The 72,089-nt window shown below is 37.4% G+C and overlaps 1 protein-coding gene across 1 annotated transcript; it reads left to right on the top strand.

The window, feature by feature from the left end:
- The first annotated feature begins 8,097 nt into the window (after window positions 1–8,097).
- LOC121325267 (cystine/glutamate transporter-like) lies at window positions 8,098–58,008 on the top strand. The gene is made up of 13 exons (XM_041267695.1): window positions 8,098–8,566; window positions 15,442–15,568; window positions 17,127–17,242; window positions 30,810–30,935; window positions 33,348–33,447; window positions 41,731–41,775; window positions 50,455–50,578; window positions 53,269–53,372; window positions 53,908–53,931; window positions 54,329–54,401; window positions 55,261–55,410; window positions 56,335–56,512; window positions 56,774–58,008. Exons 1-13 carry the CDS (start codon window positions 8,308–8,310, stop codon window positions 56,824–56,826), a joined length of 1,479 nt encoding a protein of 492 aa, XP_041123629.1. The 5' UTR covers window positions 8,098–8,307; the 3' UTR covers window positions 56,827–58,008.
- The last annotated feature ends 14,081 nt before the right edge of the window (window positions 58,009–72,089 follow it).

The raw sequence follows: 72,089 nt of genomic DNA on the forward strand, positions 1-72,089 counted from the left end.
ACAGGGTGATGGGGAGTGAGTGAGAAGAGGACAGGGGGTGGGTGGAGAAGGAGGACGAGGTATTGAAGAGTTTGCAGATGTCTGTGATTTTGAAGCAGAAGGAGGTAAAGTCATCAGCAGATTTAGAAGTAGGTGGAAGGGGGGGAGAAGGTAGAGAAAAGTTTATGGGGATTGTTAGTGGATGACTGAATGACAGAGAAGAAGTATGAGAGTTTGGCAGAGGTGAGTGTAGTAGAGAAGGAAAAGAGGAGTGAATGATAGAGAGCCAAGGCAGCAGGGAGTTTGGATTTCTTCCATTTCTTTTCAACAGAGCGCAGTTCGATATTATTACTCAAATAATATTCTGCAATACAACACATTCATTGTATAGAATTTTTTGCATACACTCTGGATATACCTGACAGAGAGACACAGAAGTTGACACTGAAATGCAGAGTATGCACCCAGGAAGTATTACTTACTTCAAATAATAATACTGTGTGAATATACCAGTAATGGTATCTCACAGGCGATTATACAGCAAGTGTAACAAAACCGAAATATAGGTTGCTGTGGTGACCTTTAGCATCTATTAGCATGTGATTTGTTTTCACTCTGTTCATTGTCATTTCCCAGTTTTGTAAGGTAAGTTGCTGTTATTTTTTAATTCCTTTTTGGTTGTAATGTGCTGAATCAAGAATTTCATGTTGTCAGCTCCATAACTTATGTATTCCCGATGAGAGGCTGTGTCTCACAATGAGAATGTAAGTAATGTTTGAACAATACCCTCAGGCAAAGGCTTAAAAGAACTTACAGTACTCCTACAACCTTGCCTTTTAAGCATCCCATCCCATCCCTTTGAAAAAGGGCCCCGGCCCTCTGGTCTTCAGTATCTACTTAGCAGAGGAAAGTCTCCTCTAAAAGCATTTCTTAGTTTGTGGGGTGCCTTAAAAAGGAGATGTTGTACAGCAGCCCAGCCTGCTTTGTGAAAATTAAAAGCTATTGTGCCAAAGGTTTATTTATATTTAACTTCTAGAACAAGTGATAGAATTAAAATCCTCTATTTCAAAGTTTTAGAAATTGACAAAAAACTGTTATATATTTTTAACCCGTAACTGCTATCCAGCAAAAAAAAACAAAAAAAACAGTTAATTAAGTATTATCCACGGATCCAGTGAATCCATAGTTTATTTTATCTAAGAAACAGATACATGAAATAAATTTAACAAAAAATTAAATTTTAGCAAAAGAAAACAGCACTATTCAAATATTTCAGAGCAGTTTCATTGCTCAGATGCAATTTGGACATGGGATTTTTGCTCGTGTTGCAAGACACATTTGTTTTTTGGTTCTTTGACAGACAAATGGAGCACCTTTTGTTTTTAGATTTCGGAATGTCATCTGCAGAGATTGGGACAGCAAGCAGTGGAATTCCAGGAGATTCGCGCATGCGTAAAAAGGCTCAAAAAGGTAAATGCTAACTTATTTCATGGCTAACTTATTTCCTGTGACACCGGTACTGGGTACCAGGACTTATTTAATCTGCTCTTGGATTCCATTCATTCACATTATATCAATGTTTCACAAATGCGCTTTCATTCATCACCGTTCATGCTGCTTGCATTCTGTTTCCTACTATGCATCTCTGTCTTAGCTGCTATTGGCCACCATTAAAGTCAGTATAATCACTGCATGTTGATTGGCCGAGCTTTCATTCTGATTAGATTTCATTCTGGCATGCATCACAAGTCTCTGCCCATTTCTCTTTGTTCAGTGCTCGTTGGTTGATCAATGAGAGAAGACTTTAGCAGTGAGATGTGAAAACATTGAAATGGAGTAATTATTATTTTTATAGTGTATTATTATAACTTTTATAGTGTTTGTGCCTGAATGTGACAGAAATATGAGTTCTGGTGATAAATCTTCCTTCCGACCTGTGAGGGCGCTAAAGAACGAGAGAAGTATCTGGAAGGGCTGGCCTGACAGTTCGTTTCCGGGACCGGGAAGTGGGTCAGCCTGGAAAGAAGCGAGACTCTGTTGTAAGACTGAAGTGATTTGAAAGGTAAACGAGGGGCAGCTGCAAGTAATAAGGCGGCTGCAACCGTTTACCTAGATATCATGCGGAATTACATATAGGGGCCAGGGTAATGCTGATCTTTTCCTTCGTTTGGGTAAACATTTGGAGAGAGAAGGAGCGAGAGAGGAACTCTCATTAATTAAAAGAGAAATACATGTTGTGTGTGTGTATTGTTAACACTCTGTGTTTTTGTCACTGTAGACAGTTAAAGCACTTCTCCGTAGCTGTCGGAAAAAGGGTCAACACGATCCGGAGCACCACTACACTCCACACAAACCTATGTCTGCACCGAGCACCTGCTTGGTTATCCCCGCGCTTTACACATTGTTGTGTATAGCCGGGGATTTATTATTTAATGGTCACCAGACCCGGATTACCAATTAAAGCACCTTGTTCACTGAAATACCGTTCTGTTTATCACTCCTGCACCGCATCACCACTACACCTGTTCCCCTTACCAACCACTTTGCCACACTGAAATATACTGGTCTTTTTCTAGAATAGATCAAAGTTCTCACTTAGGTTATTGCTAGTTGCCAGTATGGAATTATACTCCTGGAACTGTAACTTATCTAAAATAATAGATCTTACTTTAATAGTATCATAATGTTCACCCTCTTGAGATGTTGGAATGAATTGGGGCTTCCATAAATCTGTTCATGTCCCCGTGGACCAGTCGACTCCCTGAAGCAACCAGGGATCCCAGAATTGGAAAGAAGAAAGCTGAACCAATCAAAACGCTGAACATGCTTGATGCTCCCCTTTCTGTAAAAGCAGAACCAATTACATGTTTTTGATTGAACAGGTTGGGTGCAAATATGTGACAATCCATTTTTTAACAGAAGACCTGATTCATAGCCAGTTGGCAAATGTAAAAAATTGGTCTAAACCTATTACTGTGAATTAAAATATAAAATGAATCCTAGTTATGTTGAAAAAGACATTACAGGAATATACACAACACAACAGACTGAAATGGTAAGTAATTCATTTTGTTGTAAACCCTACAGTCTGTTCACTAACACTTTTTTTTGCTGTAGTTGACTGTCTTCCTTTATAAATTCACTACAAATCTATTTTTTACAGTAGCATCTTGGAAATTATGTCCTTTTTTTCAGGAACCTCTGGGGAACATATGAATTTGAGTATTGTTTATAATGTATTCTGCTTAGAGATACATGTGTAAAATTTTGTTATTCTATGACCAGAGAGATCTTACAATACTTCCTGAAAGTTTTGTTGAAAAATATTAATGTTTGGGCAAATTACATAACATTGGGGGATATGTATAAAGCGTTTTCACAGGCCTAAAAACTGTCCTGTATGTATCATGACACTTTTGGCAAGTTAAGACCACGTTACTACCGCCAAAATGTGCTACGTCGTACAATGCAGTCTGATGCTCGTAAGCCATGCATTTTAAGGCATGCAAAGCCTTAATTATATGCATGGGCAAATTGTAGGTGAGGCTCATTTGTAAATAAAGTCTGTGATATTAAAATGAGATTTATGAAGTGGCAGAACAGCAGTGACTGCCTTAAAAGGGTCCACAAATAAGATTGATTTCAAATTGGTCGCAAAGAAAAAAAGTCAGAAAGCAGTCGATAAGAATTTGTGATAGTGTGAATTTTCAGGGGCATTTCTTACAATGGAGAGTACAGACTCCTAGCCTTCCTGAACAACCCAGGAACAGAGAGAGAGAGTACTGAGAAGAAGAGACAGAGAAGGGAAAATATTTATGGTCTGCATTACCCTTTCTGATCTCGTTGAGGATGAAATTATAGCTTGATACCAACTATTTCATTATGTACAATTGTTTATATTCGTCATATAAAACATCTGGTATATTATGTTGGGCAAACTATTCAATAACATTCATGCAATTCAAGCCCACTAAGTCAAGGAGCATCACTATAATTAAATATAAAGTAGCAGAGGTTCTACATTAATGGTGAGGCAATACCAACAGTGTCTGGGAAGCCTGTGAAAAGTCTTGGGAGATGGTATGATGGAGACCTAAAGGACACAGTTCGAGTAGGACAAGTGAGACAACAAGCATTGCAAGGGTTGAAGAGCACAGGCAGCAGCACTTTACCGGGCAAACTGAAACTCTGGTCCTTTCAGTTTGGTCTACCACCAAGACTTCTGTGGCCACTCACTGTGTATGAGGTTTCCTTGACATCACAGAGAAGCCGGAAGCATTAATCAGTTCATACGTCAGGAAATGGTTAGGCATTCCACGATGCCTCAGCAGAGTGGGACTGTTTGGTAAAGGGATATTGCAGCGGCAAGTCTCAGCTCTATCCGAGGAGTTTAAGTGCGTCAAAGTTTGATTGGAAATTTCATTGGTAGCGTCATAGGCAGCACCTGTGTTGAAAAGCAGGAGGAGAGGCAGTGTGTAAAGACAGTTTCCCAGGCCAATCAGAGAGAATGGATGAGATGGAAGATTGTGGAACAATGTAAAACATCAGCTGGCAAGATCTATGGACAATAGAACAGTGCAAAATCAGTTTCCTCATCAGGTCAACATATGATGTTCTTCCACCACCACAGAACTTTGATCTATGGGTAGGAGAGGATCCGTGGTGTCCTTTATGTTTATCACCAGCTACATTAAGACACATTTTGTCAGGATGTAATGTGAGTCTTAGCCAAGGACAGTTTACTTGGCATCATGACCAGGTGCTGCGATGTTTGGCCTTAGCATTAGAAGACAAGTGCAGCATGACGAACAAGTTGCCACCAATGCCAGCAATAGATGACACACAAAGAACAACATTCCTCCATCCAGGGGAGCAACCTCAAAGAAAAGGTATTAAAACCAAAACTCATCTAGGACAACTGGAAGCTGCTAGAGACTGGAAAATGCTGGCAGATGTTGGACAATGGCTTATTTTTCCACCTGATATTGTCTTGTGGTCTGAATCAGCAAGCCTTGTTCACCTGGTAGAGGTAACAGTGACATGGAAGGATGCTGTGGATGAGGCGTGTGAAAGGAAGAAAGTTTGGTATGCTCAACTAGTTGCTAAAGCGGAACAGCTAGGATGGAGAGTCCGGGTTTACCCAGTGGAGGTGGGTTGTTGAGGATTTGTGGCACACTCTACAACCCGGTTTCTCAGAGACATCGGATTCAGTGGTTAAGAGCTGCAACGCATAGTGAAGAACTTACCTGAAGCAGCAGAGAGGAGCAGCAACTGGCTCATGTTTAGACAAAAAGATTCTGATTGGGGACCTCAAGAACAATAGAAATAAAAAAAAAAAAACATTGATGTAAAGGAAGGAAAGTAAGCTAGACTTAGCTGAATGGGGGACGAAGGGAGGTGATGCTGGGACACCAGGATCACTGTCGATGAAACACCAAGGATAGAAGGTACCCACTTGAAGACCCCAGAGGAGTACCCTACTAAGCTCAGCTTAGTAGGTGATTATCTTGGCGAGAGCTGGAATTGACTGTGGTCCTGTACATCTCTGTATCGTCAACGTTGCAGCTGGGATCTGTCAATCTCAGGCACAAGATGCTGCCGCAACTGCTGCCACTCCCAGCAAAGCCATACTGTAGTTTGTTTATTCAATTTTTTTTAACACCAAAGAACATAAATACTGTTTCAACGTGAGTTATATACTTTCTTGTTATTTAAAATTCTCATTTTCCAACTGCAAATGAATTCCTAATAAATTATGACAATTAAGGATTTTCTTATAAATTCCCTCTCAAACAAAAGAAATAGTTGCAAGAAGCATGACTTGTTAAGATAGTAACATTATTTTGTAAATCAAAATCATTTCGGAAATCACATTAGCACGATTTTTTAATAACGAAATAGGTATAACGACCGTTTGAAAATGCCAAAAACAATGCTACATACCGATTTGTTCATTAACACTGGAGTTATCAATTGCAAACTTTTGAAAAAACCCCCCTTACTGTGGTAATCTTTATGTTAAATTCTCAAAGCATTCCAATACTGATCCCAGCCATACAGTGATTTTAAACAGAAGCTACGGCTGAAACAAAAACTAAATACATGTAAGTGAAGTCAAGAAAAGGTAAAGCGTCTACATTCTAACTTAATTGCACATCACAAGCTGTACATCACAATAATAAAATGGGAAAAAAGCTTTCAAGAACACCTGCTTTTAAACAAATTGTAGACTAAAGATTAGTGTCACCTGTACTGTTCATCAGATGCTTCACATGCTTTGGAAAGTTACAACACGGTGTATTTATTTAAAAAACATCTGCCTGTTATTATTGATGCTGAAGCCATATATTACTTTGATACCAGTTAACTAGGAGTGTAATGTTTATGACACCCACTATGAAAGAGTGATATTTCTCATGTAAACTGTACAGAATAATCACGGAATAAGGACAGGAGTAACTACATATCATCAAACATCAATGTGAACTGGATTAAAAGACAAAAATAAAAGTACAGTAGTACCTATGGGATGCCCAGATCGATTTTGTTTTGTATTGTGACTATTTACTATATATATATATATATATATATATATATATATATATATATATATATATATCTATATAATCTATATATATATATAAATTGTTCTTACTGAAAAAATCGGTACATGTTTAGCCAATTAAGCAGAATATATTTCGCTGATTTTTTGGTTTTTTGCCTGTCACTTATACCAATGGACAATAATACCAATTTTTATGTGAAATGTGTTTAGATTCCACATGTCCTTCCCTAGTTCTTGTCCTAATGGGCTAAGGAATGTACTATAGAATTTGTCTCAGGGGGGAAAGAAAAGAAAGCAGGCCTCAATTTTTTATTCTTACTTCTTCGCTCCATGCAGTGCAGCCGCAGGGGTCTCATCTGAGTCGGTCTGAATCCGCGGAGGCATTTTCTCAGCATATTGAAACAGTTCTACTTGTCATAGGGGGCACTGAATAACTTTTTTTTTGCTAATGCCATGGACGTGTCTGTGCTGCTTGGCAGAGCAAACGTATTCCCCAAAGCCGGCAGTTTTGGCAGGTCAGTGCAAACTCATGACTTTTGAAGTACAAACTGAATTGTAAGGAACAGTGTTAGTAATGGCTAAGCTAATCAGTGGCAGTGTGTCAAAATAATGTCCACTGACCCTAAGTTGAGGAGGTGTGTTAGTAATGACTCGCTCCTTTTGACACTGATTCTCAAAATGGAAAAAAAGGAATTGTTCTTTATAAACCTCAGTTACATGACAGATGTGCCATTAGTTGAAAAAGTTTACAAATGTTATGACCTTTTTTGCCCCTTTTGGAAACACCATTCATTTTTTAAATTTATCATAAATTATTCAGAAACACCCACCCCTAATGATATATACCAGCTTTTTTCTAAAATATCTCACAAACTACTTTAAGCATTCTGACATTCTTAAGAAAGACAGCCTTAAGGGATAGTGGAAAGCACAAATTATTATTTTTTCCCATAGTGGATATGAATGAAAAACAACACCATCACTAAACTAATTCTACCTGTAAGGTTTTTGTATTTCTGTGCAAAAGTTGTTCTTGGGGAATTTAATCTAGGTCACTTCTGTTTCCATTTAGCAAGGGGGCGAGGCCTTGTCACCCAAATGTAAATATATACTTACTGTAAATATTTGTTTTATTACATGCTATTTACTTTGGGATTTGGCACTTAAAATACAATACTTAAAACTGTCTTTAAAAAGTGATATTTTGCCAGGCATGTTATTTCTTTTGTAAAAACACATTCTGTATAGTATATTGCATGTACTGAATAACGCAATACATTACATTTGTTTGTTGTTAAATGAAAAGGGGATCGTCACTTATGAGAAATGATACATTGAAATATTCCTAGGCGGCTGCTCTTGGCTTAGTGTTCAGGTCAGGTCAGGTTACTTGTCTAGTATCGAGTGTACTGTAAATTGCTGAGTCATGTTGAAGCATTCATGTGGCTGATGTAAGCCTTGATATTTTGCATCATCATTAGCAGCAGTAGCTCAGTGTGACTCAAAGGTAGGGCTGACGCAGTAGCTGGATCATAATGACAAGGCAGCTGGCACGGAGGAAAGGCAGATATTCAAGAGGGATTAGATTCAACTTGCAATAGGCTTGGACGGCAGAGTCTCTTCACACCAGCATCTGTGACTTTCTGTGAATGAGAGTTCAGCTACTGTAACAGTGGCAAAATTGTAACACTGCCAGATAACTTTGGAGTGTGTGTGTGTGTGTGTGTGTGTGCGTGCGTGTGTGTGCGACAGTGACCAACAGCATGACCCAAAGACCTGTTGCTATCTCCAGTGGAGGCTATGGAAAAGGAGACTCAAATGGCACCCTCCCTATTGTGCCAACTACCACAGGTAAAGTGGAGCTGAGAAAAAAAGTAACTTTACTGAGAGGGATCTCAATTATAACTGGCACCATCATTGGAGCTGGGATCTTTATTTCGCCCAAGGGTATCCTTCAGAACAGTGGAAGTGTGGGGATGTCACTTGTGATCTGGACTGCCTGCGGGTTGCTGTCATTGTTTGGTAAGACTTTTTAAAATTTAAATCTCTAAATGCTTTTAAAACATATATGTATCTGAGCCTTAAACATTCACAGAGTTTGCATGGGAGTAGCACATCTGTTGTAGAAGACAGCCCTTTGGACGTTAAACAGCTGCCCTTTGTAGTAATTATAGGACAAGGTTAAAATCACACCTGTCTACATTTAATACTGTGCCTGGTGGTCTGCTGCTGTACTGAAATTTTTTTGATCTTCGTGATTAGGGTGCTTGTGATAGAATGTAATTTGTGCAGGTTGAATTACTTGCCATTACCCCAACACCCTACTGAAAGAGAGAAATCATCTTTCTTCAAACTTTTATATTCATGTTTGAATCAGGGAATATACTATATTAAAATTCTCTCACTACACTGTCTTTTTCTCCTTGTTGGAGACATTCGTGTTTGAATTGGCTTTAAACTGATGTGAAAGTTGCAGTAAATTCTCTGCCCTTAGCAGACTGTATCCCAGATGGCAAAAACACAAAGCAGTCTAGGTCAAAGTCGTAGTCTACAGACTAAATATAACATAGACAAGGGCTCATTATGACAGTTGAAGGTTTTTTGTACTGAGGGCAACCTGCACATGTTTCATAGTCTATTTGTCATTTCAGTTCCAGTTACTACCACTTTTGAAAATGTGTAGAATTACCTACTACAAACCTACTAAATACCTACTACAAACCATCAGTAACAAACGAGATAGATAGGAAAATGTTTGCTAGGACATTGCCCCTTGCAATGGAAAGCATAGCAATCTTAGCTTATTGTATATTGGTTTTACAGTTGTGCTATTATTTTTCTGCTAGGTCAGTAAACTTTGGTGAAATCCAGTCACATGTCTAACTGATACACAATGAGGTTGTTTAACCTTACCACAGGAAAAATACATGACCTCGGTGGATTCTCTGGAATTTAAAAGCATTATAATCAGCCACAGTGTGTCCTTATATATTATATATATATATATTATATATATATATATATATCATATATATATATATATATATATATATATATTTTTATACTAAATTTTTTTTTTTTTAACTGTGCTGGAGACTGCTGATTAAATAATCGTCATTTTCATCAACATTGCTTTCAACAGAAATACAGAATTGAAGGTACCTGGTGTTTTAGGCAGGTCAGAGAAAATAAAATAAATGAAATCTAATATCCAGTGTATCAAAGTTGTGGCATTCTGCCCACCTATCTTGATCTGATGATTGGGTGTTTAATGTTATGAATGAATAGATCTAAATTAACTGTGACCTGAGGTGAGCATTTCCTCAGGTATTATATAAGTAAATGAAAACCAAATAAAGTGATTGCAGTTGTGAACATCATTATAATTACAGTGAATTAGTCTGCTGTCAGAACCATTACCAAATCATATTGTTATTAGCAACAGCAATATACAGTAGCATTGTACCTTGGTCCTGATGCAGTAGGGCACATATACAACCACAGTATTAATTCATACCCTTATTAAACTACTGGTATGTAACACCCGCTTGCTCAGAGGGGCTACAGACAGACAACACAAAACACATGCAGGGGAGGGAACATCAGAGTGAGAAAAATCTGTATAACAATCTCTTTACTTTCCATACCTTAGGTTCCAATCAGCTACTGACAGGCTAGAAATTCACCCACATCATTGTTTAAACAGACATACTGTATGCCAGACGAATACTTATTGTCAGGAAAGCCCATGTACAGGTTCTGTTACTCGCCGTTCCGAACACTAGATTTGTGTTCCTACTCCTGCACAAACAAAACCACCACGAAAGATAGACCCAGGACTTGTTTGCAAGAATGTGTAACACTATCAATTATTCAATTTGTCAATACCCCAAAAAAGTATAAAAGTTGGAGAAGCTACTAAAAAGTGATAAATCAATTACAAAAGTGTTAATCAATAATATATAGAACATGCACTAACCAAATACAAGTGCAAACTTCTAAATAAAACATACAATGACAAATAAATACATAGAACAGGGGCATTACTCACCCTGCTACAGGTATGCTACAACTATTTCTTTTTTGTTACAAACCCTACCTGTTTAACTGGTTATTCTGCTTTCATTCCTCTTTGTTTTTTTAGATAACGACACTAATCATTTCACACACCATAAATGTGCTTTATATTGGGGGTTTGCAACACGTGTACTCTATAAGAAAAGGCAAATTAAACCATAAGTAAGGAACACAATGTGGCATTACTAACACAAACACATATAACATATGCAGTTCCTGTGCTTATGAACTGGCGTGCCGACTGTGGAAGAAATAAGAATCTAAACTTAAAATAACATTTACCGTGCCCACTTTCTTCAGGGGATAAACGAGAACAAGATTAAATAAACCTTTTTGGATACTTTAGTTGAATTGTTCATATGCAATTTGTAGTACCATAAATGGCCTATTTGCACTGTAAGTTTGTCAATGCTTTTCCCATGGGTATACTATGCATTTACTAAGGTTTGTAATTTTTTTCGCTAAACCATACTTCAGGGCTTTACCTGGGCTTTATCATGGTTTCACTATACTTCATTAGACTTTGCTATGTTTTTACTGTGGTAAACTTCTATAAGGTTTCACAGGCTGAAACATTCAGGAAGGAAAGGGTTAATTGTCAATGTTGACTTGTCATTCATACAATAATTAAAGGTGAGTCAGTTTAATAAAGAAGCTTACTGTAATGGTACAAGAAACACCCTTTTCTGCTTCTGTGAAAGTTCTAGAAGCTTACATGGATTGATGTAAACTTTGAAACCTGTACAACTGTTCACTTGGATTTCAGCACTACACAAAATTCCAATAGAAATGAATAGTTTATAAACATGTTATTCTGTGGTGACTAAATAACTATGGTTATATATGTATCTGAGTTAGCCAGAAATATCATAACCAAAAAAGAAAAGGTCTCTAAGGTTTTATAATGAGGCACTTTCCCTGTGAGAGGCAGGCTCATTATTCTTACACAAAATTAAAAGTGAAGCATGACTTTTCCTTTTCTAACTGGCTGTTTTATTCTTTAAGAAGATTAAATAAGGAATGTATTTGATGGATACATATATTGATTTTTAAATGAAATATCCCACACTTAATTTCACCTCTGCTTGTCTGAACAATGCAAAGAGGAAGCAACAGTTTGTGACGTTGGTAAATTGCATGTGTTGTACTGTAAGATACGCAGCCAGAGGCATTGTAACAGTTCCTTAAATATGAAAAAAGAGCTGTTTTTTGTCTGTTTTTAACCAAAGCTCAAATCCCCATAGGCTAACGTAGCTCAAAGAGCCTGTTTGCGAACAGTATCAAGATTTTCAGGCTAAGACTTGAGGCTGTTCGAACACTGAACAGCTTGGGCAGCTGTAGTCCAGAGAGATTATGTGTTTTGGGGGTTCAGAAATTGAAGGTATTTTGAAATAAATATTACAATGAAGAGAATGCAATTCTATTTATATGGTCAAGCTAGGACCTCAAACTACTGATATACATGTGTAATAATATTGCAAAGGCAAATACAAAAGTAATTTAATGTATTGTTTAATTTAACACTAATTCATGAACAAAATGTGTGGCGCTTTTCTTTCTTTTAAGTGGTAATTTATTTATGTAATTACAAAAACAAAGCACAGGGATAGAGGAAAAGGCATTTGCTTCAATGTGTTTTCCTGTCTCTTCTATAAATAATTGTTTTAGGAATTCTATCAGGCAGCCTGTCAGACGGGAATTTTGCTTACATGTATCATATGTGTAAACAAATAAATATCTTTATTTTGTGGAAAATACTGTTTGGTCTGACAGAAACATTTTTTTAGAATGTATTTGCAATGTAAATTAGTGATATTGGCCTTGGATGTCATCAAATTTATGGAAATACGAGTTTCTAACAGGTAGTTAGTAAACTATGGGGTAGATAACTATGCAGTAGTTGCAAGCCAGTTGTAAACAATTTGGAAGTGTAGGGTGAAATGTACTACACAAGCAGAATGCTGTTAGCAACTTTTTAGAATGCTTTGTGGCAGCAGGTTTTATTTTCTTCCATAAAAGGTACTTGCTTGTTAGAGAATTCATATGGGACTAAAAATCACCACATAAACAGGTGGTTTTGGAATTTTTACAGACATCGATGAAATGTAATCCAGTGAGATTGTTTTACAGGACAGCAGTGTCTTCTGGAAAATGTAAACTCAGGCGTCCTATGTCTTTTCACTCTCATGCGAATCGACTCAAATCGAATACAGTCCCAGCCTCACATTTTTTTTATGCTTTTCCATCAGATCAGATTTACAGTACATAAATAGTGTAAATATGTGTTGCTTTATGTACATGCATGCTTGCCAACATTTGGAAACTGTTCAGCGGAACATTTTCAATTGCTGGACCCGACTTTATTTAATATATGTCTCAGAATCTTCAACAGAACGCTTCCTGTGATCAATGAATGCTGTATGAAAATGAAAGGTGTGGCTAACTCCATTGACTCACACATTATACTCAAAATCATACACAACAGTACAGTGCATGAGGGTAAGTAGCAGCCGAAGGGGAAAAAAAAAACAAAAAACAGCATGGCGCAAGGGCGAAGGTCCTAGGCCAGCTCTAAAGAATCCCAAAGGATACATATTGGGATTTTTTTTCATATGCATTATGACGCTGGACTTTTGCAAGGAAATCAGGATTTACCCAACCATATCGGGACTGTTAGCATGTATGGGAGCATGCAAAAAAAAAAACACACATGCCTTCAATTCCAAAATATCACAGAATGTAGAGTGACTGTGCCAGTTCAGTGCGATAAGGCACAGAACAAAGTATAGGATAGCTTAAGGTTCTCAGGCAACTAATAGCAACACAATATTTAAAAGGTACTGGTGTAATAAGACAATCATTCTATTCACCTGTAGGTAGTGAGACTTTGAACAGGTAACAAGGTTCACAGTGAGATTATGTATTAAACAAAGTGCAAGTGTAATAAAGCTGCTACCCAGAGAGGGGGACCTACATTTTCAAAACACAGTAAAACAGTAATAATAAAAACTAAATACCGTGGTCAAAACAAACACACACACACACTCCGTACAGGGGAGGGAACAATGAGAAAGAGAAACTAGCATTACAAAATAGCCTATTCTGTTTCACTTCCTAAATTCCAGTCATGTTCACTATTCAACACTGGCATACTATCGGCCCAATACTTAGTTGGGATGCTCCATTTACAGGTCCATTTCACTTTCTATTACTCGTCGTTTCAACCTCCAAACGCTGTGTTCCCACTCCTTCACATACAGACACAAAACCCAGGATGGCCGTCCTGTGTAAAAACATGGTTTATTTATATTCAGGTGCGTAAATTGATCAATAATTCAATTAACTGGTGCCCAAAAAGGCAAATAAAGGAAAAGGAGTGGAGAAGCCAACATAACATGATACAAATCAGTGATAAAGTGTGCAATCAAATCAATACATAATTATAAAAATAACACCTGTAAAATAATTGTGAAAACTTGACGCTGTTACACACATTAAAACAATCTGGGTACCATGGTTAACCACTGTAAGGCCTGAATGACAAGTCACTCCTGCTCCCTGGTGCAGTTTTTTTTTTCCTGTAGTAGCTTTTATACCACAGTAACAATAAGCTAAGCATTTTTGGATTTTTAACTGTAATTCATGTCTATCGTACTGAGAGATAAAAAGAAAGAGCTAATTTGGAAACCATGCCATAATATGTGAAAAATAAAAACAAACATGACTGCTTGTGCCTTATAACATCAATATTTCTCTTCCTCTTCCTTTGTTTTAACTTTGAATCTATGATTGAGTGTTTTTGGCATTACAGTATGTATGATATAGGAACCTACCACATCACATTGCATGGTATTGGTATAAGTATGTGTGTTTCTTCATCACTGTTGTCAGTGAGCAGTCCATCACTCAATGATCCAACTTAACAACTTGCACCCCTCGTGATATTCAAGTTTGACAAGGTAGCTGGTACTTTAAATCAAACTAATAATAATAATACAAAAACATATTCAAACTTATTGAACTGTAAAGTCTTTTTGAACTTTATGTTACTAAATGTAATTCTCTTTATTTTAAAATCTACTTTTCACATTTGATTTATTCATCTTGTTCCACTTTATTTTTTCTCTTTAAGAGTGGACTTATCTTTTGGTTTAATTTCTTTCTGGTGATTATATAGTTATACAAGATTAATCTTATGTAACATTAAAGCCAATAATTCTAATTACAAAATGCATTTCTCCTCAAGACAGTGGAAACCTTTTTTTTTTTTATCTGCTTGAAGGGAAAGCTAGACTAGCATAGCATAGCCCAGTCAGCCTCTTCATGTCCAGTGACCCTGCCATTCCACATACAGTTAATCTGCAGTAACTGGCATCACCCTCTTATTCCATCCACTTCTTTCTATATTTTCAACACACGATAATGTATTACATAAAAACAGTGGGAAGAACCAACCTCAAAGTATATCGATTTCATTTTCTTATCTGAAATGTACACTTGGCAATTGCTACAAAATAGGGCTCTTTATAACACAAATAAGTTTTAACCAGTATTAAATTAACTAAGAATTGTTTAATAATAAAGTTGCAGTGGAAAGGCTTTACATGGAACAACTCAGCTGTTTTTTTTATCGTTTTTATTCTAATCTTTCTTACTCCTTAGAACTGATCTTAGAAATCAGCCCATAAGCTCTTGAACTAGTTGTTTAAATAAAAAACAATGCTATACTAAATCATAGATACATCACTATGTGGACTTTTAAGATTTATTGAGATCTTGATAGTTGTATTATTTGCTTTCTTTGTTGTTATTTCTCACAGGGGCCCTTTCATATGCTGAGCTTGGTACATGTATCAAGAAATCTGGTGGTCATTACACCTACATCCTTGAAGCCTTTGGTCCACAAGCTGCATTTGTGAGAGTTTGGGTGGAGTTGCTTGTAATACGGTTGGTATAACTACTTTATATACTCGTATACAACCCAGTCTCACGAAAGAAACATTAACAGATTTATGTTTATGCATTTCTGGGGAAAAAAAATGTTACATAGGCAACGTTTTCACATTCAACCACAGTGCTTCGTAGCTTTATAAATATGAAATTCTCTTTTCATATTTATTTTTTTGAACATTAGTTTATGGATAATCTTGTTTGCTTTTAAACCAATTAAATTGTTACTAAACAATTACTATTATTTAGTCCAGTCGTTTTAATTCCATACATGATCTTGTTGTACTAGTGCTAAAATATACACTGCCTTTGTTCTTTATTATATCGCTTAATATAATTTTAGGAAATTGCACGTCAGCACTGTACTTGCATCCAGAGCGCATCTGCCGATGAAAATAAAAATACGGCTAAAAACAAAACAGTATTCAGTTCAACAGAGACCCTCAGTAGTTTAAAAACAAATAAGTTAAATGCCCCATCCCGTGTTTATCTGTGTAGATTGAAATCTACATCTGCTTGATCTGCGACTCTCAGCCAATAAATAGTTAGGGACAGGACGTTGAAAAGAATTGTGCGATATGTGGGATCGAGTCAAAGAATCAAATGTATATTTCAAGGTTTTAAAACAACATTTCCCACAAAACTAATGTTCACAGAAAATAAATATAAAAGAGAATTTTGACAAAAGCTGCCGCGAATCGCTGTGGTTGAAAGTGAAAACGTTGCCCACGTAACTTTTTTTTTCCCCCCAGAAAGCAGAAATGCAGAAATGTTAATCTGTTAAAGTTTCTCTCGTGAGACTGTTGTCGTATAGCATGTCCATTTAAATAAGGGCCATCTCTCTGTCTTGTTTGTGCCTTAAAAGTGTTTGCATACGTAGTTCTGGTCACTGATTAAAAGCACAAAGAAAAAATCTACATAAAAAAAAAATTTAACATGTTGCATCCACACAAGAAATTTACTTTTACAGAAAGTTACAGAATGAGCTATGCTTCTAACATTTAAGTTAACGTCTTTATTCAAAAAACAACATTGTTGTTTAAACAAAAAAGAAAAATGAGAACAAACCTGATGTTGTTGTTTTTGATAGGACATCCAAGACAAAACTAAGCTAGTACGCTATGGTATTCCTTTAGTACAATGCTCAAATACAGTACAGATAGTTGAGTGAGGAGTTGCTTTGTCAGTCCATATTCACTACTAGGAATATTAAAAAGGCTATTGCAGTGCATTTGAATAAGGATTTTAATTTAAATATTAGGGACATCATGCATTCTTTCAATGGGAAAGTTACAATGACATGTGTTGATAACCCACAAATTATTTTAAAGGACATACTGTAGTATGTTTTAGGGGTAGGACCAAATATTTTAAGACAAGCGGTTTTGTACATTTTTGATCTCACCCAGTCCTAGGTTGTAGTTAGATAGATTATAAAATGATAATATATTATAATTTGACTGTTCTATTTTACAGCTGAATCACAAACATATTTTGAGATTTAATTCAGGATATGACTTATCATTAAGAAGTGTGTTCTTTATTTCTTGCATAGTCCTGCTGCCACAGCAGTGATCTCTTTGGCTTTTGGACGGTACATATTGGAACCCTTATTTATGCCATGTGGGATACCGGAACTACCAATCAAGATTGTCACTGCCATAGGAATAAGTAAGTATCCATCCCATAGCATGTTTTTTAACAGCAAGGTCTGTTTGTTCTCAGAGTTCTCTTAGCAGTTAATACTTCTGACCCACCCAGAACATATACATGCATAATACTATTTTAAAGACACCCACAGCCAGGATACACAACATAGAATAGACTGATAAACAAACAAGACCAGTGGATAACCCTGGCTAGGGAAAAGGATGTGTATGAGGGCATTGTTTGCCTTTATGCTTTTCGACGTCATTAAACATGTTTACCTTTGACATTTTGCCCGAGTGCTTACCTGTGATTAGTTTACAAGGATACATTGTCTGAAGGCTGGGTGTGAAACAGTGACCATTCATGGCTCAAGTGATCATCTTAACCACCGTACAAAAAAATATAGAGTGTATAATCTCACACAACACGTTAGAGATGTTTGGTGTATCAGACTCTATGCTGTAGTGCTTTGAGTAATTAAGAACACAATTTTATGCATTGGCATATTACAATTAAAGTGTTACTTTCAAACAGTCATGATTAAAGGGTACATAAGGACCTTTGCTAACACTTTATTTTAAGCACTACATATTAGTAATTTATTATGTACTTATGATACGTCATTAATAAAAAAACTTTTGCAGCCCCTATTCTGAAGTAAAGTCTTCTTTTACATTACTTAAGAACTTATTAGCAGTATATGTCATTAATACAGTGCATAATAAATGCCTAATATGTAATGCTTAAAATAAAGTGTTACCGGTCCTTTTTATTTTATTGTGTTACATGTTCCCATGTATTGCTACAACTGTTTACATAATGCTGACATATGTAATTGAGATTTACCAGTGAGCAGGAGGATGATGGGAAATGTAGTTCTGAGAGGTCCATGTGGGTACATGGGAAGCCATCTTGAGGCAGGGAATGCAATTTAAAAGTTTAAAAGTGGTCAAAATATAAAAAAATAAAATAAAAATACACACACCTTACGTAAACAGTTGTCGCAAAACACATGGGAACAGGTAACACAATAAAATAAAAAGGTCCTTATGTGCCCTTTAAAGTTGTTTGTAAAAGTTAATGCGTTGAGTGTAGGGTGTCTCTTATTATATCTCGTGTGGTTTGAAGGACCGTGATGTGAAGCAGCGTGCTTCTGACTGCTTAAACTGTGAGAAATTTCATGTCTTATACAATAAGAAACACCCTACACATGACATCTTTATTATAAATTACACAAATGAACACTGTACTCAGGAATTCCTTTAAACTAAACACATAAAACTTTTTTTTTTTTCTAAAACAGAACTTTTATCACCTCTCGATCAGTTGGCAAATAGCTCAGTCCAAAATCAACTGCCACAGTCCCTGAATAATGCATGTAGGCTTATGGGATCTGTGTCGTGGTTAGACTATTTATGTAAAATAAAAAAGTGTAGCCGGTGAAACGTGTATTTTTAAGAACACAAGACTATAGGGAGTGTGGAAGGGTGGTGGGTAATTCACTGACACAGGAGACAGACAGGTGAATTTGGCAACACCGCACAGGTGCCCAGTTTTATTTCAGGGTGCTGTTTTTTCTTTAGTCCCGCAGATGGCGCTGTAGGTCCGTGGTCTGATTTACCAACGATGGTAAACAGAAACACAGGCATACCAAGCAATGGTACACAATACCGACGCCCTTGCAGGTGCTTCGAAACAATAATTCAAAACAGAAGGCACAAAAAAACAGGGAAAATAAAACAGTACAAAAACTACAAAGTGCTGCACTTTGCAGCGATATCCCGGTCGCCGCTGCCCGTGCGACCCGGATCACCGTTCTACACTGCCGGCTTACTAGCCTGCTCTGATATACTAATCAGGGGTCTGCCCAAGGGTTCCCCGCCCTCAATGTCTCACTCTGAACCTCCATTTCTTTCTCTCCCACTGGTTCTCGGTCGTTGACCAGCGCTTCCGCACTCTCGGCGCGTTTAACAGGGCTGATCTGAGGAAACAACAGAGCGTTAATTTATAGGGCTAACAATCTCCCAAGACACGCCTCTCAGCCATTCAGAGAGGGGGAAAGTCCACACACCCACTTTCCCACCTCCCCATGTCACTGCCATGACTCACAGGCGGTTGTTGGACGACTGCCGCCCTCTTCCTGCAGCCCGTGAACACGCCAGCAGAGTCAGCACAGATCTCTCCCTGTTACAGGAAGATATCCAACCTTTTTAATATGGATTGGTTATGGGAAGATACTAATGTTAGAAGAAGCTAAGCACGAGGAAAAGATTTAGCTTTTTAATTTCAAAGCACACATTATGGATCACAATTTAATCTGTGCTGTCAAAAGATCTAACGCACTGAGAAACAAAAGTTTTTCTACAAAAGTTCATCTAAGATAAACACAGAACCACTTGCATGACAATATTATAAAAAACACACTCCCAATGTACCATATGTTTTTAAAATACAAAAACTTGTATAAATACAAATACTTGCTCAAGTCCCAATGCATATTTCTTTTTCTTAAGGATTAGCACATATTATTAGACATGAAGGCAGCAAATGTTGTCTGTATGTGCAGCAAATACAAACACGAACTATAGTGCTTCACAAGTTCATTATTATTATTATTATTATTATTATTATTATTATTATTATTATTATATTTATTAATAATACTGTAGTGTTTTCAGGTTCTTCTGGGACAGAAATGAGATGGAAGCCGTGAGTAATGAAATTAAAGGCTGAAGCCTTTTATTTTTGTACAATAACCAATTAATAAATTAAAATCACAAAGTGAGGGAAGGGAACTGAGAGTTGAAAATAAAATGAGTAGTTTTTGTTTACCTTTATCCTATACCCCTATTTCCCTCGCTATCTATCCTCGCACAACATTGTCTCTCACTACTGTCTTCACCACTATCCCGGTCTTTTCCATGCACCCCCTTATATCCCCTCGCTCCCTCCGCCCCTACGTTCTTCGCTTCCTGTCTCACCAGTGACACAGAGTTGTACCACCTGGGAGATGATTACTTATTCCTGGTTCCTTATTAGAAGTGTAGTGTTTTACCTCACTTAAACATCTTGATCAATAAATATATCGATACCATTTAAAATATAATTGCTCCCTCTTTCAAGAAAAACTAAAATATTAATTAAAAAGCTGTATCAACTGCATAGAGGCTACCAAATATTAACTATTTGTTTTCCCCCGTATATCACCCTTAGACACCTTGCTCACTAAATATCTGTGTATCCCTAGCTAGGTTATTAACCCCTCATTACAAAAATGCTAACGATTTTAATAAGCAAGCTGTACCTCAAGAGGAGGTTCCCCCCCAAAAGTAGCTTCTTATAACCAATATCGAACACTTGGGGATACATCTTTTGTGCTCCATTTACCCCCCTTGCTCATTAAATATCTTGGTGTCTGTGACCCGGATGGATTGTGGTGATGTCAGACCATGAAAAACACAGACACAGTACTACAAGTGAAGCGATGATGTGCATATTTATTAAATAAAATGAACAGTCTGAACAAAACAAAACACTTCTCAGAAAACAAAACAACTCGATGGTCAAAACAAATAAACAAGCAAGTATCGTGCTGTTGAAATCCAGCACGAACAACAACTGTAGTTATTTCGGTTTGTAAATTTACTCATGTCTCGTTCTTACTCCCTGAGCACCCAACCCTGACCAGCAAAAGCTGCAGCTTTTATACATGTGACTAACTCCGGACTAGCAATAAACTAATCAATCCGGAGATGGTCACATTCTACACAAGAGGATAAATTAATCAATCCGGAGATGATCAGATTCTACACGAGAGGATAAATTAATCAATCCGGAGATGGTCACATTCTACACAAGAGGATAAATTAATCAATCCGGAGATGATCAGATTCTACACGAGAGGATAAATTAATCAATCCGGAGATGGTCACATTCTACACAAGAGGATAAATTAATCAATCCGGAGATGATCAGATTCTACACGAGAGGATAAATTAATCAATCCGGAGATGGTCACATTCTACACAAGAGGATAAATTAATCAATCCGGAGATGATCAGATTCTACACGAGAGGATAAATTAATCAATCCGGAGATGGTCACATTCTACACAAGAGGATAAATTAATCAATCCGGAGATGATCAGATTCTACACGAGAGGATAAATTAATCAATCCAGAGATGGTCACATTCTACACAAGAGGATGAACATGAACAGGTACGACATGAACACTGGATCAGGACAGAACGAGATGAACACTGGATCAGGACAGACACGACATGAACACTGGCTCAGGACAGACATGACATGAACACTGGATCAGGATAGACATGACATGAACACTGGACAGGACAGACATGACATGAACACTGGATCAGGACAGGTACGACACGAACATGATCAGGACAGACACAATATCATAAACATGAGGCATCCCAATGTGAAAATCACAAGATGCACACACTTGGTCTTGTGCTCTTCACATGTCATTGTTGGCTTCTTTTCACAAGTTAAGCAAAATACTGCTGGCATTGGACAAGAAATCCCTGACTTGTTTTCTACTACTGCTTTGCAAGGTTACAAGAATGTAATAAATTACAGGATGCATCTGACATTTACCTGTCCATTTACTGTGTTGCACTAATCTGATTGACATCTAGCAAAGTGCAGCAAAGTTGGGAGTTCCTGCAGCAAGCCATTAAAAAGGAAATTGCGGAGAGACACATTACTGATAACCTGATCCCAGAAAATAAAATCACGAAGATGTTCTTTATGAAGAAAAGACAATGAAATTGTGTTCTCCATATCACCACTTTTTATCAATGCCAAAGAGAGAGCCAATTGCGATGAAGAATTGCTTATGGAGGCAAACCACTATTACTGCCCAAACATGGTTGAGTTATTGGAAAATGATTATATGTATCAGTTTCTCATGTGGAGCAGTGTACTGTAAAGTATTTAGGAAAGCAACACATCACCAGTGCAGCAGCTGTAAAGTGGTTTGACACTGTAAAACATGAAACACCTTCAAGCAGGAATGTGCATACGAAGTCTGTTTGCATCGTGGTATAAAATCCCATCTAAAGGCTTTCAAACTGCACATGTCCATCATGCACGTGTGCAGGAAAACCATCCATACTGCTGAAACTGATGAAGAGGTGTGAAAGAAGACAACAAGACAATAAAAATCTTATTATGATCCATTTTTCCTATTCTCTGAAGTAAAGAAAAGGAGATTTGCTTCTGAAATCTCTATAACTGATCAAAGTAAATTGACGAGCGCTGTCAAAGTCGAAGCAGGTGATACCGCTGGAGCTAGCCTTAACATTGAAACACATATTTTGTCAGCAGTATTGTCAACCTCAACACCGATGGAAAAACCTCAGGCAACATCAGTTATGCTACCAAAGAAGCCATATGGTTGTATATAGTGGAGAAAGTCAATGCTGTCGGTGTAACCAGGAGGAGAGTCAACCAGGTGATTATAAGGTGAAATTCAACTATTAGGTCTAGGCTGACCTGCGGAGTGAGACGATGCACTTATCCTTACATCAAACCCAAAATGCGAATTCCTTTCTTTTATTACTTTTATTCTTCTCGCTGCCCCCTAAATTTGCTGCCCTTTATAGCTGCCTAATTTGCCTAGGCCTTCCTCCAGGCCTGAATTTAGGGCCTTTTATATGCATATCAAATCAATGCATTTGCATGTATTGCTTAAAAGAAGAACCAAGATTATTGGTTTGTGCTGTTTCACATGCAGTTCCAATACAAGTGCATAGCAGTTTGTTTTGCTTTAAGTATAAGTCAGGAATTTTAAAGGTAGGAATTACATACCTTTTCATCGATGGTCTTCTAAACTTGTAATATATGGGTAGTATATATCGGTTTAGTTAAGCAACTAAAAAAACATCAATACTCAATGTTCCTAGGAGCTGGTTGATCTAAATACTATGTCAAATCAGGTCTCATAAGATTTGATTGCTTCAGCAATAATATGGCTACGTTACCCATGTGTCTCCTACCCTTTGTATTAAGCCTATCTCTACTTAAACCAGCTGTGTCCTCTGTGTACTGAGAAAGTAATAAAATGTAGTTGGAAAGTACATATTGCTGAGATGAGTCAGAAAGAAACTACTGCAAGGATAGTTCCAATGCTATTCAAAATGCTGTGTATACAATTAAAGCCTTTCTCTGTTTGCCATACAAATACACTTCTGCAAGCTGGGTACAAAGGATTAAAACAACAGCCATGAAAAAAAGAAAAGACTAAATGGAGATACTTTTTTAAAAACAGTTAAGAATTTGGGTAGAAGGGATGCTTGAAAAAGACTGGTACCAGGGAGTTTCGACCACTGTCTTGCCTGGCAATCCATTTGCACTTTTGTAGCAGTGATGATAATGCTGTGAGGACACAGAGGCTCCAGAGGGGGTGCCTTAGGGCCTTGGTTCACAAACCCTTCGCACTCAAACAATAGCAGCAATGCTAACTTGTTCATACAAAAACTAATGGCACATTGGATCATGCAAAACTTACTCAAAAAATATCTATGTGCCCTTCAAGGAGCAGTCACACATTGAGCCAGGCTTTAAATCTTGAAAAAGGTAAAAACATTTTAATATACATTGTAAAAATATGTTAATGCTAAATTTTAAATTCACTTCCACAGACAATCCACACTCTATCCCTCTACTCCATTTACATGGGTAGTTATGTGGCTTAACCCTTACACCCACCTCAATGATTGGGGATTAGCTGCTGCCAACCATAATCATTCTAACCAGCTATCTGTACAAAAAGTATCAGACACGTTTGTATTTATATCCAATTAATCATCTCACATTCAGGGGTTAGCATTACTCATAACTGGAGAAGCTAATATGATACAAACTCCTACTCATTTGCTGCACTTGAATTTTACAGTTTCATTGCATCTAGCTTGTTGTTGTTTTCGTAGGATGCATCATTGTGCATTTTCTTCTGTTGGGGTCTTTATACCACTCTATTCATACCCCTGTAGAGGGCCATGATATTTCCTTGTATAATATTTGATTAAGTTGTTTTATTACAGAAGTTGTTTTATTACAGAAATGTGATGTATCTCATCATGTAGTTTCCAGGCCTATTCTATGATGTGATTTTAGAAACATCATCACTCAATTCTTGATAAACTAAAGTGACTGTCATTATGATGCAGGCAAGCTTTTCATTTCATGCTAATGACTATCTTCTCAGGATTGCATGAAAGATATGAATTCTCTTTCTGATCACTTCCTGTCTTGGAAACTGAGAAAATGACCTGCATCTTTGCAGTCTTTCAGCAAAGATGCACACACTCTTAGGGCCCTTTCACACCTAGTTTGTTTGGAGAGGATTGTTTGCATTTAAGATAAGTTGACACCTAAGTTTGGTTTGGCAGGTGTGAAACGTCCAAACGCATCAGACACACAAGAAGCTGCTTGCAAAATTAATAGGGATTTACAGCTGAATCTTAAAAGCAAACTTTTTTATTAATTGTAATTACAGTATCAACAGTTTTTTCTCTAAAGACAATTGGTGGTATAGAAGGCTACATTGTTGCAGAGTAGCCTACAGTAGCTTACCGTAGGTCTATTTTTCTTATAGTTTACAATGGTTTATTCTTGTATTTTGTTTAATAAACAGAAATGTAATGTCTATCTCACTGATGTTCTCTTAAAACGCGTATTTCAGTGGTGTGCTTTCTAAAAGTACGGTGTATATATGCTCCATATAAATAAACTTAAAATAAAATCTAATTGAAAGGGTGGCTTTCTGTTTATTAACAACTTCGGTTATGACATCTTTTGGCTGGGAACCAAGGGATTGATAAGTGGTATCTACTACATTAGAAAACGATTGAGTGTGAACAGCCAATCAGCTTCCATTTTGGATAGATGCCTGCTGGAACGTTAACATAAGAACATAAGAACATAAGAAAGTTTACAAACGAGAGGAGGCCATTCGGCCCATCTTGCCCGTTTGGTTGTTAGTAGCTTATTGATCCCAAAATCTCATCAAGCAGCTTCTTGAAGGATCCCAGGGTGTCAGCTTCAACAACATTACTGGGGAGTTGATTCCAGACCCTCACAATTCTCTGTGTAAAAAAGTGTCTCCTATTTTCTGTTCTGAATGCCTCTTTTTCTAAACTCCATTTGTGACCCCTGGTCCTTGTTTCTTTTTTCAGGCTGAAAAAGTCCCTTGGGTCGACACTGTCAATACCTTTTAGAATTTTGAATGCTTGAATTAGGTCGCCACGTAGTCTTCTTTGTTCAAGACTGGACAGATTCAATTCTTTTAGCCTGTCTGCATATGACATGCCTTTTAAGCCCGGAATAATTCTGGTCGCTCTTCTTTGCACTCTTTCTAGAGCAGCAATATCTTTTTTATAGCGAGGTGACCAGAACTGCACACAATATTCAAGATGAGGTCTTACAAGTGCATTGTACAGTTTTAACATTACTTCCCTTGATTTAAATTCAACACTTTTCACAATGTATCCGAGCATCTTGTTAGCCTTTTTTATAGCTTCCCCACATTGTCTAGATGAAGACATTTCTGAGTCAACAAAAACTCCTAGGTCTTTTTCATAGATTCCTTCTCCAATTTCAGTATCTCCCATATGATATTTATAATGTACATTTTTATTTCCTGCGTGCAGTACCTTACACTTTTCTCTATTAAATGTCATTTGCCATGTGTCTGCCCAGTTCTGAATCTTGTCTAGATCATTTTGAATGACCTTTGCTGCTGCAACAGTGTTTGCCACTCCTACTTTTGTGTCGTCTGCAAATTTAACAAGTTTGCTTACTATACCAGAATCTAAATCATTAATGTAGATTAGGAATAGCAGAGGACCTAATACTGATCCCTGTGGTACACCGCTGGTTACCACACTCCATTCTGAGGTTTTTCCTCTAATCAGTACTTTCTGTTTTCTACATGTTAACCACTCCCTAATCCATGTACATGTGTTTCCTTGAATCCCAACTGCGTTCAGTTTGAGAATTAATCTTTTGTGCGGGACTTTGTCAAAAGCTTTCTGGAAATCTAAATAAACCATGTCATATGCTTTGCAATTATCCATTATCGATGTTGCATCCTCAAAAAAATCAAGCAAGTTAGTTAGGCACGATCTCCCTTTCCTAAAACCATGTTGACTGTCTCCCAGTACCCTGTTACCATATAGGTAATTTTCCATTTTGGATCTTATTATAGTTTCCATAAGTTTGCATATAATAGAAGTCAGGCTTACTGGTCTGTAGTTACCTGGTTCAGTTTTGTTTCCCTTTTTGTGGATCGGTATTACGTTTGCAATTTTCCAGTCTGTCGGTACCACCCCTGTGTCAAGAGACTGCTGCATGATCTTGGTTAGCGGTTTGTAAATTACTTCTTTCATTTCTTTGAGTACTACTGGGAGGATCTCATCCGGCCCAGGGGATTTGTTTATTTTAAGAGCTCCTAGTCCCTTTAACACTTCTGCCTCAGTTATGCTAAAGTTATTTAAAACTGGATAGGAACTGGATGACATGTGGGGCATGTTGTCAGTATCTTCCTTTGTAAAAACTTGTGAAAAGTAATCATTTAACATATTTGCTATTTTTTTTTCTTCCTCTACGATTTTGCCATTTGTATCTCTTAAACATTTAATCTCCTCTTTGAATGTTCTCTTGCTGTTGTAATATTGGAAAAACATTTTGGAATTGGTTTTAGCTCCCTTAGCAATGTTCATTTCTATTTCTCTCTTGGCCTTTCTAACTTCCTTTTTGACTTGCGTTTGCAGTTCCGTGTACTCTTTCTGTGTACTTTCTTTTTGGTCCTTTTTTAATGCTCTGTAAAGTGCCTTTTTTCGCTGAATATTTTTTTTAATTGATCTATTAAACCATTTTGGCAATTTAGTTTTACATTTAGATTTGTCTACTTTAGGGATGTAATTGTTTTGCGCCTCTAGTACTACATTTTTGAAGAACAACCATCCTTCTTCTGTGGGTGTTTTCTCTATTTTACTCCAATCTACTTCTGTTAGTCTCTGTTTCATGCCTTCATAGTTTGCTTTTCTAAAATTGTAAACCTTAACTTTAGTCTTTACTTTTGGGGATTTAAAAAACACTTCAAATGAGACCATGTTGTGGTCTGAGTTTGCCAATGGTTCTCTGACCTCTGTTTTAGTTATTCTATCTTCGTTATTTGAAAAGACTAAATCAAGGCATGCCTCCCCTCTAGTGGGTGCCTTCACAAATTGTGTTAGGAAGCAGTCATTTGTCATTTCCACCATTTCTATTTCATCCTTCGCGCTACCCACCGGGTTTTCCCATTTTATTTGGGGGAAGTTGAAATCCCCCATTAGTATGGCTTCTCCTTTGCTACACACATTTCTAATGTCATTGTATAACAGATTATTGTGCTCACCGTCTGAATCTGGCGGTCTATAGCATGCTCCTATTATTATGCCTTTTGAATTTTTGTCTGTTATTCTGACCCATATTGATTCGGTTTTATTTTCTTTGTCCAGGTTTAACACCTGGGCTTCAAGACTGTTTCTTATGTATAGCGCTACCCCTCCTCCTCTTCTGTCCTGCCTGTCTTTCCTATACAGTGTATACCCACAAATATTATATTCGTCCCCATCACTCTCAGATAACCACGTTTCTGTAACACCTATCACATCATAGTTACCTGTTAGTGCAGTAGCTTCAAGTTCTAGAATTTTGTTTCTGATACTTCTAGCATTTAGATAAATACATTTAATGGTTGTCTTACCTGAGTTGTTGTTCTTGTTTTGATGCGGTCTCCCTTCTGTTTTTTTGTTGATTTCTCCCCCCTTCCTTTCTAGTTTAAATGCTTCCGAACCTGCTCGAGGATCTTTTCTCCGAGTAGACTAGTTCCCTTGTTATTTAAATGCAGTCCATCCCGTCTATACAGATAGTCCTCGTTGTAGAATGTGGTCCAATGATCAAGATAGGTGAAGCCTTCCCGTGTGCACCACGTCTTCAGCCATTCGTTTTGATTAATTATTTCCAGCTGTCCATATGGTCCTTTGCAAGGTGCGGGTAGTATACCAGAAAATACCACAGTTTTGGTTTTCTCTTTTAATTTCCTTCCTAGCTCTCTGAATTTATTTTGCAGGGATTTTGGTCTGTCTCTTCCAATGTTGTTTGTACCGATGTGGACGACTACTACCGGGTCGTCTCCTGTTCGTTCTAGGAGCCTGTCCACGTTCTCAGTGATGTGCTTGACCGAGGCTCCCGGAAGGCAGCACACTGTTGTAGTAAGGGGGTCCAAACTGCGAACTGAACTTGCTGTGTTTCTCAATATGGAGTCCCCAACAATCATGACCTCCCTTCTTTTTGCTGTCTGGTCACCACTGTCAATAGGGTCCTGGATGTTGTTCCTTTCATTCTCTTGTTGTTGGTTCTGCTCATCACAATTCTGAAGTGACTCAAATCTGTTGGTTGTTTTGATTTCTGGTGGTTGTGTTTGACGAAGTTTCTTTTTTTCCCTGCTTCTGCCTACCTGAACCCAGCTCTTCTGACCTTCTATCTCCCTGGTGGCTTTCAGTCTGTTAGGGGTGATGCAGACTTCCATGAATTGTGGGTGTGCCAGTTCCTCAAGATCCTGTTGCTGTCTCACTTCTTCCAGCTCCATTTCTAGCATACTTACTAGTTTATGCAAATCCTGGATCGCGCGGCACTTAACGCACACTTGGTTTAGCTCCGCTGGGTTTTCTCGGATTTCCCACATCAAGCAGGTGTCACAGATTACTGGCTTGAAGACCATGTTGAGGTTTTTTTTTTTTGAAGTTTAGTTTCTTCTGCAGCCGTCAACCTGCTTTCTAACTGCTTCGAAACTGCTCTGTACTTTTCCACGCCTGTACTTCTCCCACTCGCTGTCGCTTCCACTCGCTGTCGCTGGGAAGACTGCCTCGTTTAACTGCGTTGTTCTGCTGTGCTGTCGGCTCCTCCCCTCGCCCGTGTCTCAAAACGGCGCTGAATTTGAATCAGCTGCTCCGAGTTTCAGCTTGTTTGTTATCAGAAAAACACACGCGGCTGTTTGACTTTGAGCTGCTGCTGTGTTTCCCCAATGTCCTCTGTTTTCTGATTAAAGCAATTCAAGATGCAATTTCTCCTTTCTGCTTCGAAACTGCTCTGTACTTTTCCACGCCTGTACTTCTCCCACTCGCTGTCGCTTCCAACATGCTTAACTGTGAATCACATTTTAAATCAATCCACGCATAAAGACATTCTAATCTACAACTAATCTGATAACATAAAAAAGGAAAGCAAGATCAACAGGGAAGACTCAATTGGTCAACAATTCTGTCATAAACTGGATCCAAACAACGCCCTGCATCAAAACCAGCCAGTCAAACTGCTAACCCTGTTTCAGTTCTTTCCACACCAGCCAATCCACTCCCTGCCTGCTTGAATGATGCCCCGCCTTTCGAGTCTGACTATACTACACAGACAATTCAACAATCCTATTTATCTGGCAATATCATAAATAATAATAATAAACATTGTTTTCAAAGGTTACCCGGCAAAATATTAGAAGTCAAAAAGACAAAATAAAGAAATAAATCGTGTTCTAATAGCAATAGAGCTCTCTTGATGAGGGCTCTACCATGTGTTAGATAACTTTGACTTTCGTTAGTGTCCTCGCCTACGGTTCAGGACGTACTGTATAACTCCAGTCGCGGTCATCTACCACACGGTAGAGCCCGCATTGACATGCTCTATGGATTTCTTGGAGAAAGAAAAGTTTGTTTTTCAGTGTGAAGCTAAGTAAAGCAAAATTGCAACATTTTTGTTTGTTTGCAAGTGAACTCTGAGCATTTTAAATGAACTAGGTATGAAAGGGCCTACATTGTTATGCTTCTTGGAATGTTTCCAAGGAACACAGGAATAGAGTCATTTTGTCAATTATGGGACATCATGCTGCATCTAAGTGCATGCACAGCTTGAAGACTGAAAATTAAAAACAGTTCAAACATTTGATATCTCAATATCAAATTAAATATACTGTATACTTTATTAACTGCCCTGGATAGATACAGTATTATTTTTGGAACGTAATGAAAAGAGAGTACTCTGATGATCACAAGATGTGTTGCGCTGCATAAACAACAAGGGGTGGTGCAGCATCAGCCCAGTGTTGGTAATGGAAGAATTAGAGAACACTGCATGACTGGCCAGAGACTAATATACTAATGAGGTAGTGTGGTTGATTATTGTTTTTTTTTGGTGTGGGGGAATGGAAGAGATTGTGTAATAATATGCATTGTGTAAGAAGCAAAGGGTTTTGCACCATTAGCATGACTATCATTGGGGTAAATAGGTTGGACGGTGGTGGTGTGTGCATCCTGTTAATCAATCAATCCATTTATTTTTATATAGCACCTTTCATGGTGGGGGAAATGCACAAGCAGCACCTGTGTGTTGAGTGCTTATAGCAGGCTATCAATGCATTAAGCCCTCAAACAGTGGCACGTATGTAGTTAGATATTCAGTTTTTGTATTTATTTTTTTTGGTGTCTTGTAGGAACTGAAATATGTGTTCTTTTGATTCTGCAGCCTCTGTGATGTTCTTGAACAGTATGAGTGTTTCCTGGTCTGCACGGATACAGATCTTTCTGACCTTCTGCAAACTTGTGGCTATAGGGCTTATCATCATACCTGGAATGATTCAGTTATTTAAAGGTAAGAGTTTACATTTAGGGTACAACATGGGTTTCCAAAAGGAAGACTAGCATGGCAGTATGTTTTTCATGAGCTCTTGATAGGCAAATCTAAATGTCCTCACATGGAACACCTGATCATATGTTTACTAGCATGACAGATAAAACTGTCCTAACCCTAACCCTAACCATTACAGGTTAGGTATGCATTATTTGTTAGTGTTGTTATAGGAATTTATGTAAAACGTGAATTGTGTGATTTTGTGCTCAGTTCACCCTGAAAGAAAGGCTGCTGTAATCATTTTGGCCCAATTCTGGCAAAGGATTTCATTTGAAGTGGAAACGGCAAAATCTGCTGAATTATTTCACCTGTTAATGCAAATGGTCTAGCGATCCTATGTTTTACCTGACGGCAGACCTCAGTTCATGCATAATTTTCTGTGGTTCTTAGGAGCTTTAAATGAATATGTAATGAGCATTTAAGCGGTGCAAGCCACCAAAAAATAATGGTTTCGGTTCAAATGAGTTAGCAATATCACATAAGCACAATTGAAACCTGTCCCAAAACAGCAGGAAAAAAACACAAATGCAAACTTATTTACAGTGCCTATAGAAAGTCTACACCCCTTTGAACTTTTTTCACATTTTGTTGTGTCATTGCCTCAGAGTTTCTTGCATTTAAATAAGGATTTTTTCCATTTATCTACACACCATACTTCACACTGTTAAGAGGAAAATAGTTTTTATTGAGAATATATTAAAAATACAAAACTGAAAGATCATAATTGAATAAGTCTCCAACCCCCTGAGGTTAATATTTGGTGGAATCACCTTTGGCAGATATTACAGCTGTGAGTCTGTTGGGATAGGTCTCTACCAACTTTGCACACCTAGATTGGGCAAAATTTGATCATTCTTTTTTACAAAACTGTTCAACCTGTGTTAAGTTACTTGGGGAGCATTGATGGACAGCAGTCTTCAAGTCATGCCACAAATTTTCGATTGGATTTAGGTCAGGACTCTGACTGGGCCACTCAAGAACATTTACCTTTTTGTTCCATAGCCACTCCAGTGTAGCTTTGGCTGTGTGCTTTGGGTCGTTATCATGCTGAAAGGTGAACGTCCGTCCCAGGTTCAGCTTTCTTGCAGCGGGCAGCAGGTTTTCCTCAAGGACTTCTCTGTACTTTGCTCCATTCATTTTCCCTTCTATCCTGACAAGTGTCCCAGTCCCTGCCGATGAGAAACATCCCCATAACATGATGCTGCTATAGTAGGGATAGTGTTCTTTGGGTGATTTGTGGGTTTACGCCAAACATAATGCTTTGCATTTAGGCCAAAAAGTTATTTTTTAGTTTCGTCAGACCACAAAACTTTTTGCCACATGGCTGCAGAATCTCCTGAGTGTTTTTTTCATAATTCAAACGGGATTCAAGGTGGGCTTTCTTGAGTAATGGCTTCCTTCTTGCCACCCTACCATACAGGCCAGATTTGTGGAGTGCTTGGGATATTGTTGTCACATGCACACTTTGACCAGTCTTGGCCATAAAAACCTGTAGCTCTTGCAAAGTTGCCATTGGCCTCTTGGTAGCCTCTCTGATCAGTCTCCTTCTTGCTCGGTCATCCAGTTTGGAGGGACGGCCTGATCTCGGCAGGATCTTGGTAGTGCCATACACCTTCCACTTCTTAATAAGAAGCTTGTTATGGACTCTTCCATCCAAGCTTCTCTGGATTGACCTGATGGCCCAGATGTTGATTAGAGCAAATGTTTCTTCATCCCTGCTGCAATCTGGCTCATGGTGTGTCTCAATCAACAAAAATATGGCTAAACAGAACAAACAGAAATGTTCCTTGTGGAGCTGAAACCTTCACACAGGCATGGCTTTTTGTTATTTCGTCAGTTTAGGAACGGCTGTCATGCATTTTGTCTCAGTCCACCCAGGTCAAAAAGAAAGCATCTGAATAACTAATGAAACAAACTAGTGGAAAGATTCCTGCTGTGTTTTCTGCAGCTTTAGAAAATACTCAATCGGTAGGAAAAACAGAGGTGCAGAAAAACTGTTGAAATAATGGTGTATAATGCTATCCTCCAGAGGATTTCCTTTGAAAATTATTAGGACAGTTTTCTTAAGGGGCTATGGCTGCTTCTTTCATTTTTGTAATAGCACTCTTGGGAAAAATCTGAATTATAAATTGAGTGCATACAAAAGAAATACAGCACTGTTTTCAAGTGACTGTGGTCTTTTAAATAGTAAACATGTTCATAGTTACTAGCTGGTAAAAATAAAGTCAATTTCTCACTTTAAACTGATGTTTGTATAAAAAACAAGCCAAACCAAATTGAAGAATTGAGGCCACAGTGAGCTTTAATTAGGCTTGCATTGTATTTATGGTATGTGCTTAAGTGTAACACATTTTCCTTCTTTTATCATTTCAGGTGAAACTCAGAACTTTCACAATGCATTTGGGGTTAATGAGGTCCCAGTCATGGGATTACCCCTTGCCTTTTACTCAGGAATGTATGCCTATGCAGGATGGTAAGTACTGTAGATACTCCACTTGGCTTTTTCTGTCTACAGTAACATATAACACATCTGTGGCAAGATATCAAAATCAGTATATTTTTAGATGTTGCTAATCTGCACTTAATATATATGTATTAATACTAAATTGTGCTTTTTCTCCTCTAAAAGAACCCTTTTACTCTTAATGACACAACTCATTTTCCCATATAAAAGTTTACCACAGAATTTGGCATGATATTTTTTGCAGTTTGCCCAAGGGTATATAGTTTGCATTTATCGTAGCTTACCCTGGTTTGCCACGTTTATCAATATGCTTTACTGTTCCTCACTATTCTTTACATTAGCCTATACTTTAGCATGCTTTCAATAGTGCCCCAGATCTGGTCTAACTATATGTCGGATATAAGAGATAGCTGACTACTTCAATGAAGGCATTACACCTTCAGAATTTAGTTTTAAATTAACAGATCATTCAAGATACACAGGTTCGTTATATAGGGCAATTAAAACATTATACTGGGCAAAGGCAGGGAGTGACAGCCAAGAGATAAATGTATAACAATTCATTTAACACATGGCTTCTTTTAAAAGGTCACATTATATGATTAACATACAGAACTCACAATAGCAAGCAAGTAACATGAGTAGATTACAATTGAATGAAATAATCCATGATCAGATTTCAATACAGGTAAACTACAATTAACAGCAATGAGATAATTAGAAATTGAATTCAGTGCAAGTAGTTACAATTAGCATTAATTAAAAAAAGAATTACAATACAAATAAGTTGCAAATAGCATCAATGAAATAATTAAAGATTGGATTTCATACAGGTAATTGTACAATTAAAACAGGCAGCTCATAGAATCAGGACAATAGAGGTAAAAGAAGTAATTACCACTCTCCAAACAATTAAATATTATACTACAACCAAGTAGTTAGTACACGCCAAACCAAGTCAATATCACACTACAAATGTACAAAATAATAATAATCCAAACCAATTCAAACGTTTCACCAAAACTAAAGAAAAACAAAAATTTTGCTCTCCAATAACCGTGTTACCTGTATTACTCTTATTAACTGAGGATACGTCATGTGTAATATAATAAGCACTGAATTACTCCAGTTCACTCTAACCCAATATTACACAAATCAATCCCCTTTTAGTAATCTAAGATAAAGAAGTGTGCACATTTTCCTTCCTAAAGGACACTCACAACTCAAAACAGAATGTTTGTAAGTGTCACTCCCAAAGGGAGTGCCAACTACCACATTAGCTCAAACTTTTTACACAGCATCTTTGGGTTGGTTACAACCATAGACTGCATAACAGCCAAACACAATGCTTTAACTGCACAAAACAGACCAAAAGAAAGCTAAAAACAATTATACTACCTCCATCAACGGGGCTTGCATACCTATCTATCTCAATGTACACTGCCTCCCTTCTCTTTGTCTCGGTTCCTATTTTAAAACCCAGTTAATTACCACACACTCCCCTTTCTTTACATTCAGCACCTGTGTAAAATGGTGCTTACTATAGCAGGTGTCTACATCCACCCCTAGCTAGTTAACATGGTTCCACACATTAGCAATGAGGATGGGATAGGAAGGCCAATCAGGGAGGGTCGCCCTTAAACAAAATCAAAAACATAAACATATACAAAGAAATAAAAAAAAAAAACATAGTGGTGACTTGCCACATAAGGGTTATTTTAAAATATTGTGGCAGATATAGATTACAATTGCACACTCAGTGCCTGCATTGTAAAGTACTCTGGTTAGACAGACGGTGGCCGTGTCTTTGGTCATACTCACAATAAACAATGCCTTTTCCGTCCCAAGACCGTGGCTCATCAGCTTCGAGGTGTGTCAGCAGTTCCCTTTTATCATAAGACACTCTGCACAGACCCACACACCATCTGGACGATTATCCACAGCCGTGCAATCCCTGCTGCCCTTCAACACATCATCTGATGGCTCATCTCACAAAGAGTGTCTAGCATGACCGTTACTATTTATAAAATAAATAAATAAATAAATGAAACAAAAGCAAATATAAAACATACTTATGTGGAGGGGAGAAGACCTGGTCGTGGATAACAAGAGTGAGGTACTGGCTGAAATAAACTGCCTTGTGGAGTCACAGTGACAGCATCCCAACCTGGAGCAAATGCGGCAGCGTCAAATCCGGACAGGAGCGACGGGGGTCGCTGAGGCGGAAGAGCCGCTGGATGGGTGAGTTGGAGAGCTTAGTCTCCTGTCAGTGTGAAGAGGCCTGGCTGCGGCCAAGACCGCCCAAAGTAGATCTGAAAAGGAAAGTGGCAGTAAATGAAGTGCGGTATCCAATATCCATGCAAGGTGTAGTGGTGATGTCATCTCAGTGCATCAAAACAAATCGGTTTGATTGGCGGGCAGCTGGGAGGCTTTCCAGAGCATGTTTGAAGTGACTGTCTTAGCGAACCGTTGGTCGGAGGCTGAGAAGTGGGGCCAATTGATCGATGTGCTAGACGGAGAGGCGTAGCGCTGCATTTTGACTCTCTTGGCAAGGGAGAGGACCAACTACACTGCGCTGGCAGCTGCGGTGCACAGCAATTAGGACAGGTCCAGGTCCAGCTTCACACACGTGATGTGGGTGAAGGAGTGACAGAGGGTGAGGCATTGGGTAATAATGTAACCATGTTAATACAGAAGGCATACCCAGAACAGTCCAACGAAGCTAGGGACAAGATAGGGAGGGATGCATTTATTGGGGAAATAACACCAGGGGAGCAACAGTGGCACGTCCTTTTAGGAGAGCCGGAAACGCAAGGGAAGGCTGTACAGGAGGTGGCCACCTAGAACAGACCTTCATGCCAGCCCAGACTGCCCACACCCGCTCAGAGACAGGCCACAGTAGTCCAGGTGGACGTGCATTAGTGCAGGCCACCCCTGAAGTACCCACAGAAGTAGACAGTGTAGCTGTTTGTCAGGGCCAGCCAACAGGCCTAAAGCCTGGGACTCTGTTTGGCCACTGCATTTGCTAGAACTGCGGAGCACAGGGCCACCTGGAGGTCTGCTGCCCTGAGTCACCTCGGGCACCATAGGAAAGACCACGGGTTGGCCTACAGGAGTGGTGGCCAGCCCGTGATATACAGCTTACTCCTGCAACTAACCAAGACACTGTGCTGGTGGGGCTGGTCAGCCAAGGTAGTCATATGGACGTGCCCTGCACAGTCGTGGGGTTCAGTGCAGAGCGGTGGTCTACACTGCCGCCACCATTACGCTCGTTCGGCCTGGACTGTTACCATGCTGAAGGTAAGCCAGTGAAACTGGACTCTGACGAGGTCTACCTCAGGACAGTTTCCAGCCAACTTGCGCCCATGTGGGACCTCCAGGAGCTCGAAGTTGGCCCGGTTCACCAGCTTGCTTCCTGCTCATCAACCAACTGGCTCGCCTGCCTGCTTGATAGTCGTTCCTGCTCATCAGCTGACTGGCTCACCAGTTCACCGCCTGCTCATCAGCTGACTGGCTTATCAGCTCATCTGCCTGCTCAACAACCGCCCGGCTCACCAGCTTGACCACCTGCCCATCAACACAGGACTGGGACCAACAATTTCCCCTGGCTTTCTTCGCCTACTGAAGCGGAGGATGGCCCCGCTCTATGACCCTCACTGTACACGATCTGCAAGACCAGCTGGCCCAGGCCAACGAATTTGCTCGGGAGCGGCTAGCAGGTGCTAGACTGAGGCAGAAGCAGCCCATACGATATGCAGAACAGGGGTCAGTACTTTCAGCCAGGAGAGCAGGTCATGGTGCGTTGCCACTGGTGCAAGAAGGGACTGAGCCTTAAACTGCCAGTGGAAAGGGCCCTGAGAGGTTCTTTTCCGGCCCTCCAAGGTGGTGTATCAGGTCCTCCACCAGGATAGACTTGCCCCCTATCAGCCAGGGATTGACCAAGAGGGGACCACCCCTACACCACTGGACTCAGGTGCTACATTGGCATCAGCGGCAGGGGAGGGGCCAACTGCTGTGGCATGGCAATCCACCAGAACTCTGTGTTAGCGCCAACCCCCCTTCCTGTCATGGGGGGGGGGGGACGGGGACGACAGAGGTCTGGTGTAATGGGTGGGGGAGTGAAGGGATATAAGGGGGTGAGTGGAAATGACTGGGAGATTGAGGAAAACAAGAGTAGAGAGGGTGCGTGAATGGAGGGATAGAGAAATTCCTAGTTCCCGTCCCTTGATTTATGCTTATATTTTTATAATCAATGTTGTAAATAAATAAACGACTTGGGCCTTTCCATCGAATTCAACCTATTCGATAGTCTTATTTCTATCTATCTATTATTATACATAAAACTTGTAAGAAATGTAAAAATGTGATGTTTTGTCATCTATAAAAATAGATTTACAGGAAATACAAAAAGTTGAATCAGCTACACTTCAAAATTCTTCTAGCTTGTCCTCCCTCACAAATTATAGACTTTCCTCAAATTCACACACCCACCCACCCACACAACACACACACCCATCCACCCACCCGCACACACACTCACACACTCACACACACACATAACTTAAAAAAAGAGTAATTTACAACGGATTATGATAAGGAAACATTAAAAGGTGAGCAATACATTAAAACTGGTAAAATGAAAAGGAAAAACATATAGCTATCTTTATATGGAATATAATGCTCTCTCAGAAAAGGAGAAAAAGAAATATGAATACAAAAACTAGTAAATTTAGCAAAATGAGTCACAGCTGCATGTTTTTATAGACACTGCTCGCTTCCTAATTTCTTTCTGGCCACAACAAAAGCAGACTGTCTTCTACACTCCTATTGGCCAGAATCACAGCTGTCCAACTCCCACTGGCCAGGCAGCGTTTCCGTAGCCCATTCTGAAGTCATTATTTAGTAGTGTCAGTATTCCCTGCTTGCTAGCAATTGAATACAGAAAAAAAGTATTATTGTTGTTATTATTATTATTATTATTATTATTATTATTATTATTATTATTATTATTATTATTAGTCCTATTTAAATGCCTAAAAAGCCCATCGTCAACTCCAGCCGTCAATACGACAACTGGAGAAAAATTTTCTAATTAGCATCCTCATAAGAGAGGATGCTAAATAAATAGACATTTAACTAAATATAAACAAAAGAAACCGGTCAAAAGACTGCAAATTAAATGTTAACAGTAAAAGGGGGGGTGGTACAGAGCACGCCACCCAGAGCCCACCGGTCAACAAAGGCCAACATGTCGCCAGCAGACTCCACGTGGGCGTGCTTTAACTTAATCCGGGAATGGACCAGGGCCCTGAACATGGCTCCGCAGTCAAAGAGACCCTCCCCGACGATCTTATGCTTCCTGGTCTTGTAGATGGCCAGTCTAGCAAGAGCCAGTAGCAGATTCACCAGGAGGTCTCTCGTCTTGCTGTAGCCACGAACAGGGTGCCCAAAGATGAGAAGGGTGGGGGAGAAATGCAGCCAGAACTGCAGCAAAAGGTTCTTCAAAAGAAGGAAGAATGGCTGCAGCCTGGCTCACAAATAACACTATGTAACACAATTTTTGTTCCTGTGTAGTAAGTGTTATTTCCTAATTGCTTATGCCTCAAAAGTATAGAAAATGGCTATTATTCCCCACAAACTTTGCTTTTGTGACCAGGACAGTGATATTTCAAAATATCACTATTTCCAATGGGAAAACAGGCAAATGTGTGTCTTTTCGTTCACATAACGTCAGAAAAAAACAACATATGAATCCAAATTAACATGTATTTATACTAAAGTAATACAAAAATGACTACAAAAGATTTAGAAGTGAGTAGTTTTTTGAGATACAGTATAATCGTAAATCTCGAAAAACTACTCACTTCTAAATTTTGCATTCCTGGATTGCTCAGCGGGCCATTCTCTTAGTCGTAGTAGTCCTATTTAATGATCAGTATGTGGACTACACCAGCTGCCCACTGGCAGCTGGTGTGCACCGACTGCTCAAAGGCAACCAGTGTAAAAATTCATTTTTGCACCCCCTAAACAAAAGGGGGAGCTAACAAAGACAGGCCATTAACTAACTAAATGAAATCCAGTTCAAAGAACTGTAAATTAAATATTCAAAACAAAAGGGGCCGTGGTACAGAGCACACCAGCCAGAGCCTACTGGTTGACAAAGGCCGACATGTCGCCAGCAGACTCCGCGTGGGCGTGCTCTAACTTAACCCTGGACCGGACCAGGGCCATGAACATGGCTCACCTGTGTCTTACAAATACTCGGTGGTTAGACCCAAATATTTCAAATTTTGTCTTATTGGTCCATAAGACCAACTTCCACTCCTCAAACATCCAGTTTCTATGTTTTTTGGCCCAGGCAAGTCTCTTCCTCTTAATCTGCACTCTTGACAATGGTTTCTTTGCAGCAGTTCTTCCAGTTAGGCCAGCTTCACGCAGTCTCCTCTGAACAGTTGATGTTGAAACATCTGTGCTTCTAGTAGCATTTAGCTGAACTTGTATTTCAGGGGCAGTTAATTGCTGGTTTCGCAGACTTGTGACTCGAATGAACTTGTTCTCTGATTCTGAGGTCACCCTTGACCTGCCTGACGTTGTTCGGTCCTCATGAGTGCCAGTTTCTTCAAATTGTTTGATGGTCTTAGAAACAGCACTTACAGACACTTGCAAAGTTCTTGCGTTTTGTCTTAAAGATTGACCTTCATTTCTTAAAGTAATTAAAGTCTTTTTTTTTTGCTTAACTGAGCGTATTTTGCCATTTTCTGCTCCCTTACATTCAGGAATGACAAACTTGTGCCTATGCTACCTATATTTATAGTAATCATGGACCCTCACCTGTTAACAATAATTGGTGACAAAAGGTTAATTAAGTAACATGCTAGTTAACTCAGAGAACATCTAACAAAGACACTTTTACACTTAGGCCAGTGTTCTAACGCGGTGTTATACACATTTCAGACTGAAATCCCCTTGCTTTGGGTGACCATGACCAGTTCATCCAAAACCAGCTCGATGGGGTTTAATTCTGGAAACTGTGCTGGCCATTCCATGGTTTGAAGCCTACCGTCTTGTTCTTTTCTCCTAAGGTAGTTCTGACATAGCCTGGAAGTAAGTTTTGGGTCATTATCTTGCTGTAGGATGAGCCCCTGGCCAACTACGCGTATACCAGAAGGTATTGCATGGTGCTGCAAAATGCTGTGGTATCCGTTTTGGTTCAGGGTGCCATTCACTGTGTGGAAGTCGCCGACTCTGGCACTTGTTTGACAGTTGGTGTCACACACCAAGGAACCATCCTTTTGCCTACTCAACGGCGTACAAAAACCCTGCGTGATGAACCGAAGATTTCAAATTTTGATTCATCGGTCCATAAGACCTTCTTCTAGTCTTCAGTAGTCCACTGGTGGTGCTTCATGGCCCAAGCAAGCCTCTTTTTCTTATTTTGCCATCTTAGCTATGACTTTCTTACTGCCACTTGACCTGTCAAACCTGCATCTCGAAGTCTTCTCTTCACAGTTGAAACTGAGACTTGCTTACTTCGACCAGTGTTAAGCTATGCTTGAAGCTGTTGTCCTGTGAGCCGCCTATCACGCAAGCTGTTGACTCTCAGAAACTTGTCTTCTGATTCTGTTGTGGCTTTGGGTCTGCCAGACCTCTTCCTGTCAGAGTTTCCTTCAGTTTCCAAGTGTCTTTTGAATGTGTAGGAAACTGTACTCATTGATACCTTGGCTTTCTTTATAATTTATCTAAAGGAAAGACCTACACTTTTAAGGGTTACAATGTTCTGTCTGTCTTCCATTGTTAATTGCCTTTCTCGCCATTATGATAGCAATATACTACTTCCTGCAGTACAATACTGTCCAAATAATGCTTAAGAGGGTGTAGTAACACAGTCTGTTCTAACACTGCTTTTATACAGACAGAGGGTTTGTAAGTAATCAACAAAAGTTGGGACACCTGTAGGAATTGTTAGCATCAACTTTCAAGGCTTAATTTACTTGCATTGCTGCAGAACAGCTGTAAGTTGTTAACCCATTACTTGTTCCCTGAAAAAGGCCTTTTTGTATAACTCTGAAATGTACATTATTTTTCAGTTTTTGGTAACTAAACTTTTTTTTTTAACCTCTGGCAGTTTACCGCTTACCTTTGTACCATTTCAGGTTATTCACTGGACTTGAACTGCTTAAAGATAATGGCTCTGTTTCATTTTTTGGAACATAAAAATTGTGAATGTGTGTTGTATTTTTTTTTGTTTTTAAATGCCATCATAAATATACATATGTATCCTTTTTTTCTTAGGTTCTACTTGAATTTTGTAACTGAAGAAGTAGAAAATCCTGAAAAGTGAGTCATACATTTCTGCACATTTTAACTTTTATTTATTTTGTTACAACAATACAAAAGGCATCTCATCGGACCCCGACTTTTCCTGTCATTTCATTTAAAGGTCACTTCAATGAGGTCGGGGGGGGAGGGGGGGGTTGGGGGAGTCCAGTTTTTTATTAACTAGTTACAAAACAAACTCCCTCCTAACCTTCAGGGCTGATAGACATGGAGAAATGGTGGCGGTACCCAGAAGGGTGTTGTGAAGGAATTTGATTTGCACAGGAAACCCCTAAAATGCAGATGACTGTTCTGGTTCATGAATTACCAGCAACAGCTACATACATGTGACTTTTTCATCAATGTCATCCATAACTTTAAAAACTCAATCTTAAATTCTCAGATCAAAAATATGATCCAAACCCCAAATGATTTAATTACAAGTGTTAAACACAAGTGAAGGCAAACACTGTTAATATCTCATACACATCTATAACAATGCAAGCACTATGCTGGCAAATGCAGAGGATTCCAATACAAATGAGATACAATATTTTTTTAAACATGCAAAAGTCAATAAATATTTGAATACAATATATCAGTTTGATAACACTGTATTTTTTTTTTTTTATAACATATTTTTTTACATATTTTAGGATAATTTTTATATAGGTGTTACATCAATCAATCAATCAATCAATATCTGTTTTATATAGCGCCTTTCGTTGTGGACCACCATCACAAAGCACTTTACAAGACAGTGAGGAACAATGCATAATACATTAAATTCAATGAAATACAGTACATAGTACATTAAATACACACTAAAAAACAAAGCAAATACATTAAATACAGGCATACTGCATTAAATAAAAGGCTAGGATGTGAATTCTAAACATTGTGGATGCATGTGTCATACAGAATCATATGAATAAGATGAAGTGAAAAGCCTGAAATAACAGATATCAGGCTTAAAGATCATTGAAAGCAAGAGAGAACAAGTGGGTTTTGAGAGTTGATTTGAAGAGAACGACCGTGGGAGCTGCATACACTAAAGCTGGGAGAGAGTTCTAGAGAGTCGGGGCCATGAAGCTAAAAGAGCGGTCTCCGAGTGTGGTGCACTTTTGCTTGAGTATAACAAGCAAGCCAGAGTCAGAGGATCTCAGCTTGCAGGCAGGGACATAGTGGGTCAGCAGGTTGGAGAGATACTCTGGACCTGTGTGATGAATGGCCTTGTAGGCAAGCAGGAGAATTTTGAAAATAATCCTGAACTTTAGAGGTAGCCAGTGCAGCTGGGCAAGACAGGGTAATGTGATCATGTTTTTTACATGTGGTAAGGATCCTTGCAGCAGCATTTTGAACCAGTTGCAGTCGGTTTATGGCATGTGATGGAAGACCACCATAGAGAGAGTTGCAGTAGTCGAGTCGAGAGGAGATGAATGCATGACAGAGTATCTCTGCATCCTGGAGAGAAAGGTAGGGATGGACCTTTGAGATGTTTTGGAGGTGGTAGGAGGAGGATTTGACTACAGAGGAGATTTGGGCATCAAAGGAGAGGTTACTATCCAGAAGTACACCAAGGCTTCACACAGTGGTGAATGGCGCAGCAGACAGTTTCTGAGGGTCAAGGCAGCAATATTGAGATTCTTGAGTTGAGTTTCTGATCCTACTTGAAGAATTTCAGATTTGTTAGTGCTGAACTGAATAAAATTGGCAGACATCCAGGCCTCAATGTCTTGGATACAAGCTGAGAGCGGGACCATGGCAGAGGGACATCCAAGGTCTAATTTTAGGTAGAGCTGGGTGTCATCTGATAGGAGTAAAACATGAGGCCATGTTGGCGGATGAGATGAGCCTAGGGAAGCATGTAGATGTTGAAGAGGCCCAACAACTGACCCTTCAGGGACACTGCAAGTGACTGGGTTTGCATCAGCACTGCTTCCATCATAGAAAAGTAGCCATTTGGGGTGGATAGATTCTGCTGACACAGAAGATCAAGATTAGCATCAGTTATAAGTTCGCTGAGAAGCAGAGATTTGTTAGTCAGACAGAACTTACAACTGTAACAGGCAGTAGAAAGGGAGATGAAGTTATTAGCGGTATCTGAAGCAGGTACTTACCAGTATTCATTCTAGGAGGAGAGAAAGAGTGAGCATGCTTTGTCCAGGGGATCCAGTTGTTTGGTGTCAAGAGTAGGAATGAGACCTCTAGTAGCCATTTGGAGAGGTTTGGGAAAGGTCCTCACTCTACCTGTCCTCGCTCTGACTGCCACAACTCTGACTGCCCTTGGACGTGTGGCCCTTAGACTGGCTGGTGCTTAGAACGGCTGGCGTTCTAAGATACTGTTTGCCAATTTATACTATCCTATAAGCCCAGGGCTGTTTACTTTACATAATATTCTAATCAACCTCACAATTCAATACAGAGCAGCACAGTTAATAAAACTTAATTACAAGTATTGAATGCAGAGATAGTTACCCCAGCAGCAATGATTTTAAATATCAAATTAACAACAATCCACATACATGGTAATATGTTGATTCTCCTAGCAGCCCAGAGTTTAGACAACAAGCATAGGCACACAGCACATGTGACCTCAGTTAGAAAGTCAAACATAGTGGTTGTGTTTATAGTATACTCCGATACTAGAATTCTATGTAGTGTATTTTGGTGTTTTTAATATGTTAGCACATCAGAGGTGCATGTTATACAAACTCAAGGCAATCATAGGTGGCGGAACTGTGGGGGCTCTTAGTCTCTTAAGGCATGTAAGAGGTATATCAGTAAATTTAAAAATGGATCTGAGATTAACCTGAAAGATACATAAATACAGTCTTTTATGTATTTGACCTTTTACTGCTTGATGAAAGAAAATCTCCATTCTGTACACATCCTCTGAATGTTGTCTGTCAATGTCAGTGGCAATACATAAGCCCAACAGAAATAGGAACTAGTCGCTGGTTTGAAAGGCAAATTATAGAAATCAAACAACTGGATGTAGATTTGATTTGGCTAATACATTTAGCACCAATTGGTTACTTAAATGCTTACACAAATACATGAACATTCACTCAACTCCTAGTTAAAAAATGTAAAATTACCGGGTCTTTTATAATTTTACATTTAGATGAAAACAGTTAACAAACCATGTTTGCTTTTAATTAGGTACTGGAAGTTTTGCACGGTAAAGCCATAGGGAATGTTCACTTGATCACATGTGTTCCTGTACAGACAGTACAGCATGAATTCACACAAAATGAAACATTTAAAAAAAAGGTATTTTTGTCAGTGCTAGGCCGTGCTTGGCAATATCTGAAAAATTTTGCAAGCACATTTTCGTTTAAAATGTAATTAATGTAAACTGTAAATATACAGGTATATCTGGGCTAGCTTTTCTGTTCAAAATGTATTTACTGTGTGTGACAGGGTAGCCGAGCAGTGATGACTTTCCCAGACCAGAAAGCTGACAAAGACACACAGACAGGTACTACGGGTGAAAAGCGATCTTTTATGCCATTTTTATTAAGCAAAAATAAAATAAATATTTGAACAAAAACAAATATAAAAGTTTAAACAAAAGAAATCACAAACACATAAAATCGCCTTCACTGATCCTGTAAGCTACCCTAGTTTAATTTTTACTTTTGATTTCAATTTCGATTTTCTCTAATCTCACTCTCATTCCTCTTCTCAAACACCCACACAAACACACAAAAACACAAACTTACACTGAGAGTTCAAAACATTAGGAACACCTGCTCTTCCCGCGAAATAGACTGATGAGGTGAATCCAAGTGAAAGCTATGATCCCTTATTGATGTAACCTGTTAAATCCACTTCAATCAGTGTAGATGAAGGAGAGACAGGTTAAAGAAGGATTTTTAAGCCTTGACACAATTGAGAGATGGATTGTGTATGTGTGCCATTCAGAAGGCAAATGGGCAAGATAAAAGATTTAAGTGCCTTTGAACGGGGTATGGTAGTAGGCACCAGATGCGCCGGTTTGAGTGTGTCAAGAACTGCAATGCTGCTGGGTTTTTCACGCTCAACAGTTTCCCGTGTGTATCAAGGATGGTCCACCAACCAAAGGACATCCAGCCAACGGCAGGCCAGTGGTCGAAAACGGCTCATTGATGAAAGAGGCCAAGGGAGGCTGACACGAATTGTGCAGAGCAACAGACGGGCTACAGTTAGTCAACTGACAGTCCAGTACAACATTGGTGCCGAAAGACCCATAAAAGAACTCGTCTTACCTTGATACGAATGGGGTATGGCAGCCGACGACAGAGTTCCACTTCTTTCAGCAAAACACAAGAAACTGCAGTTGCAGTGGGTTAAGGAACAAAAACACTGGACACTGGAGGATTGGAAAAACATTGCCTGGTCTGATGGATCCTGGTTCCTGGTGTTGGAAAAAACCACATGATTACATGCATCCATCATGCTGCTTGTCAATATTGCAGGCTGGTGGTGTTGGTGTGATGGTGTGGGGTGTGTTTTCATGGCACACATTGGGCCACTTGATAAAAGTGGGGCAACGTGAAAGCCACAGGATATCTGAACATCATTGTCAATCAGGTGCATCCCTTCATGGCAGCAGTGTATCCATCTGCTAATGGATTTTTTCAGCAGGATAATGCCCCATGCCACAAGGCTGGGAACACTAAAAATACAACCAAGAAAGCCCCCCCCCCCCATAGTAAAAAGCTTCTGCCGCCAGTGAAGACACCTATTTCATGGATGTTATACAGACAGTTGTGTTACATTAAATTATATTTGCAGAGATGGAAATATGACTCTCATTGCTTAGCAGCTTGATCCATTCCTGATACATACCTGAGCTTGTTACCTATACACTGTAATGACACACAAAATATATTCAGACTACACCTGGTACAAAAGTGGCTGTCTCGGTACTTAATAACTGTTTGTCCGAGATTAAAGTGTGGATGCGGCATAATCGTGTGCAGCTAATTGGAAACAAAACACAAATAATGCTGCTTGGCTCTCCCACGACAACTGAGAAACATTTATTTTTTTAGTATGGTGATTGACGGGCTTGAAGTTAAATCTAGTTAGGAATATGGGTATAGTTTTCGACCCCAGTCTAACCTTCGAGTCTCATATCTTGAATGTCACTAAGGTGTCCTTTTTTCACCTCTAGGCATAGCCCGTCTGCACCCTCTCTTGCCCATGCCCGATGCAGAGAGGCTGGTGCATGCCTTTGTTTCCTCCCGGCTCGATTATTGTAATGCTTTGCTTGCCGGTGTTTCCAAGGCTGCTATTTGCAGGCTGCAATACATTCAGTACTTGGGTGCTCATATTACACCAGTTCTTGCCTCTCTGTATAGGTTGCCAGTCAAGAGTAGGATTGATTTTATAAGGCCCTAAATAGATTGGCCCTAAATAACGTCTCTATTTTGTTAACAAGGTGCATCCCCACACGTAACCTTTGCTCTGCTAATTCAGGTCTGTTAAGGATTCCAAAGGCTAAACTTTGTTCGATTAGTGACAAGGCTTTTTGCTGTTATGCGCCTCTAGGCTTTGGAATAATCTTCCGCAGGGTGTCAAGGACATTAATACCGTTGGAGCTTTTAAAAAACTACTAAAAACGCAACTGTATGTACAGGCATTTCAACGTGGCTGGGCTTTGTCACCATGCAATGTTTTATTTTATAATCTGTGCTATTTTGTATCTATATGCTTGTGTATATGTTGTTGTATTTTGTTTTGTTGTTTTTAGTGTTATTGTTCTAAATTGTTCAGCATTTTGAGATGCTTGCATTTAGATGCTATACAAAAGAAAGATTATTATTATTATTATTATTATTATTATTATTATTATTATTAATCATTAAATCCATAGTAAGACCTGGAATGGGTGAAACTTCTGTCCAGTAGCACAGTAATATAGTAGCCTTTCCCCACTGTAAGTCCAGATTCAAGTTGGGTATATCAAATTAGTTTAAGTCCATATAAGAAACTACAATACAATCCCTACATTTGCAATCGGTAAATCACTAACACTGGGTTTCCTTTTGTAACACAATAATGCCCTCAGATTCACAGACCTAGCAAAGACTGCTGTGCGTCACATCAACCTATATAAAAAGACATCTTGCTGCAATTTCGCATGAAAAGATTGAATTGTTTTTGTATCATAAACTTATGATGAACCAATTACTTCCTAATGGGTAGTTAGATTAATATCATGATCATTGAAATGACCTATTTGGTAAAAAAAGGAAGAAAGAGCAGGCTATGAATCTTGGTGTGCATATTGTTGGTAACTATACAGGGGAATATGTGGAAGTTCACATTGTCAGTACTTCATAATGTAGGATCTCTAAGGCATTGAACCTGCCAACATACCGAGTTACTAAAATGATCTGCGAGTTGCAGCAGGGGTGATGTCTTGGGTGACAGCTGAGTCCCAAATCCTTGAAAATGAGTCTCGTTGCAGTGGAATAACATATTGTCTTCCGATTAAACAATGTAGGATCTTTCATGAGCTCTAAACCTTCCAAACAAAATAAAAAATGTACCCCTCTAGTGCCTAGTGCGTACAATTGCGTGAATGTACACAAATTAGTCAAATATCCTGCCTCAGCTATCCCTAGATGGTGGTGTTAGGCATCATGGACTCAAGTTGATTTAGTTCCCAAAAAAGAGGAGGGGTTTATACAGATAAATCATCTTATGCTTTTAAAATGCTGTATATCCGTGAGAAAAATGTAAGTAAACGTTGAGAAACACTGAAGTTTCTTTAGAATTAAGCACGCAAAAGATCATATTCTGCATTCATCATTCTGTTTCATTTCCTTTGAAAATGTTTTCCTGGTAACAGTTTATTTTGTGTGGCATAAATACATATGTAATTGATATGCAATTATAGATTTATTTTTTTTTAAGTTCAGTAACAAGTTAATAAAGATTCAGTGGATATGCAACAGTGCAGAGGTTGTGTGTACACCATTTGACTGGTATTACAATTGTCTTCTTCATATTCCTTATGTACATTGAATATGTTTATTGATAGTTTCCTTTTGGAATAATACTAATATAGTTGCATTTCTGTATGGTTTCCATATTTCCTTACAGCATACTGTATATGTTGACTATATCTAGTAACATGTAGCTGAACTTCAGAAAATGAGTAATTCAATTAAATACTTATTTATGCCGCACAAAATAAAGAGTAACCAGTTTCCTTTACTTTAACTTTCTCATTCTTTGTAACCTTTGCCTATCACTTTTCTTCTTCCTGCAGGTTCTTACAGATCTTTTTAAATGGATTTCTTTAACTGTGGACAATGGGAGCTGGTGAGATCTAGGCAAGGAATAATAAATCAGATTGACCTTATAAACCTGTTCATATTGTCCCGTCAAAATAATAGTGGTTTATAATGACATTTAAATCTATAGGAAATGGGACCTTCAGCAAAAGTTGATTTTCTTAAATAATATAATACATGAATTAGTACTCTAAATTGTATTTTATCAGTAGCATTATTCATTGTTTCTTACAATATATCAGTTTCCTTGATAATAAAAAGTAAAGTGCTCAGATCTTGAAAATGAGTACTTCCCAGCCAGTCTGGCACTTTGTATCATCAGAAATGGTTTATTTGTTGCCATTGTGCACAGCTGGGATTGTTTAAACAGTGAGGTATCACAAACTCTATCTTTAACTCAACTTCCCACCCAAGATGGAGCTGAACATCTCTCCCTGTATTGCATCAGCTTTAACCCCAGCTACTGGAACTGCAGCTGGAACTTCTGACAGGTCTAGGCCATTTGGCACCTCTTCGCTGTTTTATTACTGTCCACTAATGTACGTGTTCTTATATTGTTTCTCTCTAACTTACTGTACCGTCTCTTGATGCTAAATCACTTTCATTCTTGTCATACAATATAACACTCAGTTCATTACATCCCTTACTCAACAACCAATGATCATTTTTTTTACCTGCAATGAAAAAACAACAACAACATAATACTCAGTACTGCTGTCTAGAGGTTGCTTAGTGTGAAATAACATTGCTTCTTATATTAGACCTGGTAGCTAGACTATAATAGAAGTCTTAGTTAGTATCGGTAAAACATGGTCCAGTATTTGCAGAAACGCAACCAATGTCTAGGGACATCAGGAGGTATTACTTTTACAGAGTGTATGGCAATACTGGGATGTAATGCTATGCAAACAGGGTTATTGAGGGTCCAGCTTTTAAAACCAATTTATAGCTGTTATTTCCTTTATAAAATTCCCCAACAGCTTGGAACAAGTGAAAACATGGTAGCATGGAGCTTTTAATTGACAAGTTCAGGTGGTATGGGGTCGATAATGATTAATGTGCAAAACCAATGTGATATCACAGTGGTACTCTGATTAACATTCACACTTAAACTACAGCTGATGATAGGACATTTCCAAAACTCTGTGAATCACAACTGCAATGTAATCTGGGATTATAATTATTGGTCATTAATTTGAGATGTAATTACTTCAGGTGGGTTATGTTCTGTTGAAAAAAAAAAAAAACTAGCACAATGGATGTGTTAATCACCCTCCTGTATGTACTTATTGCATGTGTGATGCTAAATACAAATATATCAAGATATTGCTGTCATGTACCATCATCATCCTTCAAGCTTTCGATGCTAGACTGAACTGTAACAAACTCTTTGCTTATGTTGCAGAACTATCCCCCTCGCCATATGCATATCAATGGGAATTGTTACTGTTGGCTATGTGTTAACAAATGTGGCCTATTACACTGTAATGTCTGCAGAGGAGCTGCTTGCCTCAGAAGCTGTTGCTGTGGTGAGTAATCTAATCACGCAAATTAATATTGATTATTGATTATTTGCTTTACTTTTGTTGATCCTGTTCGTAAAAGGCACTACAGTGCATTTTGTATTCCTTGGACAAGATTATACAATATATTTTCCCTAATAATATATAAATACAATAAAGTATTGGGTACTCTTAGTTTTAAATGCAAAATGAAAGTATTGATATACATTAAACACATGTTGATATACATGTTGTTACTGTTTAGTGATATTTACTGTGCTTACACAAAACACAATAGTGTGATTATGAGGATAGAATTCCATTAACAATGTGTATTTAACAAAGTTATTTTCCTGATCATTTATTTTTGCTATCAGCTCCAAAATATACCTTATTTCCTAGTTTTCAAAGCGTTCTACCCACCAGGAAATTGTACATAGATTTGAACGCCTCGAAACACAATACACAAAATAATGTTTCTGTGTTCGTGATTTTGAAAATTCCATAATATTGATACGTCTGATTTGTCTTTATTCAAAGTGTTATGATTAAATAAATTAAAATAACACATTGGGGGGGGGTCTCTCTTCATTTGAGCTAAATGGTTGCTGTAGTTTAGATCATTAAACTAGTTTTTTTGTATTAATATTGTTATGAACCAACTATCAAATTATGGACTGGAAGAGCCACAAGCGGGTACCACTGGTTTATATCAACTGAAACTGAATGAACCTCTATGGCTATTAGGCCTTGTTTCCACTGAGGTCTGTAATGTGAAACTTATATTTCTTGACTATAATTTATTTAAATGATCAGCTATTTCTAGATGTCTGCACCAAGATTTCAATCCACTCTTAAAGCTGGCTTTGAAGATTACAGAGACAGAGATGCTTCAGTGCTGTGTGGGGAAATGTGGTTAATCAACATAATACTGCTGCTAGAAATGTTACAGAATTGCTGCTATTGAGTACCCATGAGAATCGTTTCACTTTTAATCTTAACTGTATAAGTTATTGGTTTCCTGGAATAATGGTCAGGGAGAACTGTTTCTCCTGAGACGATGTATTTCACTCACTTTCTTTTTGATAATCACTCAAAGGAGTATATTTATGGCACATTATGAGCTTTTGTCAATGGCAATCTTAAAATTGCCCAGTGATACAACATGCAGTAATCAGAATATAACAGTTTGTCAAAGCTGAAATAAGGAAACTCATGTTTATTGTAAAGGAAAAAGACTTTTCAGTAGGGCTGAGCAATAATACCGATATACCGGTGTATTGCGATATTCATCAGGCAATACAATAACTGCTATTTGAACAACAATACCCATATTTTTAGTTAAACTGATTCAGGGAAACGTCTACTAGAGAATATCTGCTATTATCTTGTGAGATATCGTAATCCGAGCTGTGCTAATACAAAAGAAAATACGACAGCTGCTTAAATTCTGCATAGCAAAGTTACGTGTGGAATCATTTCCTAATAAAAAAAACAAATCTAAAAAAGAAGGCTGTATGGCATCAAACATTGCGATTTGTTGTTTATGGAAGGCTGAAGTATGCTTGTGGTACCGCCAACTTTCCATACAGTGGTATAGTGATTAAGTAAGTTACCGGAACACCAATTAAAATATTGATTTTTCTAAAACAAATTATACTTACTTGAGGTAAAATTTAATAGGTAATGCATGTGTCTTGCATGCGACTTTTAGGTTATTCCCCCTTGATCAGTGTTGCCAGATTGGTGGTTTTTCCAGCCAAATTTGGCTAGTTTTGAAAGCATCTAATGGGTAAATGCTGTCTTTGTTGGTTTATTTATTTATTTATTTATTACTATTTTTATCATGAATGCTTTTTTCTATATCCAGCACAGAACTTAAATCACGATGATACCCTGTATGGTATTTATCACGTCCTCATCCCCATTTTTTTTCTGGAGCTCTGCATCAAATAAAATGACAAACTACACAAACGCTCAGTTATATTTTTTATTCTCCACTAATTTAAGAGCTGTATCAGTGCAATTGTAATTGTTTTTACATTTATTGTTAAAGACTATCTGCCGACAGTTCTGGACAATGTAATTTTATACTATATTCTGAATATCTTTTTTTTCCCCCTGGATCTAACGCATTTGATCTCATCAGATTAAAAAAACAAAACAAAAAACAACAAAACAAAAAACAAAAAAACAAAACAAAACAAACAAACAAAAAAAAAACAGCAGTTCTGCTAAGTTGTGAGAAAAGAAAACAAGCAAAGCAGATACATAGATACATAGCTTATAACATTACTCACCGGTATTTTTTTTTAAATAAATGTGTAGCACTAATTTATGCTTCTGTAATATATATTAAATCTTAAAAGGTCAGTCATTTATTCCAAAACCCTGGGTCTCTGCACTGACAATATATAAAGCAGCTTTAAAAGTGTTTATGGGCAGTCACAGGAAACACTTTTGAAAAACATGATCAATAGAAAATTAAAGTAAATATATTATTTATATTACAAAACAAAAAACGACATATAAAATCAACATCAGCATCTTTTGGCATTGAATTCCAATATATATTGCAATATTGTCTTCAGTATTGCAATATATTGCAATAAAGATCCTCTGTCCCAATACCCGCTTCTACTTTTCAGTTGATCTGCGTTATACACGAGGAGGACTAATTATACATAAACATTCTTTTCTGTTTTTTTTTTTTACAGACGTTTGCAGAGAAGCTGATGGGGAAATTTTCCCTGGCTGTTCCAATATTTGTTGCTCTGTCTTGCTTTGGCTCAATGAATGGTGGTGTATTTGCTGTTTCAAGGTAAGCAGCTTCAGATTCTTGCATTTTAATTTCAACTTTATCTTTTTCATGCCGTGTGTATTTGTTTAACCTCATCTTGTCAACAGAGGTCAAACTCTGTAATGCACCACACAAAACTACGCATTGTCAATGTCATCAAATTGTTAATGTCATGAATATGTAGTACATTTTTTAATTTGTAAATGATGTGGCCATACAGGAAATCCATGAGAAGTGCTGTATTCCCAGAGCATTGGTTTCCCATCTAAATACCAGCATTTTCTACAAGACTATAATATAAACTTGACATGGATAATCCCCAATACTTGGTGCACTTGCCAAGCAGGGTGTCCCTCCTTGTAGGTGCTTAACACATATTGATCAAAACCATGCATTGGTAAAGTTTGGCTTAAGAGCTTACCAGCTTTTTCTGTGACTGAAAGCCACATGCCTCAGAGCTTGTGGTGAACATTGATTGTTGGTGGTGCTTGGAAGCTAGCAGCTTTGCCGTGCTGTTCCCATTGCAGTGTATTACAAGCTCTCTGTTTTCCATTAGGATGTTTTATGTTGCCTCCCGTGATTTTTTTTTTTATTAAATAATATATTTATTATATTTTTTTTTCTTTTTTTTTTTTTTTTTTTATATTTTTTTTTTTATTTTATTATTTTTTTTTTTTTATTTTATTTTTTATTTTTAAACTTTGTTTTTTTACAATTTTTGTATTCTAATTTTTTATTTTTTTTTTTTTTTTTTTTTTTTATTATTTTCTTTTTTTTTATAATTTATTTTTATATTAATTTTGTATATTATATATTTTTTTTTTTTATATTTTTATTATTTTTTTTTTTTTTAAATTTTTTTTTTTTTTTCTTTTATTTTTTTATTTTTTTTTTTTCTTTAATATTTATATATATTTTTTTATTTTTTTATTTTTTTTTTTTTTTTTTTTTAATATATTTTTTTTTTCTTTTTTTTTAGGTCACCTTCCAGAAATACTTTCTATGATCCACATTCGCAAACACACTCCACTCCCTGCAGTCATTGTACTGGTGAGTAACAACAACATGAAACAAAGTGGACTTTTTCTGTGATTTATTTATTTTTTCTCTTCTGCCTAAGAGGAAGATATGGATGGAGGCACAATATTTTTAACAGCATCCAACATTTAAAGCGATGGCCTAAAGTTTTGTATTGCCCTATAGAATTAACTAACTTTGCCTCATAAAGTCAAATGAAACCTGCTGAATAATGCTACATATTGAATTACATACCACTTTGTAGTTTCCCATATACAGTACTTAACAGAAAACTGGCAAAAATTTAAAGATGTGACATTTTGAACTCTAACATGAAATACTGTACTATTGTTATGGCTTCCTGTAGACTTTTGCAATATCATTTTGTAGTTTCTTTGATCACATGATTAAATAAAATATCTAAATGAGGTCCATATAGTTTTATTTAAAATGAATGTCTCAATCCTAAAATTCTAGATGATGCAAAGCATTTGGAAATAGCTGTACATTCCAAATAATGGAAGACATTTTGAAATATCTGTTTTTTATATAATTTATAATATATAATCAAATGTTAGATTTGGTGGCTTAAGCCAATCAGACTTTTGTCGAGACCAGGCTCTGTCTTGTTTTGTTCAGATAATTAAGGTCATAAGTTACACTTTCAGTTTCAGCCTTACAATTTTAAAACTGACACTGCATTTCAGTGCCCCTTCATACGAGAAAAATAAGGTATGACGCAGTGAAGAAGTGTATTTATTTCTCTTAAACTGCTGCCAAGTGTACCATAAAGAAGATATACAGCAATAGCATTTTGATGGTGCTTCTTTTCATTGTGGTGCGGGCATTATTTGAACAGCTCAGTACTTTTATACCTTTTTTTATTTTTCAGTATCCATTGACGATAGTAATGTTGTTCATGGGAGATATTTACAGTCTGCTGAACCTCCTGAGTTTTGTTCGATGGCTCTTTATCGGTCTAGTAGTTGTTGGACTTATCTACCTCAGATATAAGCGTCCTGAAATGCCTCGTCCTTTTAAGGTAATGTGGCCTTTCTTTCTACAAAACCCTAGGTAATAAGAAAATAATAAACAATAGCAGTACAGCTCAACACACTGTAACTAAGGGGATGCAAATGTCAAAAGTAACAATCTACAAACACAGGGGCATTAAAAAGAAGCTTAGCACTGCCAGGATTGTTTTACACTGTCATTAGTACACAGTTCAGAAAGTTGCAAATTGTGTCTCTACATGAATCAACTACACTGATTGCAAAGATGCACATCCTGATGAATGTTAAAGGTTATCACTCTTGGCATGCATTCAACTGACACGCCACTTCAGTGAATGTGGCAAGGATAGGGGAGTCTGTAAAATGAAAGTATATGGAAGGTTATAAGAATACTCAAGCAAATCAAAATACTCCATCAGCAAATATTGCAACGCATTAAAGTTTTGTTTTAAGTCACCTCTACTAACAAACTGGCACACACAAAATAAACATTTACAGTGAACCAGGTTGGCATAGCAGTCATTCATCCCTGGATTCTCAATGAAATACATATAACTGTTTCGACCTTGTGGACAGTCCAGATCACTAAACCAACAAACACAGCCTAAAATAGCAGGCAATGGGCACCATTCCAAGTTTTCTAAAAAATAAAAGACCACATAAAGGAATGGAGTATCCTCCCCCTTAACCAGTCAATAGCAAAATAACGTTCTTATAAACTCCTTAGAATTATTCTGTAGATTGTTTAGTTTTCCAGACTTTATGAGGTTTTATTAATGTTACCCCTTAAAGTGTTACTTTTGTATGTACAATACTATGTTGTGATGTGTTGAGCGTATGAACTGAAAGGGCCAGTTCCTTTCAAATGAGATTGTGTATTGTGACTGGAAAAGACTGACTGAAACAGTATTAATAGGATTTTTTAAATTACTGTGTCTTATTCTGTATTTTAGGTTCCATTGTTCATCCCTGCCTTATTTTCCTTCACTTGCCTCTTCATGGTTGCCCTGTCTCTCTACTCTGACCCCATCAACACTGGAATAGGATTTGCTATCACAGTGACTGGAATTCCTGCATACTATCTCTTCATTGCATGGGACAAGAAACCCCAAATCTTCCAGAAGTTTATGAGTAAGTATTTTTAACACCGTTGATGCTGCTTTGAGATGAAGCCAAAGAAAACTGTATGTTTGGCTTTTTTTTTTTTGCCTTATTCTGCATCATACCACAGCCTATCCCTGGTGTCATTCTTAAGAGAGCATATCCAATTGTGATGAAATTTAGTTTGGAGATTCATCATCACAAGTATACATATGAGACAATACGAATCTGGCCATATACAAATAAAAGGCTTTAAACTCTTCAGTAACAGTTCTTCTTCTGTCATTTCAGATTCAATGACCACAACATTGCAGCTCATTCTGGAAGTGGTGCCAGCAGAATAAGAAACATTACTTTGAACTGTTTATTTTTGTTTACAACACACCAATCATTTTATATGTACATGATGATACACAATGGTCTGCAAAGTCTAAAGTTCAAATGATTATCTAACTAAAGCATCCAAGTTTGGATTTGAATGCCACTTACAGTTCATAAGATCTGTCTTGAGAACTTGTGATGTTCTCTTGAAAAAAAAAAAAAGGTGAACATTTCGCACTGGAATAAATAATTGCCAGATAGGTTAAATGCCACAATGCATTTTTTAAAACAGTAATTGCAAATGCTAGCATTTGAGATGGGAAACTATGAATGGATGTTTATGTACCATACTAACAAATATACTGTAACATCACTGTACACCAGTTTAAAACGGTGTGCTGGAAGTTAAAAACACCACAGTGTAAGATCAATGCTTTTATATTTGTTACTTTCGGCAACAAGCAACCGTGCCATACAGTTAACGTTCAACAGGTTTTAAACACTGATAAAACTTTACCAAAAAACTAAAAAAAAAAAATGAAACCTGTGTTTATCCTACTAAATATTACTCTATTAACAATGACAAAACTACTTATATTGTGTTTATGGTTTAAATGACTGTACTTGTTGCAACAGAGTTTCCGTACACACTGTGATTCCCATCTGTGCTGTTCTCAGGATGCCTCAACATATAAGAAAAGTACTTTGGGGCAGTAGCAGGAAGAACTGGTCATTTCTCTGAGTAGTATACAAATTCCCCTTTAAACGCAGATTTTTGGTCATGCACAAAAAACTAAAATTTCTAACACAGAAAAGAGTTCTAAACATAAAAGCTTCCATGTGCTTGCTGTGCTGTAGGTCAACTGTACACTGTGTGTGTTCATGTCATACAGCAAGTGCCCATCAACAAGCTTAAATTGTCTTACAGCTGATTAACATGAACAGATACTGCACTAAACACTTTAACATGTAAGCATTTTGCTAAAAGTGATTTTTGACTGCATAACATAAATAGCCCCTTTATACTTTCATCAAATTAGCTTTTGGAAATATTTACTTCAAAACAATGTGCTTATTCTGGCTAGATTTAGCATTTTCCACTGTCCCTGCACAAGTGTTGAACGATAAAATTTGAGTTCAATTAAAAATGCAAAAAAAAAAAAAAGCCTATATTTGTAACTTTTAAAAATGTTTTTATGCAAACTGCCCCATCTGTTTTCTCTCTACACTTCTGCATTTTTTGCAAGAAATGCATGACTTTTGTTGAATTGTTTTCTGATATTATTTTAAATTGGAATCTTCATTTTGTTTTCAGAAGCATAACCTGTTTTTGGACTCTTAATTTGATCTTGTTTCAGCATACTTATTGGAGTCTGGATTTTGAAATAATTTTATTTCATTAGTTTTTAACAGCAGTTTTCCATTTACACTACTGGCTGAACTCTAGCCCCTCCTCCTTCCGTGTGCCTTCTGAGCCAGCAAATCGAAATGCTTTTTGTCATGGCCCGCTTAAAGCTTGTTGTAACTTAAATTCCTATTGGTTTATTTTTAAATACAGAATGAAATACCCTCTGTGTATGGCTGCACTGTTTAGTAATCAGGGTTTAGTTTTACTGAAATCTGCCCTTGCAACACATGACAAATCTGAAACCGAAATATTGGCGTGATCTAATTGGCCTCATTCTAACACTCCTTTGGCTTCTAGAGTGAACAGGTTTTGCAAGTACTGTACTAAATTTAGTAATTGGAAAATGCCATATTTTTTTTCCTGTTTTCACAGGTATATTGTGACCCTAACTCAGATGGGGGTACAGAGTAGACTAGATTATTTGGAAAGGGGTACAGGGCCTAAGCAATTTGAAAACTACTGATCCAGAAGATAATACTGCAGAAAATCTTAACACAATTACCATAGCAAATATGTAACATTATTTATTATGCTCACATTGCACAACTGTTGCTTTGTATTTTGTTCAGATTATATCCTTAATGTCCTTTGGCTGTTGTGTCATTTTGTATGCCTTTCTTCCCTCATAAAAGTTTACCACAGTAAATATGCACAGTCATTTTGCAGTTTTCCTATGTTTTCCCCATGATTATACCATGCATTTACCAGTTTATAATGGTCGGTGTGTTTTTTTAAATATGCAGGCCGCTATGGGTTTACATAGGTTTCACCAGGCTTTACTACTCTGCTATGCTTTTAGTATGGTATACTTTTATAACGTGAAGGTCTTTATGAATAAACGTGTTCTGCAAGGTAATGTCTCCTTGATTGCTTCAAATTAGAACTTAAGCAGACCTTGCACAGGCGGTAACATGGTATTGACTGATTGTTTCAATTATTGTCTGTAAATACTGTACAGCTTTTAGTTGAGGCTAAAAAGAACCTGTTATTGCCATAGTTTATTTAAATACAGTTCTCCTTATCAAAATATCTGTGTTTACTGCACATAATGTATGTTCAAAAACATACATTAGTGTGTTTGTGGAAAAGTAGTTTTTAATACACATATTTTTAGAATAAATGTTTCTGGATAATAAAAGAGATTGTTTGCAAAAAATGTATGGTGTTGCACTATGTTTTAAAATAGTTTTGAACTCTTTCAATTCTTAAATTAAAAAAAAAAACAAAAAAAAAGTGGTACTAGTAAACATTTCTAGACAGAATTGATTCATAGAGTAGGCACAGGGCAGTGCACTATAGTTGGCTGTATTCAACATACAATAGATGTGTCAGTATCACAAAGGCACCATCTGTTTTTCAGCCACTGGATAACACTCCATATGGCAGAGCCAAGTGTGTGAATTGGAAAAAAGACAGTAAAAATAATAATAAAAAAGAACAGCTTCATTTAAAAATAAATAAATAAATAAACAAACACACATACAATGCAGTAACACTTTGATCCACCAAACAAGAAGCTGCATTGCAGGGCTATACCACACAGTGGCTGAATGCAGACTTGTGGATATAACGTCTTGCTATAAAAAAGAAAAACACAAGGAAACCAAAAAATTGATAAGGGAACGAAACCAAAACATGTAATATCGATATTTTCTAAATAACGATAACGTCAGCAGTATCTAAATGCAATAAAACGCTGATTATCGTGCATTTCCTTGATAGCTGACCTTGTCTGTAAGTTAACTTGTCTGTACCTTTGATGCGCAGTCAGCTGCCAGACAGTAATGCCTTCTAATCAGTAATTAACAAGTACCCTTGTTAAAAGACATGACCAAGTAATTTCATATTGATTTTATTACCATAATCCTAGCCTCAATCACAACCTGTAATTACTGGTAATATACTACTGATATTGTTTCTGAGACAAAAATTGGAATACCTAGAAAAACATGCTGGAATACAGGACCAGTAAAACATACATAAAAAAAATAAAATAAAATAATAATATGCATAGAGTGTCTGTCATTGTGATTAATGATTATGATTAAAGTGCCACCACATGAAAAGAAAGACTCCTTGTGTTTATGTAGTCCAGCACTGTTAATCATTTTCAGACCCTTTTAATTTGCCAATCTAGCCAATTGTTAACTCAGCTACTGTATGCACTGCACACCAATCACAAGGTCTTTTGAAATACTCAGGGCAAAGGCTGAAGTGATTCATACTGTATTGTCAGAATTTTTGACAAACCCTTAGCACCAGTCATCTTAATTTGTATACAGGTGGGTTCAATTTCACCATCCTGCTAGCAGAAAATTAATCTCAATAGTTTATAGTGGTGTCAAAAGGTATGTGATGTGTGTAATACTACCAAGCAGCCCTGGCTAAGTGTTGCTGGTATTTTTTGATTGGGCAGACACAGAGGACCGTCAGGTAGGTAGAACACATTTCAGTTGCTGACATACATCCATGCGGTTTCTTTACAGGCATATTCATAATTTTCTTTTTTAAGCCTTTTTGTGTATTTTTGTGGAAATGAAAAAACAAAACAAAACAGATTTATAAGACAGGTACTGCACTTCTTACAGTGGGAAGCTAACTACTGTGCCAATCACTTGAATCTGAAAACTTGCATGACTTTCAGGTGAACTTTTGTTAAGCTGTTGATAATTGTAGCAGCCAGCCTTGAGTTTGTAGTGTTTTTGTATTTTGTGTGATCTAAAAACTTTAATAAAATATACTCAAAATATGTTGATGGCAGTTAGATGTTATCGGTTTATACCACCAGTACAGTTATAACAAGTTATTGAAATTCTGCAACCAAAAGCCTACTATAATTACATACAATACCATTCTACAGTTATTCTGAATGTTTTCATAACTGAAAGACACTGTTATTGCTATAGCAACGGTACAGTGCCATTGAGAGCAATGCATTTACAGTGGCATGTTTTAAGAAGTGGTATACATTTTGAATGATACATTATGAGATTACTTTTGAAGCAATAGTGAGTTGAAAGGTCTGCACTCCTCAGACAGGTTGTTTAGCAGCACATTTAGGTCATAATCAAGCTTATTAAAACTAGTCTTTTATTAACAATATTAAATGACACAACAGGGCACTGCATTTTTCTGCTATTTCAAAGTTATTTAGTGGAAACTGTCAATTCAAACTGTGTAAGATATCTCGCCAAACACAAACTACAGTACAACATCCCATAATAACTATAATAATAATATAATATTCATGCTTATTTAAAATTTAAAAAAAAAATTGAAAGCGATTTATTTAATTAGTGAATTGTAACTGATTCAGACTGCTAAATGACTGACTGAGTAGGTGAACCCAAAGAGCATCAATGCTGTAGGCAGATATTGTATAAAAATACATAATTTAAATTGGGTAGTTTGACAGGTAACGTCCTTGGGTTTATATAAGCGCAAATGTACTATACATGCTGCTTATTCAAAGAATATATAGTTTTTTCTTCCCACTAATTATTCAATACTTTATACACAGTAATACTGTGAAATGGATTTTACTACTGTTTAAACTGTTTTTGCATCTGGTTTACAGATACATTCAGATACAAATTCATCTCAGCCAGCACCTTTACTAGCAGGCAGTTCAGGCATGTTGTCACTAGGGGGAACCACAGTGCAAATCAACACATGCTATTTGGACCTTTGCAAGACACAAGTACTTGAATCACGCAGCTTCATCCCAATAACAATAACTGTGTACATTCCACATTAGTGTTTTTTTTTTGCCTGATTGGAGACCATTTTCTTTACTACATGTTGCAAGCTCAACCTGGAGTAAATTAATTACAACACATATATTACAGTATCACAGCACATCTACCACTGAAACATCTACTACACCCAGCAGTGGTCACTTTTATAATCCTATTCAGGAACACAGTAGGGTTTCATTTTATATATATATACACTTCCTGATGTTTCTTTTTATGCTTTCCTGGTATAATTAAATTGCATTTTCATTACAGAGTAATGCAGTAAATGCTGTATCTCCCCAATGGTATCTCCATACTCACAAAAGCATGCACTGTGCTCATTTTCTTTGCAATTAAATTACACTAGCACTAGCCCATTATTCTCTGTCATGACGTGAACAATAAACTTCCAGAAGGAAATGGCACAGAAATCGAATCCATGCATGCCGCAGACAAAGAGAAAATACAGAATAATAAGAATAGTGACACAAGGATAAGCCCAGGATTTAAAAGAATGTCAGGTTGTGCTGGTTCGTGCATAGACCTGCCTGTTTAGGAACTGAATACCCTGTCAGACATTCAATTCACATTATATTTGCTCTGACAGAACAATCTGTAGGAAATGGCAATGAAAAAACAATCCAGAATATTAAAAAGAGAATGTTTGTGCCATACCTGTGCTTACTGATATGTCGATTGGACAGACAAGTATTGTCAGCAATGTTACAGAACAAACACATATGCAAACAAACCAATATATAAAAATAGTTGTCTAATATAATAATCTGAAAACCCTTGAAATATTAAGATTTGATAAGGTGGTATGCAGGGCCAGATTAAAGGACGTGGTGGCCCTATGCTAACCCATATTTTGAGAGCCACCTACATACTTTTTCTTCCACTACAACCAGGGTACTCAAAGTATGAAGCTTTTTAAACTAGTTATGCCTTTATTGTCTTGTAACATACAACAGAAATCACATGCGAGAAATAATAATTATTACTGTTGTTAATAATAATTTGAATTTACATTCAAACATATGTGCGTACACAGAACACAAAATGATGCAATATGGATCACAGACATAAAAAAATAAATAAAAAAAGCTTCAGTCCCAGGCAGTAAAGTACAAAAGCATTAGCAAGAGCTGAATATAACATCCACTGGGATTAATGGGTCAGCGGTTTTGTTAGTTTACCAGAGTCCAAAAACTGTTACATATATAACATAATATATATGCTATACAATAGCAGCAGAATTACATATCTATAAAGCAAAATGAAAACATGTTTTTTCCTCCAAATGTGTTTGCATATCCCTTCTACGGACCAGTAGTAGCATTGCTTTCAACATAACAAAACAATATTGTAACAAAAAAGGGAATACCACTTCTGACTGTCATTTTTTGGTTTAAAAGTTATGGTTGGCTGTAAAGGGAGAGAAACAAACGCTATGGACTCAAACCCTTCCTGCCGGCTGCAGGCATCTTCGTTTCAATCTCCTTCAGCCTCCCGCATTGCATACATGTTCACCTTTACCTGACATTTTTTCTAAAATTCCAAACCCCTCATTAAAAAAGGAAAGTTTCTAAAATGTAAAGAGGCTTGCTGTGCACATTAGAGACAGGACAGTGTGGTGGGGTGTGGTGAGAGTGTATAAACACTTAACACAACAGTCCAGAACGTTTTGTGCAGCACAAAGCTTTACCAGTGTATTTTGTGCACGTATTTACATTACAGTGATTATGTATATTGGTGATATTGGAGTGCTGCATACAGGCATCCGCCTTTTGATTCTCACTTGCTTGAAAGGAGACTGGGCTCCACGTCCGTGTCTCGATCATCCGTGTGGTTGGATGTCTGTGGCGTCTCTCTAGTCCTCCTAAAGGCAGTTCGACAATAATTAACTTAGCAGGAACTCAATGCAGCTGTGAAGCGACCTCCCCAAGATGGCCATCTCAACTTGACTCTACTGCCATCTTGTCAAGGTTACATCAGTTAGTCCATCTAGCGCTTCTGTCTGTCGGGAGGCCACCCTCCATCTTCCTTCACCTTTTTACAGATAGGTTTTTAAATTGGCCCTAAAATTGAAATAAGTGAATGCTTAAATTAAGCCTGTTTCATACATTTTATCCTGCAGAATGATGCCTCTGATTTTGGACTAGGGACAGATATTTCCCAGGAGGCAGTGGGTGTGCAGCATTTGGTATTGTACATTAGCAGGAAGCTGCTTGCGTGAGAGACCAGGGGTGCGTTCAACTAGGCAAACTTTCACAGTGAACTATGTTAGGCTAGTTGAACGGTTTACTGATGACAACGACCTTAGTAGCGTTCAGTTGGTTGAAATGGTTAACTGTACATTTGTAAATCCTTTGCATGCGATTGCGGTAACTGTTACAAGTATCTAATAAATGCACCTAAGACTTTTGAAATAGTTTAATAATCGTATAGTTTTATAATGAAACCTACAACGCAATACATGACGGCTCAGCTGTAAAGGTGCTACACATATTCAGCCATTTAGTGCCAGTTCTGTTGCAAGGTTGTGTTTTGAGTAGCCTATTTAATATAGTTAAATCATCCTTACTTTATTTAAAAGTTTCGGACAAAGTATGCCAGGTTTTTTTTTTGTTTGTTTGTTTTGTTGTTATAATTCTTTTATTTGACTGGATTCTGAAAAATAACTCTCTAGACATACACACAATACACTCTTAATCCTCTCACACCTCTGTCAACCATCACGTCGAGAGATCCCCAAACTGTCTCCCTGGAAACTGCTCAACAACAGGCAAAACAGAGGCGGCACAAACAACACTAACGTGACAAACAAGACAACATAAAAGTCCAGAAGCTGCCCGGGTCGCTACCCAATATATAATTGTACAGCACTGAGTAAAATGTCAATTGAATACAAAACAAAACTAAACCCCCTACAAGAAGATATCTTCAACCACCTTTCGGATAGAGCTTAGAGTGACAAACAAAGTTCCTCTGAGTGTAAGTTTTCACCATCCAAGCTGAGGACGAGGTAAACAGACAGCCCCTATTTTATCCCCTGTCTTTTAACTCTTCTGGGGGAAAAAAGGGAAGTGAAGGACTGCTGTGCTGTAAGTAGTAGAGCGGCGCATATTCGAGGGCGGCGTGTTAAAAAGCTGAGTTTTATCTGACTGAGGCGTTAATTCGAAGCAATACGGTACTTAGTGTTCCGCATTTTCAGTTTTTATCTTTTAAAAAAAAAATTATCCAGGAGTTTATTTTACATATATTAAGTAGGGATAAAATCGGTTATATCTTGGTTTTAAATAAAACATTGGTAAAAAAAACGCGGGGGAAAAAAAAAAAAAACTCTCAGTATACACATGTGTAATACGATGCGTAGCAGTTCTGGTTTCTGATTAACTGTAATATCCCTGGCATGTATAATGAAGATTTACATATCACAGGAGAGTAGAAATGAGTAAACTGTACCCCTTATGAGAAGTGGGTAAACGTTATTTTGCCCAAATTAAAAATGTGCAAATGCCGTTTACCAGCGTATATCCTCGACTTAAAAATGGATTTGGTTTCACTGAAGTGTTTACTTTCTTCAAACGAATACCCCTGGAGACCTCCTGAATTATACCCACACCTGTTGTGGAACGTACCAATGACATTTCATTTCCAGCATCTTGAATAGATTGCCATTTATTTTCCTCAGCAATACTATAACAGGTTCAATGAAGTTAGGTTTAGGTCACTTTCGTCACTTTTGTGTCTTCAAAGTAAAAGATCAATTCACTCTAGAGGTTAAACAGCTTCCACTTCATCCTTTCCATTTCATAATGTTTTATGAAGCTTAAATTGGATCTGCTTTTAGAAATGCACGGCCAGTCTCTATTTTTATTCTAAAAAGCAGAAGAAAATACTTGTTTTTGTATGTATAATACTGGCATACAGTGTTTGTTTTCAAAACAGTATGCTCTCTATTGCCAGTAAGTCACTATTTTAATAGAAAATGTCCAAAACCCTGTTTGTGATCGTTCTATTGCAGCTATACCAAAGTGTGAAGGATGTGTTTTGCCTAGAATTTAATTCCTGATAGGTATCACCATTTTAAAGTTCTATTGCAAAAGCATTCAAAGCTTAGGCATATAGCAAGAAAAGACTTGACAGAGGACTGATAACCAAAGACTTTAAAAATCAGTATTTTTCATTTTTATTAGCTCTTACAACCTTTGATCCCCATTGTGTCATGCTGTGCAGATCTTTGCTTTTGTTTTGTTTGTTTTGTTTACTACAGTTTAGGATATGTTCATTTTTCAAGTACGGTGAAAGACATTGGAATACATTTTCAAAGCAAATTGATGTTTCAGAAAGGAAAAACACAAAGACGTTAACAACTCAGACTTTTCATTTAGGTGCTTGTAAACAGTCTTCAGTTGTTTTATCACAAAAAAAAAAAAAAAAAAAAAAAAAAAAAAAACAGGTGCTAATGGCAAGTTGGTAAAGCAAGGGAAAGGGTGCAGGGTCCACAGCGTGGCAGCGGACAAATCCGCCAGCCCGTTACAATATATTACACTTCATGGAGTCTTGAGTTGATTTCAGGTAACAATTTCTCAATTACTTTTACCAGGGAATCTTGAACATGCTTGTTTATGTTTCACTGAAGCTTAAAGATAGCTCATTCCATAATGAGGAACTCGCAGAAGAAAGCAACCTTAGCACCTGTCTTTGTTCTGCAATACAATAATAATTTAAACGTATTAAGGAATATATAGTTGAGATTGTTCACTAATGCTATTTCAATCGTTTTTTAATGAACCACATCAAGACACCGATTTATGCAACTGTCAGAAATATAACCCTTTTCTTTCGATGCAAAATTTGAACACTAGTTATAACCCTTCTCCTGCTTTCTGCAATAATACACAATACACATGACTCACTTTTTCCCTAAGTTGAAATAAAGTACTGACTGCTGCATAGGAGGTTCATTCATGGCAATGGTGTATTCTATGGGGACATTTTCTCAAAACATAATATCCCAAAAAGGTCAGCAAGCCATGCCTCAGTTTTGCACCAGATAAACAGTATAGCACACTAATAAAACATAGGAACCTGTAAGTTTGTTTCCTTTCCCTAGGTCGAGCCATCCTGTATCTCTTTAGGATTGTTCTATGTAATCAGTAGTAGCCTTTTCCAAAATGTTCCTCCATCTGTCAGACTGATAGATGAGTTTAAGCAAGGCATCCGCGAAAGCCTTATTATTCTTTCCACTACAGATAAATGAACTTGGCCCAGAGGTGTGGGCTACTGAAAGACCTACCTAGAAGGCCACTCTATTACAGGTGCTATTAAGAATAAGACATAGTACATTGTCTGAGGACAAAGGCATCTTGTGAATTCTTGGTGGATCTGCCTGGAACAATGGGTAGTTATTGATGCCAACTCTGTATATGAACAAATCAATCTCTGTAGTTTTTAAATGCAGGCACGATTAACAAGCACACATGAATAATGGACACTTCATATAGCATATTGTACTGATTATTTGAGCAAATGTCTGTCTTCCTTAAAAAAATAAGAAGAACATTGACAAGTATGTCTTAGGGAGATGAAATAATCAAAAGGAGGGATTTTATAGCAATTGAAGTTATACTGCCCTATTAAATGTTTAAATGCAGTTTTATCATGCTTTTCCCATGGTTATACTATGCATTTAGCATAGCTTGCCCCGGTATGCCATGTTTATTAATATGCTTTACCACCCCCTGCCATTCTTTACAATGCTTACCTACACTTTACCATGCCTTCATTATACTTTATTGCATTTTAATATGCTTTTATTATGTTATGTTTGTAATCAATATAAACCAAAAAAATTAACACATATTCATGTGCTTTTCTTTGCATACAAAGAAATAGAACTGGTTTAATAAGTATATTGAAAATATCAACTATGCCAATAATAAAGGAAAACAAATAGATATTTGTGAGAGTTTAAATTTATCATGGTTTAATAAGTTTGTAAGGATGTTTCAATGATGTAGAAGCCAGATCTGTTGTCATTAGAGTGTGTTACCAAAAACCATCCCAATGTATTTAAGACGTTCTTCACATATTGCTTTGCAGTTAGGGATCCATGAATGACCTGCAAGTCTTACATTTCCCATACTATTAACCCTCCACCACCCTTGGCCAGTGTTGCAAGTCTAGTCGAGTCACAGGGGGGGTAAAGACTTGAGTCGAGTCACAGAGTTTGCTCAAGTCAATTCGGGTCATTAGTTCTGACAGTTCGAGACAGTTTGATTTAATCAGATTTATTTTACAGGAGATTAGCAATCTACAAGTAAAAAGAAAAGAACATTTCAATTACAAATACAAAATTGAGATGCACAACAATGTGGTCCTACTGATGTTCACCATTAAAGGTTTCTGCCTTGTGTTTTGTCTCCATTTCATTGAACTCTCGATTCCTTGGCCTAGTTATAAGCAGATTTTATTATTGACCATACCCCTTTTACCTATGCTCAATAGGGTTGGATGTACAGTAATGGATACCACAAATCGAAAGAATTCATTACAATTTTACTAATAGCAGTGTTTTGCAGTTTTTCTCAACAGTGAGTTTTTTTCCTTGAGTTTTTTTTTTTTTTTTTCAGATTCCTTAACCATATGAAAGGAAGACATTTTATATTTGATATAGAGATCTTGCTTCTGGGCCTTAAAACATAGCAATTGTAAAGGAAAACAGTCCAAGTAATGCAATTGAGGCGAAATCAGAGTTTTAAAACCATTGCATACTCGCACATATATACTCCAGTTCAAAATCAATGATATCAACCTAATTGGCTTAATATTAGAGAAAGTGTCTTGAAAGGGTAAGAGTAACATACTAATGCATGTTACAGGATAAGTAATTTTTGTTATTTTCAGATTAAAAAAAAGGGTTGTTCACTAATACATAAAAAAATAGCGAAAATATTTCACACAGAAAACATCACTCCACAAACCCTTTAACCAGAGCTTCATTGATCATTTATTCTTTAAAAAAGCAAAACATTTTTTAACCAAACTAACTCTAAAACATCTATCTAGCATACATATCCTAATGTATTCAATTAATCAAACCTGTCTAGAGCTGATTAACTCAACTTTGGAATTCTGGAGAACAAAGATGACTGTGCCAAGTTTAATTGATCATCTGTAGCGTGTACTGCCATGGTTGTAGAAGGCTATGGGAATGTAAAAATACAATTATAAAGCGCCAGAGGGTTGTTTGGTGTGTTCAATTCTTGTACAGTGCATTATTACATTACTTTATTTTATTTTATTTTTAAGTGTAGAAGCTTGTACATGAGTTTGGATTCGCAAGTGGTAGTTTTGATTTTAAAAACAAATAACAATTTTGCTATATATATATAAAACATAGTATAACTTTAGATCAATATATATTAAACCAGACAACAAACACCAAACACCTATTTTTTCTGCCGCATTTAAGTTTTAAGCTTACTTAAATGAAAAATCTACTGACTGACCCACCAAATAATGAATGTCTTATTGATATTTTGTAAGACATAATAAAGAAAAAGACCAAAAATGATTTCAGTTATTTTAGACACAGTTTATTTTAGTTTGGCATTTCTCAGAGCTGGCAGGATGCAGACTGCTTATTTCTCTCCCTGTCTACTCCATAATTCTTGCAAACTCGACGAGCGCAGGTACTCTAGATTTACCTTCCATGCTGCTGACGCTCTTCTCTGTCTCTATGTTGTCACCTGTTCCTCTCACTCATAAAGAGGCAGTGTTGTATGCATCAGAAGGGCTGTAGTTATTGAAAACGACAATGATCATGGAATTTATTTTATCATAAAGACTGACTCGAGTCGAGTGGAGACTTTTGGGCCGGGATTCGAGTCGAGCCACCGACTCTAGTCATTACAGCTCTGCCCCTGGAATAGTAACTCTGAAGTGATCTCTTGTGGGTCTGTTGTATTGTTATAAATAAGAGAAGTTGAGAGAAGTGCTCTTATTTGGGAGCCACGGAAGAACTGAATAATATTATTATAAATGGAGGAGACAAGAACTCATGCCCCATCTCAGCACCCCGTGTGCCAGTTTCTCTTCCTGTGACAATCATACCTTTGAGTAACGAATCAAACAAAAACATTGATTTACATTAATTAGACTTAACTTTAACACACCTGGCTCTATTTTATTGCACCATTTATTTCCCTAGATTCCTACCCTGTATCTAGCAAGCAGCTTTTCAATTCTGTACAGTAGCCAGTTGTAGAACTGCTACCTTGGCGTCGGCTGTTTTCTGATCAAGGCCAGGCATGTCATTCTTTATACAATGCCAGGCTTCAGGTTTGTTTAACTAAATATTAACAAACATTTTAAATTAGCAAACCAGGCAAAAGTTAATGGTCAGGTACAGCTGCCTTGTCTTTGCACTTTTAACTACAGAGCCCGTAATGTTTTTGTTCAGATCATAAAAGCATATTTTTACTCAGATAGTAAGATTGCCATAATACTTCCATCATTTTAATCTTTAGTATTTTATTAAATGGGACTGAAATGACAACACATTTGATGTAACACTGTTACAGTGTGAATATCACCTATAGTTAATATTTTCACACTCATCGTGAGCACAGATAGGCTCCTTTATTAATTATCATTTAGCAAAGTGCAGACACGCTCCTTGCTTAAATATTCCAATGCATAGTTATTACATTTCTGAAACCAATAGCTGCAAATGAAACAGTTTATCACTTTGTTGGAATGCTCAAATTAGCAAATCTACCATCACTAAATGTGCCAGATATTGGCGCTTTTGTCATGTACCTGCACAAGCCACCGGTAGTTTATCTTGCTTATATGTACTGGTATATTCTACTAGTCCATCATATTATTGTGTTGTATTAATAAACAGCTCAAGATTATTTCATAAATCACCATATTCCTCACTGCTAAAATTTCATATATGCATGATCTATTACTTATGCTAGACCTGCTACTTTTGGCCCAATAAATAAACAGTGGTCTGAGCAGGTGGCCACTGAGGTGATTTGTTTGCATGGATTAAATGTCAGGTCTGGAAATATGTTATTACAGCAAACCTCTGGAGCAAAGCACAAAGGGGTTTCATAAAAGATAAAAACCATCGTGTTTTTGACATTGCATGTCATACTTAGTTATGAGCTAGTTTTTTTTTTTTTCCTGCAACAGGGTTTAACAATAGTAGATAGCCTTTTCAATACTGTAACAGTGACAGAATCCTACTCATATTTTACCAAAGTCTATTTGACTGGCTCCCTCAGTGCTGTCAGGAAACATTAACAGAAGTCTGTAGGTTTATACAGCCACTTCTTAACTAGTTACCTGTTGCAACTTCAAGTCTTTATGTATTTATGTCTAGAAACAACTCTAAAGTCTCCCAGAGCCAGCCTCAACCAGAAGTCCCTTCTAATTACCAGCATGTGTTTGGTCCTGAAGTAGTCTAAAAGTTGTTAAGCCTCCTCTAAATAAAAGGAAATAGTCCAAATTCAGTTATCATTCAATGGCAAGCAATGGCACTTCAATGCCTTTTTGATTGTCCTGTACAAAGGCACAATGCCTGTTGTGCTACAGTGGCATAAAACATTGGGAGGAGCCACACTGGTAATCCATTGCAGTATAATTGCATCACAGCAGTGTGCTACCTGACTTTTATTTTAGGCCATTTTACATTCTACATGTTTACGGCTTCTGCTTTGAAATTCAAAGTGGATTGAGTTAATAATCCACACAGTGTTGCAGTTAATTTTGAATTATAATTGTATTCCAAAGCTGTCAAGTTTAGAACACAACTGTAGATTTTAGTGGTGGAATGGGGTCTTCCTTAAAAAAAAAACCTTTTGAACAATTGCCCGGTTACAGTATTTTTCATGCTTTACTATCACTGGCATGACTCTGTGATGTACCATACTTGCCAAGGTAAGGTGTTTTCTATGCTAAGCTTTTACCTATATTACCATTTCCTGTATTTTTTGTTTTAGAACATGTATATTTATCTAAATTGTGTGTTTTTGCCAGACACACCATTTGCTATGCAGTGGTACTGTAGATATATCTGTTTTGTAGCACTAACATTAAAGTATAATTCCCTCCACAG

Source organism: Polyodon spathula, chromosome 1, assembly GCF_017654505.1.
Source record: "Polyodon spathula isolate WHYD16114869_AA chromosome 1, ASM1765450v1, whole genome shotgun sequence".
NCBI lineage: Eukaryota > Metazoa > Chordata > Actinopteri > Acipenseriformes > Polyodontidae > Polyodon > Polyodon spathula.

Coding starts and splice junctions, on each gene's coding strand:
- LOC121325267 (XM_041267695.1), top strand. CDS start 8,308: ATGACCCAAAGACCTGTTGCTATCTCCAGTGGAGGCTATGGAAAAGGA. Junction 15,569..17,126: donor GTGGAGTTGCTTGTAATACG/GTTGGTATAACT, acceptor TTTCTTGCATAG/TCCTGCTGCCACAGCAGTGA. Junction 17,243..30,809: donor TGTCACTGCCATAGGAATAA/GTAAGTATCCAT, acceptor TTGATTCTGCAG/CCTCTGTGATGTTCTTGAAC.